Raw genomic sequence first — 63,662 nt, 5'->3', positions numbered from 1 at the left:
TATCAGAATTCAAATCTGTGACAAATCCTCTTTGAAGAAGAAAGAACCATTAAATTTGAGGGTTCACGTGCTATGTTATTCTAACTTCCTGTAACGTCATTTTTATTCGATCATACTGTATATATTCCAATTGTAACCTACAAAATCTTCAAAGTATTTGAACAACACAGCACACACATGCTTGTTAGGTATTTACCTTTTAAGTTTATGAAGTGCGACTGCTTTTTGCGATCATACTGTAGAACATGAAACAAAAATAGAAAAATATTATTATAAATGTGACGTGAAAGATTAGAACTTGTGTTTGTTTACTTACCTAACCTCATCGTCCGCCATTTTGAAGGTGTTTGTTGGTCTAAAAGTAGAGAAACAAAATTAAACAGTTAATATCATGATTCATTAAGGATAATTTATTTAAAGAAAATAACATTTCAATTTCACGTCACCTTCATTTACAGTGTGTTTCAGTATTCAGAACTAAATCCAAACAGGTTGTTATTCAAGATTCTTGCATCAATCTTTTTTTTGGCAAAAAAATCGGGTAACGAGATAGCAGCATATTATATAAATAATTTATTATTATTAATTATTGAAAGAGCTTCAAATTTTGGATATGCCATATTTTTGTTTAATAGGAACTACACTCAAATGTAAAAAAAAAACAGAAAATTTTTTGGTCAAGTTTAAAATGCTATATTTTTTATTTTTAGCTCTATTTTCTTGATTTTTTTTAGCAAACTGTGTATAAATATATCAACTTTAATTCATAAACTTAGTTTATTATAACTTTTGGTATTTGACTCATGAGTTGTTTTTTACTCTACTTTACTTTACTCTTTTGTTTGTTTGTACATTTAGTGATTACAGTTATTTCTTTCATTATCCTTAGTTCTGTTAGTGTTACTAATATTTATAAAAACCAAGCCTATATCATTACTTTTTAACGTTTTTTAAATTTCTTTTTTATTAATTTTAATTTAATTTTTTAACCTTTCAATTAACCCTGTATAATAAGCTAGATAATAAAGTTTATAAAAAAGTGAATTTAAGAATTAAAGTTGATAGATTTTAAATACAGGTTGTTAAAAAAATCATGAAATAGTACTAAAAGTAAAAAAAAATAGAACACTTCTGTTTTTTATAATAGTGTCATATTAACAAAAATAGAGAGTTTAATATCATCAATGGAGAAATATTAATCGTTTGTAATTTTGCAGATTTTTAGATAAAATCTTAAAAGTGATCCTAAAGTGCGTCTAAAAATTATATTAATTTATGGGTATTTTTAGAATAGGATTTTTTTATAAGAATAAGGAATTCTGCAAATGCCACATACAGCGTTTCATTAAAAAAAAAATGGCGCCGGGAGGCACGTATAGCCAGCCGCCCATACTAAAATATGTTAATATCTCGAAAACTGCGACTTTGACTGATTTTGATGTTATTACAAATTTTATTGCAAATATTATTCCTAATATTAATTTGAAAACTGCGTTTCGCTAGCTACTGTCATTTTGGAGTTACGATTTTTTTAAATTTTTAACTCCCTCCCATACCCCGTTACCAACACCCCACCCCCACCAAAAACTAATGGCCAGATTTTCGGGTGCCACAGTATTTTTGTGCCAAATTTGGTTAAAATCGGTTCAGCGGTTTTTGAGTTATCGTGTTACAGACGGACAGACAGACAGACAGACAGACAGACACCATGAAAATATTTTGTATTTAGGTCATTTATGATCCAAATAACTCATTTTGAGTGAAATTAAAAAAACTTTTTTTTACCGATCCTACCATACCTATTGGTATGGTCGGCTAAAAATACAATATAAGTGTAAAAGTATATTAAGAGCATCATATATACCGGGTGCGTCTAAAAAGTGGCTCTCACCCCTATAACTTCTTTCAGATAAAAAAACGAGATTTGGTATGTAAGTATATGACATAAATTAGGATTGATTGGGTGTATTCAATTATTTTTGGTCACATCCTGTTTCACCGGAAATGACTACAACTTTTGATTTTTAAATGGCACCCTCGGTATTTTTTTACTTTATTCGATAGAAAATGACATTGTGAATAGAATGACACATCTTATGTCAACTTTTGATATTCTCGCTTAATAAAAAAATGTATTTTAAAATTCAATCTAGACTGCCTATGGCTATGTTAAAAACACTAATTCTTCATCAAGGAGCCTTGGAAAAATAGATTTGATCGTCTAATGTTTTTAGTGTCTTGTCCTGGCCAGTTAGAAAATGCTCAAATCGTATTTTTAATCATATCGAAATTTTTTCAAATGAAACGAGGGTGGCTCGTTAGCATATTTGGAAAATGCATTTTTTTACGAATAATTTGATACCACACACTTGGTATTTCGAGTCAAATTTTCGTTACGAACCGCAAGTTATAATTGCAAATAAACCATATGCGAAAATGTCGAATACCGGAAGTGATCGAAAACAATTGAATACGTCAATCAATTCTAATTTATGTTATAGACTAACATACCAAATCTCGTTGTTTTTACTAAAACCGTAAAAAAGTTATAGGGGTGAGCCACTTTTGAGGCTCACCCGGTATAGGTACCTATAAAAATATTTTGAAAAGGTGCTCTATTGTTACCCGCATTTTTATAAAAATTATTGGGATAAAATGCTAAAAATCTAAACCTGATGCAGATAATTTTCTGAATACTGGGTCATCCTGTATTAGAAACGTTATTGTAAAACAATAAATAATAACTCTACTCTGGTTAAAGATATAATTATAACCGTTTCAACAATCTGTTTTCTAATTAAGGATATATTTACTTTAAAACTGTGTATTATTTCTGAACGCTGGCATCTAGAGTAACGTTTCCCAGAAACCGTTTTGAGCTGTAAAAGTCTACAGAAAGTTATTTTTATCCAGAGCAGCGCGAAATCGTAAACACAAAACATCGCGCCGGATAAAAATACCTAAAAATCTGGATCGAATCCAAGATCCAAACGAATATCTCGCAAGCGGTCACCTAATTTGGTTTCTACACATTTTTTCAGTGTTGTATTACCGATACTGACGATTTTAGTGAGTGGGACCGCCTGTTTATACTATAATTTTAACTTTTTTGATAAAAAAATACGATTGGGTGAATTTAGGTGACTTTCAGTGTATTTTATACATTAAAATACATAGCTTTATGTGTATTAAAAAATAATGTTATTTAATTGCTATACAAAACCATTAAAAAAAATTGGTCTAGTGCGAGTCGGACTCGCGCACTAAGGGTTCCGTACCATTCATTATCTTTACAACATTAGACACTATATTATTATAAACTTTTTTTCCGATTTAGCTGAAATTTTGAATGCGCGTATAAGTAATTTAAAAAAAATTAAGAAACACATTACTAAAAATTGTATTAATCAATAATAAATATGTAAAAAGTAAAAGTAAATATGTAAAAATATGTAAAAAAAACGATTAAAAAAAGTCGCCTTGACTAGGATTCGAACCTGCCTTACTACGGCTCCAACGTCATAGCAGCGTAAAGTCCTAACGCTTTAACTACGCGGTCACCGAGGACTTGAAAGATTCTATGTAAAATTCTTACTTAAAAGATAATGTTTAGTGAAAGTACTTTTTTATTTATAAACATTTATTTAATTCTGTTTTTAGTATTTGTTCTTATAGCGGCAACATAATAGATACATTATCTGTAAAAATTTCAACTATAACGGTTCATAAGATAGACCTTTGTGACAGACGGACGGATGGACAGCGAAGTCTTAGTAATAGGGTTCCCGTTTTTATCCTTTCTTGCCAACACGATGAAAAGTGATTGGTGACGTCATTACGGCATTTCGTAAATTACTGCATACTCTTTTTAGTAATTTTCATTCTCATTTGATTTAGGGTTATAATTTTATTGACGAACATCGATCAATGTCAAAATTAAAATCTGATTGTTGATTTTGTAAAACAAAATTCAATTTTTTTTATTGCAAAAATACCTCATACCTCATTGCTAAGCTTATAAATTACTCTTCATGAGCTGGTAAAGCAGTCTCGTACAAATTGATAGTATTTTTGAATAATATAGCGAGTTGCTGATGGGGCTTTAGAAATAATAATTTCAACAGTCCAAAGGATTGGAACTAAATGGTTCGTAACGATGAAGAGTTTAAGAAAAAATTAATAAAAATTCGAAAAAAAAACTCGCTCAATCAATAATATAGGAACGTACTTAAAAATTTCTAAACAATATAAACTGATCTCAGACACACCCTAAAACTCATATTTGACAAATAATGATGACGTAACGGTGAATGATGGCTGAACAGTCTTTACAATGTTAATATGTCTATCTTTGACAGTTTCAAAAATATTATTAGTAAAATGGAAAAACTGTATCGCGGGCATGGGCAATTTTAGTTATGGTTGATTGTTTGAATGATAATAAGCGTTGAACATTCAATGCTTAATCGAACATTAAATTAAGCACCTGATTGGTTTCTATGAATTAACGTAATCATGGAAGTTGTATGAGAAGCTTTTGGGTTAATTTTGTAAAGGTATTTATTATCCCCACTTCCAAACATATGCAAACTTGTTTTTTTTTGTGCATTTCTTCTGTTAAATTCTCATATGCACTTAAAAATTCAAACACTGAAAACTGCTCCTAGGGAGGGCTAACGATTTTGATTGATAATTAAAAAATTGAATAATAAAAATTATGTTGAATAATATAAAGAGCTATAATAAAATGCGCTCTAAACAATTGATACATATTTGTATCCAATTGAGTGTACTATACACTTGTGTATCTTTAACGGCGGCTTATACTAATCAGTTTAGTACAATCAACTGCTTATTAATTACTGTAGGTATTCCAGTTAAGTTTATTAGCTATTGACTCACAATCACTAGATTATAGTGGATTCTACGTGCTCGAAATACCAATGTAATTAAATGTTACTAATATACTATGTATTAAGGAAATAGAGCCAATCGAAAACACGGAGTAAATTCTCATCTACCATCATTTCAAAGGCCTCTGTGATGTCTTTTATCGATATTATAGTATTAAAACACAATAATATGTTTTAAGAACTGATATACAGGGTGAGTCAATAAGTACCAATATTTTCAGGGCTGGTAGATCTCGATAACACAAACATATTTTCTCTTTACCGGTTTTCAAATAAGTCCAAAATAAGCGAGTTATTTTACTTTGAAAATTTCTAAAAAAATGATTTTTTGCTAAAATTTTCAGAGCCCCTGGATTTTTTCTGGGTTTTCTTTTTTGTAAATTTAATCTACTACCTATGTTGCCATTTGCCATATCGTCAAGAAGACTCACTTATATAAGACTCACCCTGTATAACTAATATCCTTGTCTAATATTAAATTTAAATTACGAAAAATTTATATGTTTCGTATTTATATAACATTATATACCGTATGATAAAAAAACGGCGTTCATTTGCCTCGGAAATGACGATCGATGACATTCCCCATATAATTTTATATACCGGGTGCGTCTCAAAAGTGGCTCATCCCTATAACTTTTTATTTTTTCAGTTAAAAAACGGGAGTTGGTATGTTTGGTATGTATGTATTTGGTGTGTGATTTGATATTGTATATGACATAAATTAGGATTGCGTGACGTATTCACTTGTTTTTAGTCACTTCCTGTGTCACCGGAAATGACTACAACTTTTGATTTTTAAATGGCACCCCCGGTATCTTTTTACTTTATTCGATAGAAAATGACATTCTGAATAGAATGACATATCATATGTCAATTTTGACATTTTCGCAAATGGTTTATTTGAAATTATACCTTGCGGTTTGTAACGAAAATTTGACTCGAAATACCAAGTGCGTGGTACCTATCAAATTATTCGTAAAAAAATGCTTTTTCGAAATATGCTAATGAGCCACCCTCGTTCCATTTGAAAAAACTGAGATATGATTAAAAATACGATTTGAGCATTTTCTAACTGGCCAGGACAAGACACTAAAACATTAGACGATCAAATCTATTTTTCCAAGGCTCCTTGATTAAGAATTAGTGTTTTTAACATAGCCATGGCACTCTAGATTTAATTTCAAAATACAATTTTTTATTAAACGAGAATGTCAAAAGTTGACATATGATATGTCATTCTATTCAGAATGTCATTTTCTATCGAATAAAGTAAAAAAAAATGCCGAGGGTGCCATTTAAAGATCAAAGTTGTAGTCATTTACGGTGAAACAGGAAGTGACCAAAAACAATTGAATACATCAATCAATCCTAATTTATGTCATATAGTAACATACCAAATCTCGTTTTTTTATGTGAAAAAATAAAAAAGTTATAGGGGGTGAGTCACTTTTGAGACGCACCCGGTATATAATTATAGTAATATCCATTTCAGAGCCATCGCTGACGCCGTTTTATTTTCAATCATATTGTACGTATTGGCGTCAAAGACGGCTGCAGCTTTTAAAAATCGTTCTTAAAACATAATAAGGTCAACTGGCAGTAAGCGCCATTAAAAAATAAAAAAACTACGTGCCGAGTAATCACGTCTAGGGCTTGACCTCGCCAAAATTAATACCGATCGTCATTTCCCAGCCTTCTTTGACGCCGTTTCTTTTTCGGTCGTAGAAAAGAAATGGATCCAAACAGACAAAATTAAAAAAAAATATACCGAAATCTCACTGAAACCCGATATTTAATATTTTAGCCCACTGTAGATATCACTAGAAAATCACTACGTTCACTATTTCATCACTGATATATCTCCCAATATGGCGACGTTACATAAGACATTTTAAACTCTGACGTACCTGTGTGTTACGGTGGAAAAATATGAGCAGCTTCTCAGGGGAGCCTGTGGTGCTGACTGTCTTGCTTTTCCAATGTGAAAATTGGTCCGTTGATCAACAGCTCCCCACTCCAAAAAAACAGCCACGTTCCAGAATCCTACACTAGAATCGAATGGTTAAAAATATACACTTACATACCAGCTGTTCTATACTTTTAAGTTTAATTTTGAATGAGATCGGAAATCGTTTAACCAAAATTTTTTATGACTATTTTAGAATTTGTTATGGATATTTTATTATTTAATCAGTTGTATAAGTTGCAGTCGAAAGAAAACTAGCAGAATCTCACTTAAATGTCAGTACTCTGGCATATCCTTTTCTAGGACAAAAACTACAACCCAGTAAATGGGTTAGGTATTGTTTTTGTCGCAATAAATAATTTCTTCAAATTGACGTATCTAAATTCTTTTACATCTTATCTTTGACAAGTAGTAATATAGTAGTATACCGGGTGCGTCTCAAAAGTGGCTTACCCCTATAACTTTTTTTATTTTTTCAGGTAAAAAAACGAGATTTGGTATGTTAGTAGGTATATGACATAAATTAGGATTGATTGACGTATTCAATTGTTTTTGGTCACTTCCTCTTTCACCGGAAATGACTACAACTTTTGATTTTTAAATGGCACTTTTTTATTCGATAGAAAATGACATGACTGAATAGAATGTCAGCTTTTGACATTCTCGCTTAATAAAAAATCGTATTCTAAATTTCACTCTAGAGTACCATGGCTATGTTAAAAACACTAATTCTTAATCAAGGAGCCTTGGAAAAATAGATTTGATCGTTTAATATTTTTAGTGTCTTGTCCTGGCCAGTTAGAAAATGCTCGAGTCGTATTTTTAATCATATCTCAATTTTTTCAAATGGAACGAGGGTGGCTCATTAGCATATTTGGAAAAACCATTTTTTACGAATAATTTGATACCACGCACTTCATTTTCGAGTGAAATTCTCGTTACAAACCGCAAGGTATAGTTTCAAATAAACCATATGCAAAAATGTCATAATTGACATATGATATGTCATTCTATCGAATAAAGTAAAAAAATACAGAGGGTGTTTTTAAAAATCAAAAGTTGTAGTCATTTCCGGTGACACAGGAAGTGACTAAAAAGTTGACAAGTGAATGCGTCACTCAATCCTAATTTATGTCATATACTAACATACCAGATCTCGGTTTTTTAACTGAAAAAATAAAAAAGTTATAAAGGTGAGCCACTTTTGAAACGCACCCGGTATAATTAGTTAATTTTAAGTGAATTTCATAAATGATCGGTTTACTACACGTATGTATATTACACAGGGTTGTTCACCACATACGACACGGAGTATTGTAGCTAAACGATTAGATTTTTACAAATTGTAAGTTTTGGGTTCGTTGCAGGACTATTAGAGCTACAATTTAAAAATATTTTTACAAGATACAGAGTGTCCGACATAAATAAAAAATATCAAAGTTGTATTTTTTTAAATGGAACACCCTGTATATTATTACATTTTTAGTTTCTACGATTAAAATAAAGGTAAATTTGATTAAAGTTTATCACACTTAAACCTTACCGTTTTTGAAATATTTTCAATTTTGTGAAATTGCAGTCAAAATTTTAAGGCTTTATTTCACCAAAGGTATCAAAGTTTTTAATACTAAATATTTACTGAAGTCTATTTATTGATCAGTTATTGGGTTGTAATAATAAAAATAATACTACCTCATACAGAGTGTCTAAAAATATATTTTAAATTATTTCTAGCTTTAAACGGCAATAACTTGTTTAATTTAAATGGAACGCCCTATATATTTTAGGAGAATCAGATGCACAATTTAATTTTTGATACAATCAAATTGTATTACGATGTACCACTTTTACCTATCCGTTCAAGTTTTCGTATAAAATGCATTTTCTGATAATTCAGACCTCATTTATCAATATACCCATGGACTATTGACAGTTTAGATTGTTTTTAAAGCAACAAAGGTACAAGATGTACAGGCTAGTAATATTATCGTTTTTAGCAAAATGAAAATATTACTAGCCCATTTATATGCAAAAAGAAAACTATTTAAATCCTTATAAAAGAGTATACCATTAATTAAATATACCACTATTATTTCCGCTCAAATACTAATTAATTACATACTTAATTATGTTCGTTAATAAATTATTCTAAATAAATGTGGATTTGAATCAGAAATCAATATAATATTAAGTGATGAAAATGAATATCTCTGTTGTTATAAATAAGCATTTGTCAAAAAATGAAATATCATTTTTAAGGTGTACTTTTTACCACAATGTTTAATACACATACAAAATTCAGTTTTTTAGTATTTGGAGTAATTATTATTAATCAACGCAAACAGTCAATTAATGTAGTTTGAATACTGGAATAATATTAATTGGTCCTCTTTAACAAATATTTAAACAGTTTCTTTTTAATTTTTAATGAAATAAACAAACTATATCGACAATATTAGTATCTGTACTCTTTAAAAATTTCGTACATCTTTAAAAATAATCTAAAATGTCAGTATTCCATGGGTATATTGATAAATGAGTTTTAAATTACAAGAAAATGCATTTTCTACGGAAACTTGAAGAGATAGGTAAAAAATTGTATAATACAATTTGATAGACAATTAAATTGTGCATCTGATTCTCATAAAATATACAGGGTATTTCATTTAAATTAAACAAGTTATTGCCGTTTAAAGATATTAATTATTTAAAATAAAATTTTGGACACTCTGTATAAGGTAGTATAATTTTTATTATTGCAGCACAATAACTGATCGATAAATAAACTTCAGTGAATATTTAGTATTAAAAACTTTAATAGCCTTGGAGAAAAAAAGCCTTAAAATTTTGATTGCAACTTCACAAAATTGAAAATATTTCAAAAACGGTAAGGTTTAAGTGTAATAAACCTTTATCAAACTTACCTTTATTTTAATCGTAGAAACTATAAATGTAATAATATACAGGGTGTTCCATTTAAGAAAATACAACTTTGATATTTTTTATTTATTTGGGACACTCTGTATCTTGTAAAAATATTTTTCAAATTGTAGCTCTAATACAACGAACCCAAACTTACAATTTGTAAAAAAAATCGTTTAGCTAACTCCGTCGTGTGGTAACAACCCTGTATAGTCACTTACTAGCGAAAATTCCATTATTTCCCTCGATTTTTGACTGAGATCTACCGCACGCTACACAACCAACTATTTTACAGTCTTTTTCAATAAATCACAATAGTGTCAATGTTAATTTAAGTTCTGCCACAAAAAAAATATTTCCTTTTAGATTTACTACCTTTAAACAACTATCAGTAGTAAAATAAATAATAAATAACATAAAATAAGCTCAGTAAAGACTGTCAAATCCACACAATTTCAAATCAAATTCAAATGTGTCAAATGAATTATCAAACAGAACTGTCAAGGACCCCACCCTAGGGCCCTTCATCCGTCTGCCATGCATAGCATTAATCTTTTTATTCAAAGAATAATTCACACAAACTAATTAACGGATACATTTTAAAAAAAATCTGAATATGTCAATTTAACATTGATTTTTTATTAATAATCATAATATAAAAACACGTATTAAAAGATAGTTTAACCATAACTGCCATTCCTTAATTTATTTGTTCAAAAATCAGAATCTATTAATAATTAGAATACACGTAAAAATATACGTTTTTTTTAATTTTTAACGAGTGGTGTTGATTCATGAACATAGCTTATAATACTGAACTCTATTCGAGCCAATGAGAAACTCGCTCTAAGACAAATTTAGACACACGGTATCGCTCTGGAAATAGGCTTTTACAGAGACTTGACACCCTATCGCTTCTAATATTTTCTTTCGAATTTGTAATATCCTCTGAGAAACATATCGTCAGTGAAACGTGATAACCTGCTAACTCCATTTTTTTACGTTAATAAGTTTTTTATAACATTAGAAAGAGAAAAAAATTCTCTATCAGTAGGAAAAGCAAACACATTTTTTCCCATTAAAGAAAATTTGCTATTCTAACTCAATAATATCTGCTAACTCCCAGTGATCTGAAATAGCCACCGAAATGCTGCTATCTCCGTAAATTCCGTTACGATCACGCTAAAGCAAACACACGGACTTCTTACTAGTATGTTTCTTTAGTTTCTGTATGTCGATCCAGGATCACCAGGATCTCACTAGGCCAAAGGGGTCCGGGTGACAATGTAAAGAGGAGCCCGTGTTGATTTTTTTGCGTATTTTTTCGCCTTACGTTTTGGTCAATTTTTCCCTATTATATACAATGTGAGTCTTAAATAAGTGCAAATATTTTTAGGGGTAGTATATTTCGACCCAAGAAACAGGATTATGAGATTTTTTGTGCGAAATTTTTTTTTTTGAAAATTTGGATTTTTTTTTTAAATTTTTAGAAATTTTTTTAATTTTTAGTTGAAAAACATACTTTGTTTGTAATATGGCAACATTGGTAGTAGATTAAATTTACAAGAAAGAAAATCGGATAATTCTCAAAATTTTAGCAAAAAATTGGAAATTTTAAAAGTAAATAACTCGGTTGTTTTGGATTTGTTTGAAAAAAAAAACGGCAGAGAGAAAATATTATGTTTCTTTTATCGAGATTTACCAGCCCTGAAAATATTTGCACTTATTTAAGACTCACTCTGTATAGAAATCAGGAAACTACCCTAATGCAAGGTAAACCAATGCAATGCAAAAGCAAATATTGTTAAGAATAAATAATGAACTATAAAGGGGGCCCCGCAAAAGCTGGGGCCCCCTTAATAGTTATATATATATGGCCAGTCCGATCCTGCGTCGATCCGTTCTGTAAATACGGGGTATCCGTAAAGGGTAAGGGGAAAAACGAAATTCACTATATTATACGAGCAATTCATCGGCGTGCTATAAATAGTTTAAATAACATTACTTACTTGTACAAGAATTTCCATAATACCTAATCAGTTTTATTTTTTTTAACGCTTTTCCACGTAAATGATCTTTATAAAAATAAAAAAAATAAGGAGAAAAGCGATAAAAATTTAATAAAATCGCGCTCCTTTCATCCTATAATGTTTGCATGCATTTTACTGTTTTCCAAGCTCGGACTACTACCGTTGTAAAAAAAACAGATTCTGCCATATCTTCTAAGAATTATAAGTTTAATTTATAAATTATTTTCATATTCATAAGTCCAAAAGTTCAGTTCTTTAAAATGCATTTAAAATTTATTTGTTTTTGGACTTGTATGTTTTGCTTCTAGACCGACGCTATTATAAATATGTGGTTATGCATATCATATCTTTTAAATTTAATTCATTATTTCTAAATCTGTTTGGGTGATATTCAATTCCATTTTCAACATTTCAAAAAAATAAAGGTTGCTATCTCCAGAAATATAATTGTATTTCTTATTTCTGCAAGACGAATATCTGCTATCTCCCTATTGTGTCTGAAAAAAATTAAGTAACACGAAATATTGAGTTTTATTATTCTCCAGCAAATAAAATGCTTATTTATTTATCATATTAACGCATGAAAATACTTCCTACATGTGTACATATTTTTTGTACCGTTTTTTTGCTTTCCTTTAAAATTAGGAATAATGGAGTTAGCAGTTTATCACATTTCACCGACGATATTTTAAATTAATAAATTATCAGTAGTCATATACCGTAAACCGGGTACGATTTGGTACGATTTTTAGGGTTTTTCGTTGATATTTATAGTCCCTTGTAATATGAAATATTTAAACCTAAACAGTGTCATTTATTTAACCTCTTTATTATAATATAAAAATTAGCAAAAATATGAAATCAACATGCTAAGTAGTACTTTAGTTCTCCAAAAAATCCTATATGGGTATTTCGTCACTGCAAGAAAATCTACAAAATAAAATAGTTATTTTATGTAAACACTTCTGCGTTAATCCCAAACGGAAACTACTTGTCAGAAGTTAGGTTTAAAGATATACAAATTTGCCTAACAAACAAAAAAATGCTTAACGTTTCGGAAAGTTTATCTCTTTCCGTCGTCGGAAGCAAAAAAAATACCAAGAATAAAGAAAAAAACTATTTAAAATACTTAAATTCAACTATTCGAGAACACCTTAGTTTTTTTAAAACAGATACGTCTACAAAAACCGTTGACGTTCTGTTAAAATGGCATCAAAGAATATACCTAGCTAGAAAAAGAATGGACTCTGCCATACTGAAAAATGGTCCTACAGAAGTGGCGCCATCTATTGAGTAGGGCTTGTATTAAACGGATCGAAGCGCGGGCTTTTTAAATGATCGTATTTATTGAATTTTGCTCTAAAATAATTAAATTTGATTATTAAATATTATTTTTTACACAAATTCAACAATACTAATAAGAAGTATCGTTGTGATGTGTAAAAAATAAGATTTAACAGTATAATTTATACAATTATTAAATAAAATTAAAGCCAAACATGTGTAAATATTATTTATTATTAAAAGTTTTTATTTATAAGTCAAATATTTAAACATCGTTTATTATAATAAAACAAAACCGACGTAATACGCCCAAAGTTTTGTAAATGGAGTAAATATAAATAGGTACTTAAATGATGGCAAAAATAAAAGACTTACATTATATTTTTAGGGCCACAAACAAAAGGAATTGTCTAATAAAAACACATATAACAACTTATAGTTTGAAAAACGTTTTGATCATAGATAAAAGACTTATACTATTAAAGTTTTGATAATCATTTTTGATGATTGGCGTTATGACAACGACAATATTTTTTGAAAATTTGACAATAGTATGACAATGACCGTTGGAAACTATGGAAACTACAAAAAAAATCTGATTGAACGCCATCTGGCAATAACTAGTAGCAATTTCTTAACCTAAAAATTAATTGCACTACCACCTAGCGCCCGAGGCTGGAACTATTTTATTTGAAATTGCCGTGGAAACCGTGGAATCGCTTTTGCTATTTCACTTTCCGGCCCCTGAATGGCATTATATCAAGTTAAACTTCAAAATTAACAATTATTACTACCTGATAACAATTACCTAATAAGGTAAAACCAAAAAGCCCCAAACCTTCTGTCTGATTATTTTTAATTTTTGTAAACGTACGTTATGTTTATTTATGTTATATACATTACTAACATCTACAGATGCATGAGCAATACATTTATTTTTATTAGATTGTATTAAAAAAGCCTCTTTTATTTTTCTTTTAGAGGCTATCGCTTCTTTCATTATAATTTTGGCGTTATTAAAATTTATTCTGTGCCCCGTGTCCCATGAATGCTGACAAGTCTTAGATTGATTGTAGATATTCCTGCAGTGGCGAAATACCCATATAGGATTTTCTGGAGAGATGAATCAACCACATAGATATAGACATTTTTAGTGCCTTAGTTATTGCACTGTTGTCCTAAAGTAAACCGTCTGTCGGTATAACTTTGGGATAGATAAATTTTACACGTAAATAGCCGTAAAGAAGTATTTTGTACCAAAGAATGATACACAGCCATAAATGAAGCTAAAAAAGTTTGAGAAAATATATTTTCGTAATATTAGGGCAGTAAATGTATTTTTCTTTTAAAAAAACTGAATAAGAAGATTTTTTTTACTAAAGAACTAACAAATACAGATAGCAAATATATTAGTTTCACAAATTCTAATGATTAAATATCCATCATAAAAATAAAACAATATTTTTCTTAGGTACAACGAAAGTTTACGACTTATTGTCTGAAATATTGCAGGAAAAAATGTATTATTCTTAAATAAAAAGGCCAATCTATGTGCACCCTAATTTTGGGAGTCCAATAATTTCATCAAAAATGTCCTGTTTCCTCTTTTAATCTCTTGTTATTCCGCAATCTGCGTAAACGCCCATATTTACAAGATATATTTGATTTCTAAAAAACATCCTGTTACTGACATTAGGGGTAAGCAATGGTAGCACTAACCTTAATAATTAAGATTCACACATACAATAGACTAAATAACTGCTTTAAAAAAGAACTTTTAAAATACCATGTCCAACTTTAGTACAAAATGATATTAAGGCTAGGATACATACTGAACTAAATATTAATTAATATTATTCGTAAGGAAACTTGGAGACAGTACCAAAATTGGCACGCAAAGATAAAATTTTGTTTAGAAGCAAATATATTTTTCTCCCAGTGTCATTTAGTCATTTAAAAAAACGTTATTTGCGTAAAATATGAGGGAAATAACAGTGTTTTAAGATATACTAACTCACAGTTCCGTTTGTAGTGTAGAAAGTATACAGAATTCGTAAAATACACCTATATGTAGTGTGTAGAAATGTTAATAAACATGCTGTGTTCAATGCAGAATGATCAGATTGGTTTATTTAGTCGTATTTTAGTTACCCTTTAATAGCATGTAGTAGAGATAACTTTATTTTTGAAAATGACGGACATACACATTACACAATGTGAAAATATGCGGAATGTACCAAAGTTATGTTGCAGTTACAACAATACCCAAGTTTATGGTAGTCTTAGAATCAAAGGAACTTATTTTACTAATAATTTCTAAAATAATAAATTTATTAAACCAAACTTTACATATAATATTTTAATTCGTTTGAATAATTCAAATATTCTATAGTTAGATCACTTTAAAAAATATAATTAATTAATTAAGGTAAAATAAAAAAAGCCTTAAACTGAATGTAACAAAATATATTACAATCATACACTACAAAAATATATCTATTTATTAACAATTTCAGCTCAATAAATTTTGTTCTGTAAATTTTTAATAGTCAAAATGTCAATTTTCATATATACAATAATAACATCCTCACTTAAATTTTGAGTTTTTTTCAATAATATAAATGTACTACAAAACTATATAAAATAATTACCAATTTAAAAAGTCAAGAATTTTGGATTTGTAAATTCTTAATATTTTCTAATGTTAGTTTTCTTATCTCCGATACTACAATTTCGATTCCTAAAAATTCTATTAAAAAGTTCTTAATTTCTAATGAGGATATTGAATCTATTCCTAAATTGCTCAGCGGAATATTCATATCCAACTCTTTCGTACTTTTTGCACCCAAAATCGAGGCTATGTGACCCAAAACGCCACTGTTTTGCTCGTCACTGTCATCACTGTCATTGCTCGACAGGTATACCGAAGAGGACACAACAGGTTGCTCCTGCAACATCAACTGTTCTAAAGTTTCCAGACAAGACGAAATACTATGCAAATTATCTATTTGACTCTTTTTAAGATTTGCTCTTGTGGTGAATCCAACATCACCAATCATCCCCCACTGCACAGCCAAGGCTGGTAGCCCTTTGGATTGTCTTTCTTTACAAACCAATTCTATTGCAGAGTTTCCGAAGCTAAAATTAGAAACCGCCTGAGTTCCCAAAACTGCCATGGCTGAGAATACTACGAAATGCTCAAGTTTTGGGCACATTTTTTCAGATAAATTGCTCATGTTTAGGGTTATGTGTAGTTTTGGTGACACGACTTGAAGGAAATCATCTGGTGATAGATTAATAAAGGTTTTATTGATTAAGTGCATGGCTAGATTGAAAATTCCACCTACTGGTGCTAAATCGGAGGAGGACTTTAGTAATTTAGTTGCTCCTTCAATAGTTTGAGCAGGGAATGAGTTAACTATTACAGTAACTCCCTGAACTTTCCAATTTTCTATTAAGTATTGCTTGTAGCTACTTAAAGCAGTACTTCTGGAGTTTAAAATTATTTTTTTGGCTCCATGCCGAATGAGCCATTTAGCTAACTCCATACCGATACCTCCTAAACCTCCGACAATAATATAGGACTTCACAGAATCAAAAATAATTCTTCTTTTAACGTTTGTAAACGTATCGTTAACCATATTTACGACTAGTTTTTTCTCTGGGTCACTGTCCAAATATTTCATGACGTCAGCAGATTCCATAGAGTTCACTGAGGTGTAATGGAAAGGTTTTAATGCGTTCTTATTTAAGTATAATTGAATCGCCGATTTTATAAGGCTTAAGGCGGTCTCGTCTTCGTGTTCCAACAACATTTTTAAGCTAATTCTATATATTTGGCACCGTTTCAAGCTGAACGCATTCAAAATATCACTATCTATTTCGGATCTGTTATAATACAGAGTTATTAACTTGCAGTTGTTAGCCAAAACGTCCACGTAAGCTTTGTTTATATTTCTTTCGTCGCTGGTAAATAACAAACTGACACCACTGCCGGATGTCAAATTTAGAACTTCTTCTAGAAAAGTATCGTTCTCGGAACATACAGTATTTACTTTGTTATAATCATCCAGAAAATCTTGTAGACGAGAAAGTTCTTGGGATGTTGATATATCTATGATAACTTTACATCCTTTTTCAACAGCTAAATATACTGCTGCTAAACTGGAGTTGTCTGTTCCAGAAATAAGAATAGTGTCGTTTGGTTTTAGTTTGCCGAGGTAACAAACTCCATAATAAACCTAAAAAAATATTATACGAACTGTATTCCGAAAACTTCGGCAGCATATTCTGCAGATAAGAATATGTAAAAAAGTTCGTAAAATTGTATGTCCTAAAATGCTTAGTTTCGGAGATACAGGGTGTAGAAGTTTCACTTTTATTTCGATTTTTTCCAAATAATTTCTGAACTAATGTCAATATTTGGATGAAAATTTGTATCTGAGAGTTTTTTAACATGAGAAATTTGATTTTGATGCCAATATGACTCCTACTTGTAGAGGGCGCCACCTACATATTTTTTAACTTGTTTTAAGAATAATAACTTTTCGTCGGTACCTGTATAAAACTACTGAGTAAAAAAATATACATTTTCGACGTTTTTTACCTAAAAAAGTTCTCTTTGTAAAAATCGCTACGAATAATGGTTCTCGAGATATTTGGAATCGAATTTATCAACACCTGTCATTATTGGCATAAAATAAACATGTTGACTAAATATTTATTAGACCGAAATCATAAATCTTAAATGTTTTTGTGCCAAAAGTTCAACAGAAACTGTTTTATCATCATTTTCCGCAGATAAATGTATGATTAAAATAAATAAATAAAAATTTTCGAAATGTATTTTATTTCAGTACAATAACTATCTATTCAACGTGTTTATTTTTTGTAATAATGACATGTATTGACTATTTTCATTCTAAATATCTTGAGAACGGTTGCTCGTAGCGATTTTTACCAAGACACATTTTTTACGTAGAAAGTCACGGAAATGTATATTATTTCACTAAGTAGTCTTATACAGGTACGGAGAAAAAGTTATTACTCTTTAAAACAGTTAAAACACATGTAGGTGGGGCTCCCTACAAATAGGAGTCATATTAACATCAAAATCAAATTTCTCGTGTCAAAAAACTTGCTTATTTTTATCTGCAGAACATGCTGCCGAAGTTTCCGGAATACAGTTCGGACCACCCTGTATATAGAGGGTGTCCGAAATTATACGAGTACCCGTTGTGATCTAGGAAACTAAAAGAGATAGAGAAGAGCCACGAAAAATTGTACAATTTTATGTCCAACAAAATGACGAATTAAAAGTATTTGAGGTTTTCTAAATTTAAAAATCTTCCATAATTTGACCTCTTTCATATCTCTTACAGCGTCCGAGGCCCTAATTAACGAGACATTATACATGGTGTTCTAATAACATCAGCAGATAAATGAATACCTACATTAGGTATCTGAAATATAAGCGATACCAATTAAACTTTTAGTTACGTAATCGAGGGCGCGATATTTAAATTCATTGTAGCCAATCATGGACATATTCGGCGCCGGGCTAACTAACTGAAACTTAAATTTCCCGCTGGGGATTCAGATAGTAGCTCTGATATAAAAAATGTCAAGTTTTCATATTTATTTATTTATTTATTACCTGAGATTGTCATTCGTTTTGACACTTTAGTTTTGTATGAGGAGTTTTTGGTTTAAATGAATTGTGTTTTGATACTTTAATGCTTGAAATTTTTTATTAGCAGACCGCGCAGTCGAACATTGTTCTTTTTAAACCTCTTTTAGTACGAAGTGTATAAAATAGCTTAATAGTCAATGTAAAAAACTCATCGCAACCTTATTGGAAAATTTTGAACGGGAAAGCGGTAGTAATGACCCTTTATGTCCCTTAAGTGCTGTTAAAAAGGTCAGTTTGTTGATGTAAATAATAACTGTTTATATATTTATAATTAATTTATTTCTGTTTCCTAAAATATTTTGATTGAAAGAAAATATGTAAAAGTGGGCAACGCTGTGCCATAATCACCTGACTATAAGTTTAATTGGTATGAACTATACTATATATTTTTTTTCTCTTTTAACAAGAATTCTAAATAATTCCAAAACATTTCACCAATAAAAAATAATAAAAATTAAACTGAAATGTTTTTTCAACGACTTCTGTGACGCCGTTTTTGTTTTCTATCGAACTATAAACTTACCAAGGTGTAATCTAAAGGAATCGTCGAAGCTGCTTCTAATGAAATGTTCAAGCTATCCGGCAAAATCCAAAATATTTCAGGCTCAACGGTAGTTTTCAAACAGCCCCTTGTTGATATTCCCATAATACTTTTTCCAGATTTTGTTTTTCCAGAAAATTCCATACCAAAGCCATAACTGGCATTAATATAATCGCTTTTGTACATTTTTGTATCACAATTACTTAAAGTCGCATATTTAACTATCACAAACTTGTTTCTAAAAATTATATAGAACTCTATAATAGCATATTGTTTTATTAGGAGTATAAATAATATTTTTATGGCGAGGCTGTACGACATACAGGCGAGGCACAAAAAGTCATTTTTTTTACTCCGATACTGTGACACACAATGATGCTCATCGCTCACGCTCATCGAAAAAGTTCCTCAGAACTTACGACCGAGAAAAATCAAAGGTTTTCCTTGATTTAAGTAAAAACAATATACGGATTGTCCACGGGGTTTCTAACAGGACACTGTCTCCCCAACGAACACCTCAGTAGGCTGAAGCTGAGAAGCAACGGCGAATACAGATTCTGTGGGGAAGATGGGGAAACACCAGAACACCTTATCACTGAGTGCGCCGAGACGACGACCATTCGTGCCATGAACTCTGGTACGGCTGATGTCGAGGATGGAGAGCTGGCCTCTGTGGAGCCGTCTCAGATACTGGCTTTTGTTAAAGCCTTGAGCCTGTATGATGAGTTATAACTCGTTATAACTCAAGAAAGGCGAACACACAATAGGTCTGTAAGGTCGCGGCGATCAACTCCCCTCCTAAACATTCTACATGCTCATCGCGCAATAAATATATACAGGGTGAATCTTAAATAAGTTTTACAGGGTGAATCTTTAATGAATAAAAGTCAAAATTTTATCAAAAAATCATTTTTTTTGGACATTTTCAAGGTAAAATAACTCGGTTATTTTGGATTTATTTGAAAAACGGCAAAGAGAAAATATGTTTCCTTTCTCGAGATCTACCAGCCAAAAATAAAAACACTAAATCACCACAATACACCAAAACACTTTCACTTTTACACTGGACGCGCGTTTCGCTAACCATGTTAGCATCATCAGCAGATGATTATAAACTACTACTACTTTTTGATGATGCTAACATGGTTAGCGAAACGCGCGTCCAGTGTAAAAGTGAAAGTGTTTTGGCGTATTGTGGTGATTTAGTGTTTTTGTTTTGCTGTGTAACACCAAAGGTTCCAACCATATACATATAACTATATATACTCAGTGTTCCCTATTTAACCCCGTGTGCTGTTTCCGTGCCGTAAGAAAAATACAACATAACTCAGCTCCATATTTAATGCTGCATAAGTTTATTTCACCCGGATATCGATTGAACTGCGATTGCGCCAAACTCCGATTGGTTGTTGTTTTTGTTCTGTTTGGATTACTTTTTATTTGTGCGCGTAAAAAAGTGATTTTGTTTAGTTTATTGTTTCCAACTATTTTTTGATATTTTTCCAACTCCATGATAATGTGTTATAAATAATAAAAATATAAATAAAATTGAAGGTTAGGTGAAATGTCAGTCTACCACTTCCCTTTAAAAACACGGACCAATGAAAACTTCTTCAGGTAAGGCATGCGCAATTAAGTGACCATCCGGGTGAAATAGACTTATGCAGAATTCCATATTTCTCTTTCACTGTTTGGGCTTCAGTTTTTAGAGATTAGGCTGAGTATATAAAGTTATATGTATATGGTTCCAACCCTCAACTGTAATCTACCAGCCCTAAAAATATTTGCACTTATTTAAGACTCACCCTGTATAGGTATCTTGATACCCTCCGGGCATTATTAACCTACAAATGCCATTGATGCATAAACATTTTGTAATAAATATTATCCACAAAAATTCTGAAATAATGATGAACTAAAAAATTACACATTAGTATACGATAATGTAGGAAACTGCAGGTCGCACAACGCTCAATGGAATGAAATATGCTGGGAATAACCAAGAAAGATCGTAAAAGAATAGAGTGGATACGACAAAAGACACACGTAATAGATGTCATCCATAGAATCAAATCCCTCAAGTAGCAGTGGGCAGGAAACCTGGCAAATAGGACGGACAACAGATGGACGACACGAGGAATTAAGAGACCTAGAAAAAGACCAAACCTGAGATGGGACCATGATATTAGGAAATTAGATGCATAACTTGGGTCCGCATAGCCAACAATAGAAAGCAACAAACCAAACCAAACCAAACCCCAACTACAAAGAGAGTATCTAAATATGTGATGGAGGCTACACCATAATTGAAAATGGTTGAATAAGCTGAAGATGATGATGATACGATAACGCCCATCGTCCTCCTATCACACTTAATACGTAAATAATTATAGAACTTTTATATTTTTCTTACTGTAAAGTGTTGAATTCCGTCCATTCTATTTTGTTATCGAAAATATCCATAGCGACATCTACCGGATTTTTGAAAAACGTTAATTCATTTAACGGAATCATTCTGAAAGAGCTCCATTGTCCCTTGGTATAAATATTTATACCGAGATTCTTCTTAACTTGAGCAGAATAAAAATCAGACGTTGGATAAAAATCCACCGAATTATCTATGATGAAAATTCTCAAATTAGTTGATTGTTGCTCTTCTTTCAAACAGTTATAAAATCCTATTAGTCCAGTATTTAAGGATTTACTTATTAAGTATGTTGTGTGGTCAATTTTTGATAAACTTTCTTTGACTTTTTCGATCCACTTAAAATCACCGTTGTCAGCTTCTATAACAGTAAATTTCTCTGATATTTCGACAGCTTTTTTAAGCAAAACAAAACTAAACTCTCCTTCCGAACATTCAAAGATAACATCATCGCTTAATTTGTTCAGGTCTTTACTTTCAACTTTACAAAATATAAAAGTTGCTTGCCCTAACATGTTTAGTGCTCCATTAATAGGTATAGCTTGACAAACAGGTAGAATTAGTAAATCCGGATTGGTTTTTAATTCACTGATATCTTTGACTAAAGAATACTTAAAAACTCTAAAGTATTTCCTGTGAATTAAGTGATAAATTTGATTATTTAAATTGTTTTCTGAACATGACAACTCCGAAACTTGTGTAAGTGTAGCTGTTCGGTTTTCATGTACAATTTGCAGAGTTATACACAAACTAAATTCTAACTGATTTGATAACTGCCTTTGATATTTTATTGCATAAGGAACATAATCGAAATAATGCAGGTACGGAATGTTCAAATTTTCTTTACGTTGAACTCTGGAACATGTCATATTTTTTATTCGCACTCCGCCACATATAGCAGTCTTATTAAATTTGTTGTAGGAGTATTTCAAAAACCGTTTCTTGCTTATGGCATTTTTATGTTGTAAAGGATCAATTTTGACTTCAATAATACTACTTGGTTTGACAGTATCGTTGTGTTCAGTAAAAATAATACACTGAATTATCGATTCTATACAAGTGGCCCAATTTTGCGACCAAACTATTGTGCCAGTTAGTCCAGAAATATCTAAGTTTTCAATTTTCTGGAATAACCCACTGTAATCCAATCCTCTCAAGTGAAATTCTGAATATATGTCTTTTGAACCAATGAGGGTTTTGCCCAAATCTTGTTCTGATGTTTTTTCTGACGATTGGAGAGTCGATATTTTTCCTTTAGCTATTAGTTCGTGATTATGCAAGACTTCGAAGTGCCCGGAAGTGAAAATGTTAACATAAAACTCTAACGTGTCGGTTAAATTGACAAGTCGGAGGAACTGGACAAACTCGAAAATAACTGGACATTGTTCGAGTTTCAGTTCGTTGTTGCAAGCATATGTGGACCATACTAAAAACTAAATATAAGTTTAATTATTATCTTCGAAATTACTACAGATTAAAACAATTGAAAATACACTTACCGGCATGAAAAACGGGAACATTAAAATATTAATATATTTTAAAGTTTTATATATTTTTTTGTAGTGGGCCGATTTTGATGATTTTTTTAACAATATGTAGCTGTATTATTAATTTGACTTATTAGTAAAAGTTTCCATCTGTCAATTATACGAGTTTTGTGTACCCCCGTATAATTAACTGATTGCAACTTTCATTTTTCATTTAGAAAGAGATACTAAACAGTCAAGTAATCTAGCTACAAATTGCTTAAAGAATCATTAGAATCGGTCCACCAAAACACAATATACAGGGTGGCGCACCTTATTCGCCTCGATTGATTATACGATAACGGAAAGATGTAGAAACAAAATATTTTATGGGTATATGTGGGAAGGCAATGTGCATAATTTAACATTATTTTGTAATGTACAGGTTATGTCAGAACTAAGATCCATACCAAAGTTATATTTTTTCTTATGGAACACGCGGTATTTTATTTAATTTTTGGATTCTGGGACATAAAATAAGGCATTTCTTATAAGGGTTTACTATGTCTAAAAGCTTTGGCTTTTCAGATATTTAAAGATATATGCATGCTATAATACAGAAGTTTGTAAACACCTTGTACATTACTTTTCAGAATTCATTATTGTGCTGAATTTCAAGCCAGAGAAATAAACTTTAATAAAAAAAATTTGATTGTTTCCTTAAATGTATACAATGGATATCAAAAACTGCTGGTCTATTTTAAATATTTATTTTACATAAAAACTTATGCTTTTATGCTATACGTTATACGTTATTTCAAATACAACACTATGTATTTTTTAAATAAGTCGAAGCAGATTTAGATGCTCTTTCAAACTGTATTAGGATCTCCTATACTTATCTGACTCAGATTTTGAATAAAAAGCGTTTTTCAATAAAATGGCAACCAAGATGGTTATTGTCGCCATGGCAATTTGCTAGTGACAGTTAATAACCATTTTTCTTGATAAAATAATAAATACTTACTTATTAACCTTATTGGTAAGGTAAAATAAAATTACACTAAATCACCACAATACACTAAAACACTTTTACTTTCACACTGGACGCGCGTTTCGCTAACTACTACTAGTAGTAAAACTACTACTACTACTAGTTGTAGTTTTATAATCATCTGCTGATGATGCTAACATGGTTAGCGAAACGCGCGTCCAGTGTAAAAGTAAAAGTGTTTTAGTGTATTGTGGTGATTTAGTGTAATTTTATTTTACCTTACCAATAAGGTTAATAAGTAAGTATTTATTATTTTATCAGGAAAAATGAAGCAGTATCTGCTGGCCGAAGGAATGGATATGTTACTAGTGATTTTATTTTGTGAGGATAATTGATTGTTGGCCTGAAGGGTTTATGCTCAAAGATATCCAAACAGGAATTTCTTGACAATTGCCATGGCGACATCAGCAAATTCACTAGCAAATTGCCATGGCGGCACCAGCCATCTTGATTGTCATTTTATTGAAAAATCGCTTTTTATTTAAAATCTGAGCCAGATAGGTATAGTTTGAAAGAGCATTTAAATCTGCTTCGACATATTTAAAAAAAATACATAGTGTTGCATTTGAAATAACGAAGTTTTTATGTAAAATAAATATTTAAAATAGACCAGCAATTTTTGATACCCCCGTATATATTGAAGGAAGCGATCAAATTTTTTAGTAAAGTTTATTTCTCTGGTTTCAAAGTCAGCACAAGAATTAACTCTGAAAAGTAATGTACAGGGTGCTGACAAACTTTTTTGTAATAGCATGCATATTTAAATATATCAAAATATATCATAAACGAAAGCATTTAAACATAACAAACCTTTATAATAAATGCCTTATTTTATGCCCAAAAATCCAAAAATGAAATAAAATACCGGGTGTTCCATAAGAAAAAATATAATTTTGGTAGGGATCTTAGTTCTGACACACCCTGTATATTACATAATAATTTTAAATTATGCACATTACCTCTCTACATGTACAGACCCATAAAAATTGTTTCTACATCTTTCTGTTTTCGTATAATCAACCGATGGGAATGAGGTGCGCCACCCTATATAAAACTTTAATTCAAAATACCTGAAAAATTTAAGGTGTCCGTATTTCGTACCAGTAAGTGTATATACACAAATAAAATAGGAAAAAACAAATAAAAAAATAAATAAATAGACAAACCAGAATGCCACCGCTTGGAAAAACAGGTGTGCCATCTACCACATGACCCCACATATGTTTATGTTCGTTACTTCTCAAATTTAAACTAAACATCTTGCCTTCTGTCCTCTCAGGAACAAATGTGTCGTAGGCCCAGTTGGATGCGTGGTCCCATTGTACCAATGGCGAAATAAATGGAGTTCTGGCATCCAGTGGTAAAGGAGCTTCGTCATTAATAGCTGTCAGATTAATTGGAATGTTTGTTGACGAATAAACCCTAAAAAGAGTTATGCAATAAGTAGTTTTTTATCCCTATGCTGGAGATAGATCATGGAATCAGCTCAAGAATTACACTCAGATGCAAAAAACGCAACGGAAAAAATTTAGGTCAAGTTTAAAATGTTATATTTTTCTATTTTTAATATTTTTGATTTATTATACAGTGTTAATCAAAGAGTTGTTTTTACCCTATTTTTAAAACACCCTCTGCAATAATTTCATGAGAAAATTTTCCTAAAACATTATTTTTCGATCAGAACCATGTCTCCTGAATATTTTGTTTTTTGACTCATGTCAACACGACATGCTTTGGTTGGTTTTTAAGAGCAAAATGAATTTGTCACAAACATTTTTCAATTTTTTCAATTATATCGTTAGTTTTTGATGTTATTCTTCATAATGACGAGGTGGCTTTGGTGATTATTGTTCTATACGATTGAATATGGTTCTTAGTGTCGAAGATTGTGCAAAAGTCATTGATATTTTTGAAGATGACTGAAATTATGAATATTCGGTTAGTCCTTGAAGCAGAATGGGAAAACATAACACAATATATTTACCGACTTATTAACAGTAGAATGTAGAATGAGTAAGAGGGGGGTTAATAACTGCGACCTTAAAGATCTATTGTGCCCCCCTTCCTTGAGTCGTCACACAATCTATAACCCATCATACCCTTGTTTTAGAGAGGACAGGATATTTCCCATCCTCCTCTGACAACAGTTCTTCCTCCGAGGGTACACACCCTTCCACGGTTGGAGTTTGGCCCTCCGTGTCGCTCTTCACAGGCGAGGAGCTTGCCTCCGGCTGAGGAACCCGTAAGGTGGAGGCTGGAGGATCTGTCTCCATTTTCTCCACCTCTTTAACTTGGTCTCTCCTTAGACCTGATACCGGTGTTGTCCCGTATCTATCATAGAGGATATGTCCCTTTTTCTCTATTGCCTCCTTGGATTTGAGGTCAATTCCTATTGTGAGGACCTAGTAACGATTAACGACCTCATTAACAGTATGAGCCGACGCCGACGTCTAGAGACAGTTATAGCAGCTGGGGGATGCAATACAGTGGTCGGGTATTTTTTACAAGTTTTTTGTTTGTACAGTTAGTTATTACAGTTATTTCTTTAATATCCTCAGCCTGTATCGTTAATTTTTAACGTTTTTTTTAATTTTAATATAGAGTTCTAATTAGTGTCGATATGACATTACGACAATAGTCACCAAAGCAACCTCGTGATATTAAAAAATAACATCATAATGGTAGTTGAAAAAATTGCAAGTTGTTGGTGTAAGTTCATTTCGCTCTTAAAATTAAAAAAGGCATGTGTTGCAATGAGTCAAAAAACAAAATGCTCAGGAGACATAGTTCTGATCGAATGATAATGTTTTAGGAAAAGTTACTCACGAAATTATTTCACGACAAATGTAACGTAACTTGATTTCTATACACATTTTTCTTTCAAAAACTTTAGATTAAATACATACTTTCCGATAGACGATAGAAGAAATTCGCAGTTGTCTTCAGCATCTTTACTAGAAAGGCTGACATTAGTGACAGTTTTGGGTAAACTTCTAGCAAGAATTGATTGGAAAAGTCCTCTGGGAGCTATTTCTATTAGAACAGCATTTTCAGGAACCTTCGCCAAAACTTGCTGAAATCGGACTCTAAAAAATATTTTTGTTATTCAAAATAGTGGGTAATAGAAAAAAATTGGTCAAGTGCGAGTCGGACTCGCGCACAAAGGGTTCCGTACCATTCATTATCTATACAACATTAGACACTATTATTATAATTTTTTTTCCGATTTAGCTGAAATTTTGAATGCACGTATAAGTAATTTAAAAAAAAAATGAAGAAACACATTACTAAAAATTGTATTAATCAATAATAAATATGTAAAAAGTAAAAATAAATATGTAAAAATAAAAAAAAACGATTGAAAAAAAGTCGCCTTCGAACCTGCCTTACTACGGCTCCAACGTCATAGCAGCGTAAAGTCCCAACGCTTTAACTACGCAGTCACCGATGACTTCAAAGATTCTATGTAAAATTCTTACTTAAAAGATAATGTTTACTGAAAGTACTTTTTAATTTATAAACATTTATTTAATTCTGTTTTTAGTATTTGTTCTTATAGTGGCAACATAGATACATTATCTGTGAAAATTTCAACTGTCTAGCTATAACGCTTCATAAGATAGACCTTTGTAACAGACTGACGGACAGCGAAGTCTTAGTAATAGGGTTCCCGTTTTTACCCTTTGGGTACGGAACCCTAAAAAAAGAAGAAAAACGTACTACTTACCTATTGAGGAAATTGTGATGTTGATATTCGGCAGAATTAAACTTTCCCAGGTAAGAATCGTATTCATTTTCTGAAATCGCTGAAGGTAACCATTTTTTCGAACGCTCTTTCGATATAGGAATGATTTTTCGGAGCATATCAATAAAATATACCGCAGCGTTCTCGATATAGTTACTGTGAAAAGCTACACCAAGTGTATTGACGATTTTAGCGAAATATCCTTCTTTCGTTAGCGAGTTTACAAAGTTTTCTACGGACTCTTTTGGACCAGAGATAGTAACGTTATTAGAAGAATTGTGACAAGCGACGTAGATATCTTTAGGGAGTATTTTTTCGATCTGTTCTAAAGAAAGACCTACAGCGGCCATCAATCCTGGGATTAATTTTGCTTTTTTGGTTGACAAGCCTCGAGCATGAGCAACAAGGACTGCTTCTTCTAGTGTGAGCAGTCCATCTCCGTAAGCACAACCTTAAATTGGCAATTACACAATGATGTTAATTCTAATACGTTTTAAGTATTTTTTTTTTTTCAAAATAGGGTTTCAAGACTTATACCGGGTGAGTCTTAAATAAGTGCATATGTTTTCAGAGGCGGTTCAACTAAACCCATTTCGACTCCAGGGACACCTCTATGAGTTTTTTTCGGAAATAAAATGTTGGAAATCGTGCCATTTTAGAAAACTTTTTGGAACTGCCTGTTCACCGCAATTTTTTCCACGGTATAATTTCATAATCTCTGATATTACCATGGTTACGGCACTGAAAGAGTTGCAAATACAGAAAAAAACGGTTGCTCGAAAACGGTAAAGAGAAAATATGTTACTGTTATTGAGATCTACCAGCCCCGAAAATATTTGCACTTATTTAAGACTCGCCCTGTACAAAAACAAATTATCGATTTACATTTCAAAGGCTACTGTCAAGCCGATTTTTTTATCGTACTATAATTGAAGACTTATTGAAGTAAATAATGTTTAAGTGCCAAAATGTTGTATGTTTATAAGTGCCGATTGTTATACAGGGTGGTCCCAATTGTATTCCGGAAATTTCGGTAGCGTATGCTGCAAATAAAAATAAGTGAAAAAGTTCGTATAAATGTATGTCCTAAAATGTTTAGTTTCGGAGATACAGGGTGTAGAAGTTTCATTTTTATTTCGATTTTTTCCAAATAATTTCTGAAGTAACGATAATATATTGATTAAAATTGGCGTCTAAAAGTTTTCTGTCATGAGAAATTTTATTTTGATACCAGTATGACTATTCGTAGGGGGCGCCACCTACATTTGTTTTAACTGTTTTGAAGGGTAATAACTTTTTGTCCGTACCCGTATAAACTACTGAGTGAAAAAATAAACATCTCCGTGATTTTTTACGTAAAAAATGTCTCTTGGTAAAAATCGCAACCGTTCTCAAGATATTTAGAATGGAAATAGTCGATGCATGTCATTATTGACAAAAAAATATACATGTGTAGATAGTTATTTGACTGAAATGATAAATTTGTGAACTTTTTATTTCAAAACTTTTGGCACAAAAACATTTCAAATTTATGATTTCAGTCTAATAATTATTTAGTCAACATGTTTAATTTATATGAAAGATGACAGGTATGGATAATTTAGATTCCAAATATCTCGAGAACCATTACTTGTAGCGATTTTTACCAAGACACCTTTTTGACGTAAAAACGTCGTAGATGTATATCTTTTTACTCAGTAGTTTTATACAAGTAGGTACGAAAAGTTATTACTCTTCAAACCAGTTAAAAAATATATAGGTTGCGTCCCTTACAAGTAGGAGTTATATTAACATCAAAATCAAATTTCTTATGTCAAAAAACTCCCAAACGCCAATTTTCGTCCAAATATTACCGTTACTTGAGAAATTATTTGGAAAAAATCGAAATAAAAATGAAACTTCTACACTCTGTATATCCGAAACTAATCAGTTTAGGGCATACATTTGTAGGAACTTTTTTACTTATTTTTATTTGCAGAATATGTTGCTGAAGTTTCCGAAATACAGTTTGGACCACCCTGTATAACCAATATGTATAATAACGCGCAGTGTCTCTGTTAAGATTTTTTTTCACTTATAATATCACAAGAGCTTAAATTATTTTCGGAAATTTTTTTGAGGGCACGAATATTTTGAAAATTATCCCGAGTCGAAGACGAGGGATAATTTTCCTAAAATATTCGTGCCCGAAAGAAAATTTCCAGGAATAATTTAAGCTTGCGTGGTATTCGGTAAGAAAATTTCACACCTAAATTTGAAAAAAAATATTAATCCAACATGACATTTTAAAATAATTTCAATTTGTTAATAATATTAACAAATATTATTATATCCAATTAGTTACATCAAATGCTAAAACTCAAATGGGTAATATTTCAATATATAGACATTGTAGTTCATTCACATTATGATTGTAGATCTTATGTTTACCTTTTCAACTGTCAAAAAATTTCCACTAAAGTTTCGTGGCGCCTCGAAAAAATTTCCGGAAATTTTTTCAGTTGCCATGGTAACTAGTCAACATTAAAGCATGTTATTGGTTGAAAAGTAGAGGTGTGAAATTTTCAATACAATTTAATAGCCGTGGCACTTAGCGCTTTATATATGTTGTTGGTTATAGAAACCATAGATAAATGAAACAAGTTTAGATTGGAAAGTGCCCATAAGGACAATGTAAACACTATTTGGCACTATTCTTGCTACGATCGCGACCCAAAGTTTTTGAAAATTTCGGAGCGGTTCGGCTTTTTCCGGAATTATATCGCCAAATATTATTTATTTAAATTTATTATTATTTTCTTTTAATTTTATAAATAAAATACAGTGTGTTGCATTCAAGAAACTTTATTTTATATAAGGACATGTTTGAAATACCTATGAAACATTGGAAACCGACGTTATGTCCACGATAGTTCACAGTTCACAGCACAACTTTTTAAGTTTTTAATGCTACTTTTTCATAATTATCACGGGTTTGAGTAAATAAAATTTAAATTAAACTCACAAGATAGCAATAATAACTTTGAAAATGGACGTTTTAAACACTTTTCGGAATTTTTTCAATGAGAGCGGTTTAGATTTTGAAAAATTTTATAATTTTTAAAGATTCTGACTTTGACAAGAGAAAATTATTTCTGTTATTGTTTGGCGGTTGATCATAGCAACCGCTATAGCAGTGCCAGATCACGTATACAATGGTCGCGACCCTAAACAATTTGACACAAAATTTTGACGTGCATTCCAATTCTAAATTTCCTTTATCTATGATAGGAACTTAGGACATTTAACAAAAAAAATGACAAACCGATTTTTTGGTACTTTGAACATTATTTCAAGTCTTCAATTAATTTTATTAAAGTGGTAGTAAAAAATGCATCAAAAATCTTGTAGTTTTAAAACTACTTACCTATTTCTCCTAGAGAGTGCCCGATTATTCCGTCTGGTTTTATACCAACAGCATTCAAAATATCCGTCAGCGCAACTGAAACCGATATAATTGCAGGAAAACATTTTTCGGGATCATCATAATGTTCATTCGGGTTCGTGATAACATCTATTAAATTGAAACCAAACGGTTTCAGGACGTTAGCACACTTTTCAATGCTTTTTCTAAATACATTTATATGCATCAAATCCATACCCATCTTGGGCCATTGTGAACCCATACCACTATACGAAAACCATACTGGCCTGGTATTATTGCACTTCGAAATACCCGTAGTATCGGTGTTTAAAACTTTATAGCCCCTGTATCTGTAATGTTCAATTGGTAAACTTGCAGCGATGTTATCCAGTATAGTTAAAAATGGTAGGTTATTTCTATTTTCTTCGATTTTATCAAATATTTTTTGCACCCCTTCCTCGGTACGACTTGAAATTAAGACCAAACGCTTTTTTGGTGGTTGAATGGGTGTAATTGAAGGAACGTTTCTTAAATATGGCCTAATTACGACGTGACCATTCGTACCACCAAGTCCGAAGGAGCTTAAAGCCAACAAACCTCCATTGTAAGGAATTTGTTCACTACACACCTGTCGATAATAAAAAGTTCATTAGAAGTGTTCTATTCCAAAGTAAAGTAAAGATATCAGTTAACGCTTCCTTTTTGCTGCCAGGGCTAATCTGGACGAGGACTACTTTGTTTACGCAAATCCGAACCCCGGTCCTCGGCCATATCATGGTCAATGGCCTACCGACTTGGCAAGTGTCTAAATCGACTCTTACTAACGAGATATCCGATCTCATCCGGCCTCGAACCGGCGTGAATGAGCAGTGTGTGTCAATAGATTTTACACTTTTGCCTTTTTTTGGACAACAGCACGATACAGAGTTTCGAACCGGTCACCCGTCCATCCACTAACATCGCCTTACGTCGCTTAACTTCGGTGTTCTAATGGGAACCGGTGTTTCGACGTAGTTAGGTCGTTGCCCTGTTCTATTCTAGATTTACCACTTTGTCACTTTTACCAATTCTTAAGCGGCCTCTACAGTATTCACGAAATACATTTTCGAAAGAATATTTAGAAGTAGAGATGAGCAAAACTGCGATTCTCCAATCGCAATTGACACTGCAATTGCGATTTTTAAATCGCCGCGACTGTAACCTACGATTGCGATTTTAATATTTAAATATTGTACTAGGTATTATAGTCTAAGAGCTAGCAACGTTTTCGAGAAAGTATTTTAAGACGTCTGGCTCTTTGATATATATTTTACTATGCTCTCTGGAACAGCATGCGGCCCGTCTGGTTGCCGATACCCGTTGCGTTTAGTACTGCGCATCGGAAGAAGATCCTATTTTTTTATTAATTTAGTCCTATAAATTCTAGTATTGAATATAAATCAAACATGTCTCCATAGCGCAGTGCGTAGAGTTTCCGACCACAAACCGATGATTCAGAGATCGAATCCGGGTCAGGCCAAAGACTTTTTTATTTTATTTTTTTTTTCGTTTATATTCTGATAGTAAAATATTAAATAAATCTGGTGATTCAAAAAAACAAATATTCAATCAATCGGTTCGTGGTCGGAAACTCTACGCACTGCGCTATGGAGACATGTTGGATTTATATTCAATACTAGAATTTAAAGGACTAATAGAAATATAGGATCTTCTTTCAATACGCAGTAGCGAACGCAACGTTTACCGGCAGCCAGACGGGCTGCATGCTGTTCTAGAGAGCATAGTAAAAGACAAAGACATTATAAATATAGACCGAACATCTATCTCATTCATAAATACTCGATGGTAGTGTATCAAACATTCCAATGTGTCAAACAAGGACAGAAGAGACAGAGAAATCTAAAATTTCCGACCCCGGCAAGTAGACGCATTTGGATTGTTCTAATGGCCAGTGGCGTATCGTTTTTTGGAACGAATTTAATTAGTAAAGTAAAAGTAAAGTAATTAGTAAAATGTTTACTCCATATTAATATACTACATTAACACTTTTTCGTCAGATGAGTTTTGTTATAAGGCCTAATATAATAATATAATTAATATCCCACATATACTTATGTTGAAACGTTAGTAGGTAGTTTTCGAAAATCGCTCCAACGTCGATTTTTAATTTAAACTTTCAGTTAATTCTATATAAACTTTCAGTTACTTTTGAATATTTATAGGGTGACTCAGGCTTCCGAAACAGTTCTATATTAGGTTTGTGGTTGGTGACTTTTCTTTCAATTTTTTTCAGAATATGGAGGCAATGGTGAAAGCACATTTTAGACATTTTTGTAAACATAGGTGGCCGGAACATATTTTCAAACTAAAGTTGTAGATTTGCCATTAAATTTCCATTCCAGAAATACCTAGGGTTGCCACCTGTCCTTTTTGAAAGGACAGTCCTTTTTGAACAACTTGTCCTTTTGACTTTTTTGACTTAAAAAGTCATTTTTTATTTACGTATTTTCCCTGAGAAAATTACCTACAGTAAACAGAAATATTATTTTCGTCCAAATTTAATTAGAGATGTTATAAAACTTATAAATAAATTTTTCTCTTGTTTAGAATAGGCAACATTATTTAGAACTTCCCGTTTAATCTCAAATGATAATTTAGGTTTCAGTTTTACCTTTTTGATCTTAAAAGAACTTTTTAAAAATTAGTAATTAGTAACGATTTAGTTAGTTCGCAATCGTTAGCTTCCTGTAAAGTACTATGTAATAGTTGTTTAATCTTGTATTATTAATAACTTCCTATACCTAAAATCAATATTTAATGAGAAAATTGTGTTTTTTTGAAAATATAAGACAAAATTTGACTTTCGGTCTTCTTCTTGTATTATGATGGCTCTGATACGAGGCAATTACCTTTTAGTCTCTCAATAAAAGGCATTTATCACTAAAAGTATCAAATCTGTGTGCTACAGTATGGGATTTCTGTCGCATAATAATGAATATTACGTTTATTTACAAATCCATTACTTTTAAAGGTAGCTTCATCAGACAATCAAATTTTAGTTAAATGTCCCAATCTTCATGAACTGTATTAAGCATATGTATTGTGCGGTTTGAATCACCCCGAGAATCACCCTGTATGTTGACAAAAATATTTTGAAAATGTGCGTTACAATGGCCCCCATCTTATGTAAAAAATTGAAATAAAAATTACAAACCTAAAACGTAATAGGTAAAAAGCTTTTTTGGAGGCCTGGGTCACTCTGTATATAGGTATGTATAAAACTAGTAGCCTAAGAATTATTTACAGTTCGTCCCATTCTAAAAAAAGATAAACACACCGTACAAATAACTCTAGGAATAGGTATTTGTACGGTGGTAAAAAATTGTTTAAACGAGGCCGAAGGGGCAGGTATAATAATGCAATAAAATGTAAAAAAAGGGCGGGTAAACACCTTTGTTTATTTGTTGAGCAAAATTCCTTTAGAATATCGTATATAATGACCAAAATATGATTTTAAGAAAAAAAATGTCACTTTCTGGCTTATAATAAAGTTTCAAATGCAACGTTTATATACAAATTTGTTATGATCTACAACAGTTAAGTAGTAATTGAGACGAATTATAATTCAATTACCGGCTACTACGTTCTTGTTTTAATAACTCAAAATTCAACAAATATAATTAGAAATTATTTTAATTGTGAGAGGCTCCCTTGTGGGACGCCTATGTACGGCGATTACGGCGCGGCGGAAAAAATACCTACCTGTGAAGAGACAAATTCGGGTAATTTGAGCTTATTTTTCCACACATTTGACACTGTCGTACCATATTGAAAATTCGCAAATTTAAAAGTACGTTAAACAAAAGCAAAAACTACTGAAAAACACTGAAAAGTTCACTTCGGACTTGATTCCGACTTCAAACACACCGTAAGCTAAACGTAGTACGCTATAACGGACCAATGGCCGTCGCGAGGGGTGGTGGGACGGACGGCTCATTTCATTCTGGAAGACTAGCAGCGACGTTGCCAATAGTTCTAGACGTTTCAGCACATTAAACATGTCCTTTAATAGTAACGCATATATCCTCTGGTTAATAACATATTATTACGCATGCTTCTTTAAAAATAAACTATTCATTTAATTAAGAAATTGAGATTTATTGATATCCGGTAAAGGTTTTAAAGTCACCTTTTCTGCAAATTAAACTAAGTAAATAGGCGCAAATTTGAAATGTGGCAATGTCGCCTTCTCTATCTCAGTTGGTTTTACAATACGTAGTCAACCTCCGATTGTTTGATCGGGTTAAAATGTCTAATGTGATATCTGTTCTTACTAAATCTATGGTAAAAGATAATATCAAAGAGCCAGACGTCTTAAAATACTTGTTTTTCCGACGTTGCTAGCTCTCGTACTATTAGGATGAGCCAAAAAACATGGCATTTATGGCTTAAAATGAACCTAATAACCGAGAAAAAAATATCCCTGGAAGGCAAAATTTCTAGCTCAATTTTAAAAGGTGCCGGTGGATATTCAAAGTTTTCCAGTTTAAATAACACGTAAAAAAATCTTTTTATTTAAAAGTGCCATAACTTTGAAACGGTTTACGATAAAACATTTTACATCGCTGATTGTTGTAGAGCATAAAATTTCCTAAAAAATCTATCTGAGAGTATTTTTTTTCAATTCAATAATTCGTATATTTGAAAGCTTTGAAAAGTGAAAAAATGCAGTTTTAATGTTTATTTAGTGATTTTTTCACTTTTCAAAGCTTTCAAATATACGAATTATTGAACTGAAAAAAAAATACTCTCAGATAGATTTTTTAGTAAATTTTATGCTCTACAAGAATCCGCGATGTAAAATTTTGTTATAATCCCGTCCTCATTTTAATCAAATTTGTAATATTAGTTTAGGAATGTCCCATCTCTAATAAAAACCTTAATACCTTTGAGGTCATAAACGACCCTACAATATAATTCTAATTGATAACTTTAACTATTACTGTTGGGAATTTTGATCATAAATTTATATAGCTTTCGCAGACGTCTGTCTATCTGAATAATGTAAGTTTAGGGCAGTGTCGTCCACTGCTCTGAATATTAGATTAAGGATATAAAAATTGTACTGTACGCCTCTGGCATTTCTGTAGCTTAGATATTATTTAAGGAACTGCAAGACAGGCCCTCACACTCTCTTTTGCTAAAACCCTGTTTCAGTCACATACTTCTTTTGCTCAACACTCTTTTACTTTTGCTCTTCAACTCTCTTTTTACTCTTCAACACGTTATTATTTTTCACAGTTTCCCTCAGGGTAACTATTGTAATTAGTTTATCATAATTAAAGTTAAGTTATATTAAAAAACAACAGTGTACATTAATTTCACACCCGAAAAGACCCTCAACAAGTTGGCCCTTCTGAAGAGGACCACAACAAAAATTGGCGCTGCGGACAGGACAGGATACAGGATTGGGTTAGTCCAGATAAGGATTCAGGATTGGGTTAGTCCAGATAAGGATTCAGGATTGGTTAGGCCAGTTCAGGACAAGACGGGATAGTACGGGACAAAAGGACTCTCAAGGAGGAAAAACAGGAAACTGGTCCAGGAGAATACCGTTGGTAAGTGGAATTTGTATATTTGTTTAGATTTTGTATCGAACGTTTTATATAACTTACTAGTATTTTTTTTAACTCCGTTAAAAAGTACTTTACGAAACTTTATTAATCATTTTTTTTTAACTAAATTTATTAACAAAATTTATCATGAATACCAATTCAAATATCGATTCACTATCGTTAGATTTCATATGTAGGTTGATTCCTTTCGGATTTAGCGGTAATAGAAACGAATTAGGTCAATTTTTAGCAAATTGTAATAGTGCTAATGAGTTAGCCAGTGAAAATCAAAAATTACCTCTATTATATTTTATATTATCAAGAATATCAGGTACAGCAAAAGAGCAACTAACATCACAAAATTTCGAATCTTGGGAAAATTTACGACAAAAGTTAAAAGATTTATATAAAGAGAGAAAACATTATGTCCAATTAATAGAAAAGCTAAATAACTGTAGAGAAGATTTTAATGAATCCGTAGATGATTTCTTTCAACGTTTAGAAGTTTTAAACCATCGTACAATTTCTTCTGCTAAGCAAAGTTGTCGAAACGATGCCGAATTACCGGGTAAAACTCAAACTATACACGATTTAACTTTAAATAGATTCATTTACCACTCTAAACCAGAAATTTCACAAATGTTAAGATATAAAGGATTTAATTGCATTAAGGAGGCTCATAATGCTGCCCTCTGTGAAGAAAGGCTATTAAATATGTTAAAAACTAATAAAAGCAACCAATACTGTAAAATATGTCGTAACAATTCGCATTCTAAAAATAACTGTCGCAAAAATCATCCGCAATCTAATGAAAATTACCGAGTCCATTTTAACAAACACAATTCTAATAATTCCAATAATCATAATTTTAATCACACATTTAATCAATCTTCTACTAGTGAACATTATAATAATATTAAACAATGCAAATATTGTAAAAAGTACGGACATGCAATAGAAGAATGTAGAAAATTACTATATAAAAATTCTCACAGTGTATCGAATCAAAACCCAAATTCTAATGAAATACAAAATAAAAATTTTCAAAGGGTATCGAATCAGAATATACCTAATGAAGTATCAAATATTCATTCGTTCACAGATACTCAATCAAACTTAAAAATTCTCAGTGACGATAATAACTCTATATTTTTAGAATTTAAGTCTGATTTTTCTAATAATAAAGATAAAACATTTCGATTTTTATTAGATACAGGTGCTAGTGTATCTTTAATCAAATTAGATAAGTTAAATCCTGAAATTACTAAATATTTTCCTAGCGAGAAATTAACCTTACACGGTTTAAGTACAGATTCTCCTGTATTAACGGCGGGTAGTACTATAATTCCATTTAATATTAGGAACCATACATTGAAAATAAAGTTCCATATTCTAAATCAGAAAACAAACGTTCCTTATGACGGTCTGATCGGATACGACTTTATTAAATCACAAAACGCGCAAATTGATTTAAAAAAGCAATTATTTTCTCTTGACTCGCTACCTTTTCCGCTACATCTAAAAATGAATATTAATAATGTTAAAACCCTTAACATCTTTACTAATTCATCAGATTTATTTAACAGAAATAAATTATTAAATCAAAACCTTAGACTGGAACATTTAAATATTGAGGAAAAAGAACAAATTTTAAATTTATGTACGGAATATAATGATAATTTTCACCTACCTGGCGATAAATTAACTTGTACTCAAACTATGAAACACGAAATTAATTTAAGTAATGAAAAACCAATATCCGCTAAAACTTATAGATATCCGAAAAAACAAAATGTATCTGGACAACAAAACTTTCAGATTGTTTATAAACCAGGCAGAATAAACTCTAATGTAGATCCTCTATCACGAAATATCAACATTAATATAATATCTAAAGACGACAATTATCAAAATTTTATTAAATATCATTATCAAACCTCAGAAATTACCCCGAAACTTGATATTAAAAATTCAAATTTATTCGATAATTTACCTGCTGCTCTTTATTTTTCTTCAGATTTGGACGAAGATAATCCATTTTCACAACATATTAAAGATAATTTCGACACAATATTAATCAGATAATTTCTCCTAATTTATATTCAATTTACAAATTAAAAAATCATAATAAATTATGCTATTTAATGATTACAAAACATTTTCATTTTGATAAATTAAGCTATAAGGATATATTTTATTCTCTACGTAATTTAAGAACTCAGTTAATAAAAGATGATATGAAAACAATAAATTTACCTGACATTTCACTTTATTGTACACATTTAAAAAAATCTATGTACTACAAAATAATTCATTATTTATTTAGAGATACCAATATTAACGTACATGTCATTAATAGAGAAAAGTATAAACCTGAGACTAAGGAAGAGATTGAACAAATATTAAAAGAAAATCACGATTCTAAATTAGCCGGACACTCTGGTTATACTAGAACTTATAAAAAGATTAAGGAAAATTATAAATGGAACAATATGAAGAAAGATATCAAAAAATATATTAAACGCTGTTCTTTGTGCCAAATAAATAAAATTAATTATAAACCAAATAAGGTCCCTATGGAAACTACATCCACCAGCCAAAAGGCTTTCGAAAAATTAGCGATTGATATAGTTGGTTCATTACCCATTACCGAGAATGAAAACAGATTTATAACTCAAACTAAAGAAAAAATAATTAAATCAAAGCTTAAATCAAAAGAATATTACGATCAAAAAATTAAAACGACTATTTATAAACCTAATGACCTAGTATATATATTAAATAAACAAGTTTCTCCAGGCTTAAGCAAAAAATTATCCCCTAATTTTAAAGGCCCGTATAGAATAACAAAAGTACTTAATGAAAAAAATGTTCAAATTCAAATTGGGAAAAGACATATTATCTATCATACTAACATGATAAAACCCTTTGTTTCAGATTAAAATGTTCGCCTTATTTTTATACCTTATTGTACTTTTTTCCATTAATCTACCTGGATAAACAGAATATATTATCATAAATTGGAAATGCAAAGATATCCGGTTCTGAAATCATTCTTTTCACACACCTAAATTTATCTTATTATAATGATAAACTAAATTCGCTCTCTCACGCATATTAAAGATCTTTTAAATTATGTCATAAGTAATGAAGATACAGGTCTCGATAATAATTTTTGATATAATAATTTGAAAAGAGGAATTTTTAATGGCACTTCATACGCTTTTAATTGATGGTTTGTATACCTGATGCAAAATTTTATGATCAAGCCATAAAATAACTATTTACCGTTAATTACGAAACTCAACTTACTATGAAACAACAAATAAGAATTATTTCAAATACTATTCAAAATTTTAAAGCTAGTATTCACAAGTTTTAACTTAAATTAACAATTTTTAAATATAAATACAAAATTCTTTAATCAATTCAGTAATCAAACTAGTAAGATATATTACGTAGCGATGTTTGATCTATCAAGTTGTACGAAGACCACCGAAGACGAATTCATATGCAAGCATCCTCAAGTTATAAGAATTCAAGAACTTAACATAACCCCATTAGATCTTGAGCCAGTGAAGATAACAAATTTAAAATTGGATGAACTGAACTTCGCTAATCACAAGCTTAAACAGATGGACGATCTTTTAGACATAGAATTGAAGAAACCATTTATTGTGCAACATTCATACTGGTATACTGTTGGACTATCAGCAATTGGTTCAATTGTAACGATCATCTTATTGTATAATATTCTAAAATGGTGTGGACTGTTCAACCTGCTAAGAAGATTACTATGCTGTACCAAGGAGCCCAAGACCCTCTCTGAAGGTTGCTGTATTAAACTATTTAATACAAATATTAATACTCCAAATCCAATAACTCAGGCCCAATTCGAACAAATATTGGAAGAAGAAGCTGGAAGAAGTGGACTCCCAAGTAATCGTTCAGCCGTGGAATTTTTAAACTTAAGTGGTCGACGCTCGACTAGAACACCATCGGTTCATATGGACTAATTAAAGACTAAAATGTTCAGTGTATTTTTACTTTTTTTGTATTTATTTTCAAACTTTTACTCTTAGAATAGTGTAGTTATTGTGTGTATTGTTTATTGTTTAATTTGACAATTTTTTTCTCTAATTTTTTTTTGTTATGAAAAAATTTTTTCTTAGGGGGGAGGTGTTATAATCCCGTCCTCATTTTAATCAAATTTGTAATATTAGTTTAGGAATGTCCCATCTCTAATAAAAACCTTAATACCTTTGAGGTCATAAACGACCCTACAATATAATTCTAATTGATAACTTTAACTATTACTGTTGGGAATTTTGATCATAAATTTATATAGCTTTCGCAGACGTCTGTCTATCTGAACAATGTAAGTTTAGGGCAGTGTCGTCCACTGCTCTGAATATTAGATTAAGGATATAAAAATTGTACTGTACGCCTCTGGCATTTCTGTAGCTTAGATATTATTTAAGGAACTGCAAGACAGGCCCTCACATCTCTTTTGCTAAAACCCTGTTTCAGTCACAAAACTCTTTTGCAGAAACCTTCTTTTGCTCAACACTCTTTTGCTTTTGCTCTTCAACTCTCTTTTTACTCTTCAACACGTTATTATTTTTCACAGTTTCCCTCAGGGTAACTACTGTAATTAGTTTATCATAATTAAAGTTAAGTTATATTAAAAAACAACAGTGTACATTAATTCCACACCCGAAAAGACCCTCAACAAGTTGGCCCTTCTGAAGAGGACCACAACAATTTTTATCGTAAACCTTTTCAAAGTTATGGTACTTTTAATGGAAAAAGGTTTTTCTACGTGTTATTTAAACGGAAAACTTTGAATGTTCACCGACACTTTTTAAAATTGAGCTAAAAATCCTGCCTAACAAGGATATTTTTTTCTCGGTTATTATGTCATATGCTAACATACCAAATCAAACGCCCTATAAATTCTTCAATGGACCACAAAATTACATTCGCAACAAACTCGCAGATAGAAGGGAAACTATAATAATATTGGTTACCTAAATTGAAACTCGCAAATAAACTCACCGGCAAAAAAAACCGGCTACTAAAAACTAATCCCAACTTCAAAGTTGGATTTCTCACGAACCACTCGTTAGATTTTGATGATTTTATTTTAAATTGTAAATTAATTCCTTCTTAACGGATGCTACGTCAGAAATTTGTATTCCGAATTTATTTTGAGCATATACAGGGCAAAACAATAAGACGAAGTTTTTTGCCCGAACTTTGTAACACCCTGTAGGGTGCAGCAGCTGTAGTAGCTATTGCTAAATCAAATCACAATCTAGCCTCATCTTTTGTGAGCATTTTGTTTTTTTAATCACGACATTATCTTTCTTTTTATTGAAGATACGCTGCTCTAAAACGAACGTCTCGGAAAAATGCTTCGGAGGCAGTAAGTGTTATGTGTAAATAATCAAGGCGACATAGGCGAAAACGGATTTATGAGTATTTGCAATATGACAACAACGGTTGTCAAATTAAAAAATGCCATTATCTGTGACGGATGTTGCTCGTATTGTGGCTTTAATTGAGGATGGCCGAAGGCAACGTTATACCCTGGGCATACTTCGAACAACAGTCCAGGATGCCTGGACTCGGTATATGGAAACGGGAAATTTCACCAGGTGAGTGGGTTCAGGGAAGAAAACGGAAGACAAATGCAATTTACGACCGCTTTATTGCCCTGAATACTTTACGAAACCGTAGAATTACAGCGTTTCAGAATCAACATCTGCGACAAGCCGTGCGTAGAACTCAAGTCAGTGAGAGAACAATCCAAAGAAGACTAAAAGAAAACAGCTTGTCTGCAAGGAGGCCTTCCACAGGACCCCAGCTACTTCCAAGACATTGTCGAGCACGTCTTCAATTTGCGCGTTTACATGTGAATTGGTTTGGTCGCGGTTTTGCCTGTAAAGCATTTTTCTGAGACGCTTATTTTAAAGCAGCGTATCTCCAATACAAACAGAGATAATGTCGTGATTTAAAAAACAAAATGCTCACAAAAGATGAGGCTACAATGTGATTTGATTTAGCAATAGCTACTACAGCTGCTGCACCCTTCAGGGGTCACAAAGTTCGAGCAAAAAACTTCGTCTTATTGTTGTGCCCTGTATATGCTAAAAATAAATTCGGAATAAAAATTTCTGACGTAGCATCCGTTAAGAAGGAATTAATTTACAATTTAAGAAAAATCATCAAAATCTAATGAGATGTTAGCGAGAAATCCAACTCTGAAATTGGGACTAGTTTTTAGTGGCAGGTTTTTTTTGCCGGTGAGTGTATTTATTGGTAAGTAATTTTCTACTAAATTGAGTAAGTAACAATACTCCCTTGCCTCTATAAGTCCCTCTTCGAGGGGTACAATGTCCAAAGCTGGTGTTTGATAATGAATATGAGCTGGAATGGTTCCAGTTTGGATGGTAACCAAGAGTTTCATTAGAGAAACAAAAGCGGCTGCATTTTCACAATGACCAACATTTGTTTTGGCAGATCCAACTTTCAAAGGCGTTTTTCTGGTTTTTGTGGCAAAAAATGACGCTAACGTAGTACATTCTTTGATATCACCCACTAAGGTACCTGATAAAATACATTTGTTTTTTAATTTTATTTCAAATAATGGTTTATTTTATGAATTGTATAACTAAAACATTTTTTTTCATACACTGGGTGTTCCATATAAAAATGAACTCGACTAGGAAACCGGAAGATATACAAAGATAAAAAGGTATATTATATAGTTCATACCAAATAAACTTTTAGTCACGTGATTAAGCTTGAACGGCACAGCGTTGCCCACTTTGCATATTTTCTTTTAATCAAAATATTTTAGGAAACAAAAATAAGTTAATTATAAATGTATAAACAGTTATTATTTACATCAACAAAACACACCTCCTTAACAGCACTTAAGAGACATAAAGGGCCATTACTACCGCTTTCCCGTTCAAAATATTCTAATAAAGTTGCTATGAGTTTTTTACGGCTATTAAGCTACCTTGTACCACCTCCAACTAAAAGAAGTTCTAAAAAAATCAATGTTCGATTGCAAGGTCTGCTAGTAAAAAAATTTAAGCTTAAAGTATTACAACACAATTAATTTAAACCAAAAACTCGTAATACAAAACTACGTTTTCAAAACGAATCACAATGGCAGGAAGTAAACAAATAAGTGTGGCAAATTTGACATTTATTACAGCAGAGCTACCACCTGAATCCCCATCGGGAAATTTAAATTCCAGTTTGTCAGCCCGGCGCCGGCGCCGTATACATCTATGGTTGGCAACAACGAATTTAAAAATCGCGTTCTCGATTACGTAACTAAAAGTTTAACTGGTATCGCTTATATCTTTCTATATCTCATTTAGTTTACACGATTTCTGTAGTGTGCATTATTAATAGGACATCGTGTATAATAAACAAAAATAATAACAATGAAATTAAAATTTAAGCGTAATTATTATTAAATTAAACACGTTAGTCTATAGTACTAACAAAAATATATATTAATACTTAACAATTAAATTGCTACTGAATTTCTTTCTGTAACTGGTAATAAAATACTTGCTTATGAATAATGTTTACCTGTGCCATGTGCTTCGACATATTCGACATCATCGGGATTAATTTTAAATTTGTCATAAACCTTCTTTAGAAGACTTAACTGACCTTCCGAAGATGGGTTAAAAATACCCTCACTTTTATAACCATCTATGTTAGATCCGATTCCGGATATGGTTGCATATATTCTCTTGGCATCTTCAACTCTTTCGATGAGGATGCAAATGATGCCCTCCGATTTTACGTATCTAGAATTTAACAAAAAAATTGGTAAAGTGCGAGTCGGACTCGCGCACGTAGGGTTCCGTACCATTCATTATCTATACAACATTAGACACTATATTATTATAAACTTTTTTTCCGATTTATCTGAAATTTTGAATGCGCGTATAAGTAATTAGAAAAAAATAGAAACACATTACTAAAAATCGTATTAATCAATAACAAATATGTAAAAAGTAAAAATAAATTTGTAAAATATGTAAAAATTAAAAAAAACGATTAAAAAAAGTCGCCTTGACTAGGATTCGAACCTGCCTTACTACGGCTCCAACGTCATAGCAGCGTAAAGTCCTAACGCTTTAACCACGCGGCCACCGGGGACTTGAAAGATTCTATTTAAAATTACTTAAGATAATGTTTAGTGAAAGTATTTTTTTACTTATAAACATTTATTTAATTCTGTTTTTAGTATTTGTTCTTATAGCGGCAACATAGATACATTATCTGTAAAAATTTCAACTGTCTAGCTATAACGGTTTATAAGATAGAGCTTTGTGACAGACGGACGGACAGCGAAGTCTTAGTAATAGGGTAACTAAAGTAACCTTAGTAATAGGGTCTAAACATTACACATTTATAAGTGCAAAGTGCAATCATCACGCAATAAGAAGTTCAAGAGTTGATTGAAGCAGTACTAGCATAACTAGTCAAAGGTTCACACCAATTAAACTTTTAGTCACGTGATTAAGCTTGACCGGCACAGAGTTGTTCACTTTTACATATTTTCTTTTAATCAAAATATTTTAGGAAACAAAAATAAATTAATTATAAATATATAAACAGTTATTATTTACATCAACAAAACTCACCTATTTAACAGCACTTAAGGGACATAAAGGGCCATTACTACCACTTTCCTGTTCAAAATATTCTAATAAGGTTGCGATGCGTTTTTTGCAGTGCCTATTAAGCTATCTTGTACAATTCGCACTAATTCGCACTAAAAGAGGTTCTAAAAAGAACAATGTTCGACTGCAAGGTCTGCTAGCACAGATTATACAGATTATAATCTTTGTTTTTTCTTTATTGCTTTTCGTGGTTCCAATTTTCGGAATCGGGCACTAGTTAGGTGACTAGTTTGCGCACATAGCACGCCCACTTATGGCCTCTAAAATTGTGCACAGCGCCTGACCGGCACAGTTATTAGAGAGATATCGGAAAACCGAATAGCGTCATCCAGTATTTACGCGTACCTTATCATGGTTACGATATGCGCGAGTCAACGCAACACCCGCTAATAACGTTACCGCCTGTAATTTGCGGATCAATTACACCAAGCGCTCTTTCTAAATAACCTCTGATAACGTTTAAAAATTGCTTAAATGGGCATGTGCGGGTACTTAACAACCGGAGCCGGTCGGCGAGATCTTTTATTTTAGATTATGTTTGAATTGTTTTGAATTATTGCTTTAGTTTTATTAGGTAATTTGATATTTAAGTAGCTAGGATTAGTTTTAATTAAATAAATATGGCCTAAAATATGGATTCCACCTCTTCCAATACTAAAGAACCTATAAAGAGTCTTAGGTTTACAGCAGATGACGATTTAGCCATTCTAAGAGAATTCGTTGCTTGTTGTCCATCACCAACCCATTGGCAGACGTTGAACAATAAAGCACTGGAAATAAGCACTTCAGCCCTTTAGTTTTAAAATACCTAGTAAACAAAACAATTTCAAAGTTTTAAATTCAAAGTTAGGTTAAGTTTAAATAGCGGACGCGACGCGATCAGAATTCTTTCCGATCCGATAACTATAAATGAAGAGAGTTAATACCACCTCACGTAAAGGAAATAACACCTGGCCTTATTAACGTCCATGCACGCTATTCGGTTTAGCGATATCTCTCTATTACGCTGTTTATTGTTATTTTACGCGAGTTTATTTTTGCGCACAGGAAATTTGACTCGTTTGCACATCGTCACAAAAAACAATTTTCGTACTACGAATTAGGGACAAGATTTTTATCTGTATACTTATAGGATACCTAATCTGTGCTGCTAGTAAAAGTTTTTTGGCTTAAAGTTATCACAATACAATTCATTTGAACTAAAAACTCAACTAATATAAAACTAAAGTGTCAAAACGAATAACAATGTTAGGAAATAAATAAATAAATGTGGCAACTTGACATTTTTTGCAGCAGAGCTACCACCTGGATTCCCATCGGGAAATTTAAATTTCAGTCAGCCCGGCGCCGAATATTCCATGGTTGACAACAATGAACTTAGAAATCACGCCCTCGATTACGTAACTAAAAGTTTAATTGGTATCACTTGTTTTACTTTTTTTTAAGTCAGAACACTATTATAAATTAAACTTAGTAGTTATGTAACAACTCTATAAAGGAAATTAAAATAACTTTGGTTGCACATCATAATACGACCACCAGCAAACCCCATAAGACGACGCATGGTGTCATTGATGACGTGCAACGAAAGTTATTTTAATTGCCCTTAATATTATTAATCTTATTTTTAATATCAATACAAATACTTTACCCATCTCTGTCATCATCAAATGTTCTGCATTTACCAACTTTACTCAAAACTCCTAATTTATTGAATTCCGCGCTGTCCTGAGGCTGTAAATGGCACTGCGCAGCACAAACCAATGCTCTGTCACAGCTTCCGCACATCATTGCTTCAAATGCGTGACATAAGGCGTAGGCACTAGCAGAACAGCCAGCATCCAAAGCTATACTAGGTCCTTTAAGGTCGAGGTAGAATGAAATGGAATTGGCCATTACCGCTATAAAGATAACGTTAATTTTTAGAAAATGTATATGTTATGGTTAAAGTCCGATGTCCAGTTAATGTTTGGGTTAGGTTATGTTTTTGGTTGTTTTCTTGTGTCTTATTCTCGAGATTAACCGGGTAACGTCGACATTAACCGGACATCGGACCTTAACCGTAACATATACATGAAACCATTGAATAAAAAAACAAGAAACCGGGGTAGTACGACAGTACTCTTATTTTAAAAGTGTTCAAATATACTTAATAGTTTGCCGATTTTATTTCACGTCTAGGCAATAATAAATATTACTAATTTTTAAGAGCTGAATATGTGTAGGTGTTTTCCTGCGCCATTTTCGTAAATATCCAGACCACGACGATATTATCTAATATTATTGACTTGGTATTATGGTAATTGCTCTTTATAGGTACACTCAAGCACCTTAAAATTTTAATGTATTTTAAATTAATTATAGACTATCGAGAAAGGATGTACCTAGAATATAAAATTAATTTTAAATTTCTTGCTGTCTTAACACATTCCACAGGGTGTTTCAAACTTTCACCAAAATATCAACATTTTGTTTTCCCTCGTATAATTGACCGATGGGGACTTTTATTTTCAATTTAGAAGAAGATAATCGCCCACTAGAACAAAATATAATTAAACTTTAAAATACATAAAAAATTTAAGGTGCGTATATTTGTAGGTACGTAACATGTATATGTAGGATATAAGTTTGAGAAATACCTACCTAAGGATCTGTCCATATATCCTTTGTTGACATTTTCTGCTATAGCCAGATACACTCCAGTGTTAGAACCTCTGAGCTCCTGAGGGCTTATTCCTGCATCCAGAACACATTCGAACGATAATTCAATTAAGTGACGCGTTCTTGGATCCAAACAATCTGCCTGCTTCGGATTTACTCTTAAAAATTTTACTTTATTTTATTTTTATATTACTTATTTGTAAACAGTCCTACTTATTTTATTAAGTGAAATGAAAGGAGTGCCGTACTCTGCCTGAAATTCACAAGTAAAAGAACACGGCAGAGAAAACCCTGATCACTATTCCAAAGAATCCAATATGCTGTTCTGAACTTTAAGAAAATATTAATAATAATAAACTAAATACTGTCCTCATACCAAGGTTTAAAGTTTAACACACTTAAAACATTCATAACTGAAGAGATTTTGTTACTTAGCAGGTCCCCATCTGCAGGTACTGAGGTCCCTGGATTCGGGAGGCTACACAGCTAGAGTTTATATGTTTGGTGCCAATCTTTGGCTTTTACTACTCACTGGTTTGCTAAGATATTCGCCCAGACACGATTGGAAATTATTAATACACGCAACAAGGCCCTTATTGTTAAACTAACTTATAGTCTACATAAAAAACCTTATCATCGTTACATGGCTAATTTTTTGTGTGAAGTATCCTTTTGTGTAGCCATTATGAAATAGTCATGTCTGCCAGCGCGATCTCGGGGCTTAAAGCGGGGGCGGCCAATCGAAAGGGTGAAATTTGGACACTAAAAATATTATAAGATACATGAGTTATAATTAGTAGTGGGAACTATCGAATGAATACTATCGAAACATTCGATAGTTGCAATTCATTCGAATAATTCGATAGTTAGTAAGAAAACATTCGTTGAAAACTATTCGAATAAAAATTATCGAATAGATCCGTCATCTGCCTTGAAATATTGTATTCTAGTAATTCGGCAGCAAAAACCATTCATTTATAAAATTCATTCATTTATAAAATTCATTCATTTATAAAATTCATTCATTTATGAAATTCATTTATTCGTCCGGATCGATTATAATAAAATATTAACTGAATTTTAGTTGTCGCACGGCGACGTAGGTTTCTTTCCGAGAAACCCGATAGCGGTCGGTGGCAATGCTATGAAAGAAGCCGGCATCTTTGATTTTTTGCGGAGTCAGATATAGATAAGGACACATCATTTTTTTATTGAGGTGCTAGTATTTATACAGAAAATACATTATGAAGGGCGCTGTTGCCATATTTTGGTATCAGTTGATATTAGCAAAGAATATTATTGTTTGACTTTAGTTAGTTAGGGATAGTATGTCTATATATTCCGCATTTTATTAATATTCTGTTGTTACACTGCAATAATACTTGTTATTTTGGATGTAGGAAAATGATTTTAATGTTTTTAAGCAAAGACTGGTTTAATAAATAATAATAACAGTAATACCTAATAACAACAAAATAAATATTAATAATAAAATTTAAAATCATTTAATATAATATATATATATATATATATATATATATATATATATATATATATATATATATATATATATATATATTTTTAAGTAGTAGCAAAATATAAACAACAAATTAGATATGAAAATTATTTATATTAGATCCTATTTAAAAATAATATAGTATCTAAATTTTTTGGGGGGCAACGTTGGTTTATTAAATAATAATAATAATTACAGAACTAATTTGTTATATTAACAACAAATTTTAAAATCATGAAATATAAACATTTATTAATTTTCTAAGCATACAATGTAATGGAAGAGAAATATAAATAAAAATTAGAAATCAAAATTATTTATATTAGGTGCTTTATATTACTATTTAAAAATTATATTTACTTTTACTGGCATTTACTTTAAAAAATAAATGAAATATTTCTTCGCAAAAACTACATGTAAGAGAATTAGCATAAACAAAATACAAACATCGTTAACTTTTTTTTTAAATTGGCACGTGTAAAACTTTCATTTTAATTTTCTCACCCCATAGTTTGAGTTCGATAACCATTTACTTAACCACATTACTTTAATATGATTATTAAGTTCAACTAATTCATATTATTAAAACATCTAAAATACAAATATGTACTTTTAAAATTAATTTAAGTTCATCTCATCTCTCTTAAAAATTGCTACTTCTCAAAATTTCCCATTAAAAAATAGACCATATACCATATAAAATTAAATAATTGAAAGATCGGACTACGGAAAACCACACAACTTTTCGGAAAAATTTTGACCACCTGCACATGCACACAATCGTCAATAAATAAAATTAAAAAATAACTACTATTTTAGTATTTTAACTATTTTAGTAAACGCAAAAATAGCACAGTATTTATACGGTGAAGTTATAAAAATTTGGAAGAACTAATAATGCACTGACGCATACAAAAATCAAACGAATACTAAATTTCATTTATCAAAAGCATTCGATAGTCGTGGCTCAACGATAACCATTTAGTCGCACGGCGAGGTTGTCACATATGCTTTAGTATACAAATGAATGAATGATTTTATTCGAATAAAACCATTCGATAGTTGAAATCATTCATTCATTAAACATTCGATAGTCTAATTCATTCGATAGTTCCCATCGCTAGTTATAATTGCGAAAATAGCTTTTATTTATTATTAAGAAACGTGGAAAATTGTTGGCAGACATTTTTCTAGTCGCCAAAATGCCGACAGACAACGCGAAAGAGGCATTAAATTTTAAAAATTATTAAAAAATGAAATTTGAAAAATGAAAAAAATGATGGCATATTTGCATGCCGATTGGTGAAATGTCATATTTATTTATTTTAAAAGCCGTATGCAAAAGGGCTGACAAAAAAATCGTGGCACAATCAGCTGCAGACAGTTATTAAAAGCGCGATAATATTATACTCTAGCGCTTTATTCAGGGAACGCTGGCCGCCTCATCCATTTAAGTATAGATAAATAATACAATATACGATTACTATATTATAAATATTTTTTTTGTCTGCCCTTTTGCATACGGCTTTTTAAATTAATTAACAATAAACATGACATTCCACCAACCGACATGTATGTATGCAATGATTTTCTTTTGTCAAAATTCTATGCCTCTTTCGCGTTGTCTGCCGGCATTTCAGCCACGAGAAAAATGTCTGTCAACAATTTTACACGTTTCCTAATAATAAATAAAAGCTATTTGGCAATTATAACTCGTGTACCTTATAATATTTTTAGTGTCAAAATTTCACCCTTTCGATTGGCCGCCCCCGCTTTAAGCCCCGGGATCGCGCTGGCAGACATGACTATTTCACAATGGCTACACAAAAGGATACTTCACACAAAAAATTAGCCATGTAACGATGATAAGGTTTTTTATGTAGCCAGCTCTCGGTCTATTATGCTGAACCAAAAACATCGGCAAGAATGAACAGTAAACGATTCTCTTTGTATTTAATTTTAAACTAGAAATTATTCACAGCATAAATCGAATAATTTAAATACATACACATGTTATAATATATTATCTTTGTCAGATCAAATAAATAAGGAAAAACTTTTGAACAGAATATTACAATATGGAAACAAAATAATATGCTTTTATTAACACTAGTTAAATAATGAGGAAACATTTATTTTTCCTTTAATAACATTCTTTGTCACAAAACTTAAAAATAAAAAAAAAACATCAATGTGTTTCGAACAGTAGTCTAAAAGCTATTACTTAACATCTATTATCGCCTGTTATTTGCCTGATTTCCCTCTCCCTAGTTCGCGAATAATATTTTAAAAATCAATAATTTTATTTATGTATACAGAGTATCTTAAAAATGAATGTTTTGAATTTAAAGAAATATGTTTATTTTTAAATAGGCTGTTCATCTCATCATGTATAAAGTTATGCACCATAATGAATAAATTATATTCTCCCAAAATTGTGTTTTATTATTGTCACATTAATTTTAAACTTCAAGTTTCATTCTTATCAAAATTCCTAACGAAAAATTAAAAAAAAAACGTAGTAATATTTAAAATAATTGAGGAATAACTGCATATTTTTTGCATTCATTGGTCGCATTTGAAGCATTAAAGTGTGCATTTTATTGTCTGTTGCGTTTGCATTTTTTTCTTGTCTTACTAATTATAATACACGTAACTTGAATATTTTAATAATAGTGTCAGTGTTACATTAATGAGCTCACTAATTAAATATTTCTACTGTAACTTCAATTTTTTCATTCAATGATTGATTCCTTATTTAATCGTATATAATTTATTAAAAACGAACATAAGACTTGATATGCTAAATATTTTTTTTTAAGTTTTATTGTATTGTAATAAAAATACTGTTTTATTGCTAAAAAAATTCCTTAATATTCAATGAAAAAACGCCGATTTTAAATAACTGTAAAATAATTAATAACAATTTCTAATTTAAGTAAATATCAATTAAGTATACAAGGTGGTCCGAACTGTATTCCAGAAACTTCGGCAGCGTATTCTGCAGATAAAAATAAGTAAAAAACATCATATAAGTGTATGTCCTAAAGTGCTTAGTTTCAAAGATACAGGATGTAGAAGTTTCATTTTTATTTCGATTTTTTCAAAATAATTTCTGAAGAAGTAACGTCAATATTTGGATGAAAATTGGTGTCTAGAAGTTTTCTGACATGAGAAATTTGATTTTGATGTCACTATGACTCCTATTGGTAGAGGGCGCCACCTACATATGTTTTAACTGTTTTTTGTGCGTACCTGTATAAAACTACAGAGGGAAGAAATATACATCTCTGCGACTTTTTACGCAAAAAATATCTCTTGGTAAAAATCGCTACGAGCAACCGTTCTCAAGAAATTTAGAATGGAAATAGCATTACATGTCATTATTGACGAAAAATAAACACGTTGAGTAGATAGTTATTTCACTGAAATAATAAATTTGGGAAATTTTTATTTTTTTAAATTAATCATAATTTTTTCTGCAAAAAAATGACGATAAAAAGTTTCTGGCACAAACTTGGCACTTGGCAACTCTGGAACTTTTGGCACAAAAACTTTCAAATTTATGATCTCAGTCTGATAACTATTTAGTCAACATGTTTAATTTATGTCATTGATGACAGGTATTGATAATTTCGATTCCAAATATCTAGAAAACCAATACTTGTAGCGATTTTTACCAAGAGACATTTTTTACTTAAAAAACGTCGTAAATGTATATTTTTTACTCAGTAGTTTTATACAGGTACGGACGAAAAGTTATTACTCTTCAACCAGTTAAAAAGTATGTAGGTGGCGCCCTCTAGTAGGAATCATATTGACATCAAAATCAAATTTCTCATGTCAAAAAACTTCCAGACACCAATTTTCATCCAAATATTGACGTTACTCCAGAAATTATTTGGAAAAAATCGAAATAAAAATGAAACTTCTACACTCTGTATATCCGAAACTAAGCATTTTAGGACATACAATTATACGAACTTTTTTACTTATTTTGATCTGCAGAATATGCTGCCGAAGTTTCCGGAATACAGTTCGGACAACCCTGTATAATCAATAATGAATATAATATATTCAGAAAATATTTAGAGAAAAAAAAATACTACAGAGAGAAATTTGGATATAACCGTCGTTGCCTGTGAGGGTCAATTCCATTTAAAAATTGTTTTATATAAAAAAATACCAGTTAAATTATATAAATCTGTAAATTTATTATATGCAGTAATAAAAAATATGAGCTCAAATCGGTTTTCAAAAGAGGAAATACTTTTTTATTGTTAATTTAATGCATTCTTCATAAAGGTACATTCAGGCTGAGAGCGTCGAGCGTCGCCTCGCGTTTGCATCGCGTCCGCCCCATTGAATTCGAACCCCGACGCTCAGCGGACGCTAGCGCAACGCCAAACGCGACGCTGTCTGCTTGAACGGTCTAATTTAAGTTAAGTGAATTGATTCCATTTCGACACGCGGACGCGACGCAAACGCTCGACGCTCGACGCTCGACGCTCTCAGCCTGAATGTACCTTAAAAGTGTCTGCTTGATATAAAACTAACATACCGTTTTATTTAGAAAAGCTATAAAAATATGGTTAAAAACAGTTATAAAAATTTAAACGGTCTATATATGATAATCCCAACGAATATTAAGTTTTGTTAATTTGTAGTAATATCATATAGTTTTCATTCGATTATTATTAATTTTAGGCCAATTTTTGCACCATCGGAGGATACTGTAAACAGCGAACTAATAAAACAGGGAACACCATAAAAGTGTTAAGATGCGTTCACACCGGCTCTGCGCCGTTCTGCGCCGCGCCGCGCAATACATTTTTTTAGCATGTACTTTTGAAGAGTATTTTTTTAGCGCGCACAAAAGTATATGTTAAAAAAATGACTTGCGCGGCGCAGCTGGTGTTAACGCACCTTTAGGAAGTATAATTTGTGAAAATTCTAAAAATAAATAAAAAAATAAATATTTTGATATATTCAATCAAGCTTAATAATAAATATCAAGCTAATAAAACTTTTTAGATGAGTTCAACTACGGTAAAGAGCATGGTTTTACGCACCGGTTTTGCTACTGTGGGCTATTTCGGATATAACGAATTTTTTGTTCGTAAAAAATGTTCATAAAACAGTTGGGCGCTAGTTGATTAAAAAAAAGTATACCATTAATATTGGAAATTATATTTTATTCTCTTATAGTATGTTATGATATATCACAATATGGTTTTGATGAATGATAGTATATTATATATAAATTACACTTAAATAAAAAGCTGCTTTTAAAGTATCCAAAAATCCAGCATAAACATAAGTAGTATCCTTGTATATGAATTAAGAATATATAAACAAGGGTAATATAAATTAAATGAGCAGAATTATCAGGTCATTGTCTGTCAGGTCGTTGACAAATAATGTTACTTGCCTTCTTTGTTTAAAAGTTTAATAAATGTTTAATTCATACTACAATCATTGTCGATTTATATAATAATTATACAAAAAATATTTTTTCTACGATCGTGCAAAAAGTAGATATTTTTACACTATTTACTGTATTAAAAGTAAATTTTTTTAAACTAGTGCAAGAAGAAACTTACTTAGTGCAAAAAACACCTTGACATTATTAATGACGACTTTTTAACTAAACAGAATAAAATTGTAAATTTTTGTAAAAATTTGTCAAATCCTGGAAGGTAAACCAAGTACAAAGTACAATGGCACCTGGCAGCAACATTCCGGAAAAGAGTTTTAAATGAAGAACAAGAACCCGAGACCTCCACGAGCGGAAATGACAATAAAATTCAAAAGACTACTGGAAATGAAGCTTGTCATCAGTTACCTTATTAAACTGCGACATTAAAATTAAAATGAACTCAAAAAAAATTATTAAAAAAATAAGTGTCATATTATTCTGTGAATTATTGTAAAACAATTTTAATAAATATTTAAATACGAATTTCAATTCGATCGTAGAAAAAATGTTGTGTGCAACATCTGCAAAGAGCACATTTGTTGTATTCAGCATGATTGCAGTTAATAAAACTAATGCAACAAATATGTCCTTTTTGCACTAATTACACAAATAACTATTTGATATTTGATATTCATCACCACCAAAAAGTCAAAAATTTCACAAAATTGAATTATTGGAAGTATTTTTAAGACATACCCAAAAAATCCTGCATCAAATTTGTCCAAATTACACATCACTCCGATGGATTTTGGAGTGTTTAAAAATTCACAATTCCATCTTCCATGACCATGAGTCACTAAATCCACTCCTCCTAGCAAGGCGTTTTTAAATTCTTCCAAATTTTTGGATTTCGCTATCCTCCCTGATATACCTGTAATAGCTATTTCGTCCATTGTTTCTTATACTGCACTATTATTGGACTTAATGCTTAAACCAGAAAGCTTAACAACTGGTGCAGCACTGAGGCGAATATATACTGTATTAAACGTGTCATTAAATATTCTAAAATTATTTTTAGGACACATTAATTATACAGAGTGTGAATCTTAAATAAAATACAGTCATCTTTAGGACAGGTACCGTATGATCGAAAAAAAATTGCGTCCAGTTGGCTAGGAAATGACGATCGATGACATTTCCCATATAGAATTTAGAATAATTTATTGATGTCAATGCCATACAAATAGTGGCGTACATAAGTCAAAATATAAAATAAAATACATATATAAAACACAATTAACTTAAAAATTAACACAAAAGACATAAAGTTAAAACCATCATATTAGATGGGTATACAGTGACAGTTATATATTCTAGTTAATACATTGTAATATAAATATAGGGTGGGAGTTTCCAGTTCCCACATTCTGCTGTAGAGGGAATTTCCATCAAGTGAGATTAATATGTATATCACTTGAAAGAAACTCCCTCGTGTCATACAGTGGATTTTCAAGTAACCAGCCACGAACCCTGCCCTTAAACACCTTATCGGACAATAGTTTATACCCATCCGGGAGTTTATTGTAAAACTTCACACCCCAGTATCTAGGTCCATCTCGAGACCTTTCTAATCTATGTATAGGGATACTGAGGTGCTCCGCCCTACGAGTGTCATGAGAGCCGTGCTGAGCATTTGTGGGATATTTTTTCGTATTGGCTTTAACATATAATAGATTTTCCAATATATAAAGATTTGGGAGAGTAAGTATATTTAACATTTTAAAGGTTTCCCTGCAATCGTCCCTGTAGCCCAATCCTCCGACAACTCTCACAGCCCTCCTCTGAAGCACGAAAACCCTGCGCCACTGAGGTGCGTGATATAAATTTACATATAAAATGACAGCGATCTTCATTTCCCAGCCAACTGGACGCCGTTTTTTCTCGATCATACGGTATATTTTAACAACAAAAACACACAATGAGTTTTTATTTCGTGAAAAATAGTGGTAATAAAAAACTTTTTTCGTTTTTTTTTTCTTTAAATTTATTTTTATATTTTAACATAGGTAGTGAAAGTTAAAGACTCTAAACTTAGTATTGGTCTGCCTACTAGTCTTAATATCATGGTCCCATATCAGGGTCAGTCTTCCTCTAAGTCTCTTAATTCCTCGTGGGTACCATGCTGTAATTTTTGTGGTCCATCTGTTGTCCGTTCTTCTTGCCTGTGTAAGCAAGTGTCCTGCCCATTGCCATTTGAGGGATTTGACTCTGTGGATGACATCTATTACCTCAGTCTTTTGTCGTATCCACTTTATTCTTTTACGGTCTCTCTTGGTTATTCCCAGCATAATTTCATTCCATTGAGCGTTGTGCGACCTGCAGTTTCCTTATGATGTCCGTTTTAAGTATTCAGGTTTCGCATGCATATAATAGGTCATGACTGGAGTACATATTGGTCGAATGTTTTCTTCTTTAGATAGAGTGGCATTCTAGATTTGGATATGTGTATTAGTTCTCCTAAATATATATATTCTTCTTCTATATATCGGTATATTTTCAATAAATTTCCATGTGTCTAGAACTTGAGAAGAACATGTGATATTTTTAGATTTTTTTATAAATTGCATATAGGGATCGTTCCAATTAAAATTATCATCGTTTGTTATTTGAATGGCCACTGTTACATTGTTTTGTATAAAAATTAAAGTAAAAAATAATTCATTTCTATCTTTGATAGAAATACGTATCCAAGAACTTTTTTATTGTCTTATAATCAAACTTGGAAAAGTTTAAATTATGTAGTTGTCTTAACAATAAAATATATGTAAATAGATATTAATTCATGGATATTATATGCTAATAAAACGTCATAGTAATTATTCATTGCTAATCTCCGGTTCATTTTTAAATTCTAAAAATGTTGGAATTTTTAATTATTCAAAATACTTTTGTATTAAAGATATATGGAAATATTCAAACAATATGTTTAAATGATTAATTTTTTATGATTCGTTGCTTAAGAACACAAACGTATACTAAATAAAACAAATTTAAAACTAATTTACCTAAACTAATTAACATATGAACAGATTTAAATATTAAAAAACAACACCATATAGATTAAATTTGATTAACACAACAAAAAATATATTAAATAATACATAAATAAATTAAGATTATATTGTTCCCTTGTTTCCTCTACCAGAATAATAAACTACAACAAAAAATATGTTGGCTCTTCTTAGTAACTCTTGCACTGTCATTCTGGTCGTTGATTTCTGGTCGTGATCTTGGTCTAACAAAAATGTTTAATTTTTTTCTGAGATAAATTTCTGTTTATTTATTGTTACAATATAATTTAATAAGTAAATAAATAAACATTAATATTGTTAGTATTACGTCTATGTAGAAAGAATTTAAGGCACCATGTAATTTATTATTATTTGTTTAAATAATTGGTTTTAATTATTATTAACCGTGACCTAATAGTTTAATTATGTTTTTTTTTTGTTTAAAAGATGTTTAGACACGTGATTTGTGAAGAAGAAAAAATAGTAATAAAAACTAGACATTTCTACTACATAATGAACAAAAAAATACACACAAAAAAAAGAGATATGTAGAATTAAAAAGAAAACTTTTCCGTGACAATACAACATTTAATCTAGTCAACAGAGATGTGATTTATCTATACTAATATATAAAATCCTTAATTGACTGACATACTGATTAATCACGATCCTGCTCAAACCACCCAACGTAAGAAGCTCAATTTTAACATACAGGTTGCTTCTAGAGTGTAGAGGTTCGATAAGAAGGGATTTTTCGAAATTCCAATTCCAAGAGGGTGAAACCACCCCTCAAATATTACAATATTTTTTAGCTAAAAAACAGTCAAGTTTCCGAAAAAACGCTTAAACACGTATATTTTATTTTGTTTTTTATTTATACTTATATAGTTACATATTTTAAGATTTTTTAAAAATGTATACAGGGGGATTCGAAAAATCTGGTCATTGATTAATCACGATCCTGCTTAAAGCGCTTGACGTAAAAAGCTGATTTTTGAAAAACAGATTGACTTTAGGGCGTAGAGGTTCGATACTCGAATTCTAAGATGTGAAACTATCCCTCAAATATTAAAATATTTTTTATTTAAAAACCGGTGAGTTTCTCGGAAAAACTCTTAAACACGTATACTTTATTTTGTTGTTTTACATATTTTAAAAAATTTTATAAATTTATACAGGGTGTTTCATAAAATATGATATTGAGTAATCACGATTCTGCTTAAACTGCTTGACGTTTAAAGCTGATTTTTGGCAAACGGTTTAACTGTGGGGTGTAGAGGTTCGATAAGGAGGGGTTTCTTGAATCTCAAATTCCAAGAGGGTGAAAACGCCCCTCAAATATTACAATATTTGTTATTTAAAAATCGGTTAGTCTTTCAGGAAAACGCTTGGACAACCATAATTTATTTGGTTTTTTTACATATTTTGAAATTTTTTAAAAAATCATACAGAGTGTTCCAAAAAGTTGGGTAAATTACCCAACTTTTTGAATTTCTTCTGAAGAAATTCTTAACCACGATTCTGCTTAAACTGCTTGACGTAAAAAGCTTATTTTTGGCAATCGGATTTTTCGAAAGACAAATTCCAACGAGATGAAACTACCCCTCAAATATTACCAAGTTATATAATAATATCGCCATATTGTTTTTTCTCATGCTGACATAAATGTGAGAAAATTTTATCCAGTTTGTATGTTAATGGAAATTCTTGCTTTGCTTTATCATCACCATTACAAATGATTAATTCGACGCGAACGAAGTCGCTGGTACACGCTAGTTTGCTCTATAAAGTAAAATGAAGAGCTGCTCGGTATCTTAAATTATACAACAAATTTAAACATTTTCGCCAAATTTTCATTTAGTCAGTTTTTTAGTGTCAATTTCGATATGATTGATGACGTGCTTCGGAAAATGTTTTGCGATTATAATATGTGATTGCGCTTACGACTATTACAAAAATTGTGATTATGATTACGGCAGTGTTGTATAAACCCGGCATAAGCCAACAAATCAAATGTTGACGTTAGAAGTATCCATAACCATTTAAATAGAACGAGAGGCAAACATGAAAATCGACATGGCCCGATGCACCATATTCTAGAATGGGATTGCCCTCCTGTACAAATACATCTCCATGTCGGGGATCGCGAGTGACGTCGTTGCTGACGTCATTCAGCTAGCTGCAACTGGGTCAGGCAGGGTGCAGTGCCCCCGTTCATTCTGCTTTTCGCACCAATGGGAACAAAGGCTCGAAAAGTGCTGCTAAAAGTTTTCAGAGGCATGTCTATGTTCTTCAGAAAAAAATATCGATAAGTATTGTTACGATATTTTGCAAAATATATCGATATCTAGGAGTAAAAGCTCCAAAAATAGACATGTCCCCCAATCTTCAGAAAAAAAGAACAGAAAAAGTAACATTTAGACCTTTAAATGTTAACGAATTAAAGAATATATACTCTGTTTTTTTTCTCAGGTAAGATTTCGACAGACGATGACAGAAGAAAAGCAGATGACGTCCCATACCAATCTATTTATTTTACTAAAAGAAGTTTCTAATAATTTTTAAGTTATCTATGGATGGGTTTAAATATAAATCCGTCATGCGTCGTGTCTTCTTGTTTTTAACCAGTTTTATTGGTTTATTTAAAAAATGACAGATCGTATTTCAATTTTATTGGTTTGGCGGAACGATGAACGACAAACGGACGCCGATGCGTATGAACTCGCCTTTAGATTTTTGTCATTTTTGACGCTTGTCAAAGTCTTGCCAAATTTTATAGGTTATAATTTTGTGTCAACTTTTGTTAAATATCCTGCGTTTTGAAAGATGATGCATTTTGATTCGTATTATTACGTGTGTTTTGTGTCTTTTGAAGTCAAGTGGAGGAAAAATCGAGTGAAAATTAACTGTAGACCCAGAGGACAGTTTATGGTTAATACACGCTGCCCAGGCAGAAAGTCTTATACACCAATGAAGTTGCCATCGATAAAATTTATATACCATTTCGTCGTAGATAAGTGCATCTCGTATATAAGGATCAAACTAAACACATACTAAAAACTGGAGTAGCTGTAAAATATCGACATCACACGATAGGTATGGATTTTAGTACTGCAGAAAAATAATGTCAAAAGGTACTGGTTTAAAAAAACTAAGATTAAAGTTAATTAATCAACCTTTAAGGTATAAAATTTGGTAGGTGTTATTATTAATAAAATAGTTTGTTGTATTTACCCATTATTTACCTATGTTGTTTTATTTATACCTGTGGAATATTACAAATTTGTATTTGTACATAAGTTATATTGATAAATATAATCATAAATGCGGGTAGTTTCATAAAGCTTGAAAGTAAATATAATAGTTCTTTTTTATATTTTTTTGGTATGTAGTGTCTTGTTCTTGTTTGTTTTGTATTAACACATACCGTTTTTATTAAATAAAATAACTCGATTACATTTTTTCAGTTTTATACAGTTTTTTTCACAATATTTTGAAGTAATCACTTGTCATCTTGTCAATCAAATTTTAAATATATCGCTATGCGTTCCAGTTGTACCAACTTATTTCTTTGTAAAATAAAATAAACTACTTTGAAATTAAAATGACAGACACATCTATCACTGTCAAGGATCTTCTTGTTGGACAGACTATAAAGAATATTTAAGGAAGGGCAATTTTCAAAATGTAAGATTTGTCAGCATTCATGGAACACAGGGCACAGAGTAGATTTTAACAACGCAAAAATTATTACGAAAGAAGCGATAGCCACTAAACGAACAAATAAAAGAGGCTTTGGTCGCGTTCATCAGGACAAGTTGATCAGTGAGCGATGTACCATCGATTGGTTGTCCTGCTAAACGTGCTTTTTAGATCAAAATCATAAGTAATGCATATTAAATTGTTTTCACCCATTTTTGGCACAAATCGAGGGAATTAGTCAACCGAGAACAATAAACAAAATGCTTTGTTTTAGTTTTCAAAAACATTTTGTGACATTTGGCGTATGTGACGTTTAATCCATCATGCATTGGTAGCGTAGCGTATTTTAAATTTGATGGAAAAAATGGCGACTGATCCCAGAGCGCTCACAACTAATCGGCGCGTTCAGCAGAAAATTAGTGATAGCTGCGGTAGCGCTACGTCCTGATGAACGCGACCTTTATTAATACAGTTTAATTAAAACAAATGTATTGTTCAGGCATATGTAGAGGTGTGTAATGTATGATGTATTCTTTGATTTTAATGAACATAACATAAGTAAAAATTAAAATCAAATTAAAAAATAATCATACAAAAACTTTGAAGTATTCGTCCAATTTTCGTCCAAATATTACCGTTACTTGAGAAATTATTTGGAAAAAATCGAAATAAAAATGAAACTTCTACACTCTGTATATCCGAAACTAAGCAGTTTAGGGCATACATTTGTAGGAACTTTTTTACTTATTTTTATTTGCAGAATATGTTGCTGAAGTTTCCGAAATACAGTTTGGACCACCCTGTATAACCAATGTGTATAATAACGCGCAGTGTCTCTGTTAAGATTTTTTTTCAATACAATTTAATAGCCGTGGCACTTAGCGCTTTATATATGTTGTTGGTTATAGAAACCATAGATAAAGGACACAAGTTTAGATTGGACAGTGCCCATAAGGACAATGTAACTACTATTTGGCGCTATTCTTACAACGGTCGCTCTCCAAAGCTTTTAATAATTTCGGAGAGGTTCGACTTTTTCCGAAATTATGTCGCCAAATATTATTTATATTCAAATTTATTATTTTTTTTATTTTTAAATAAAATACAGTGTGTTGCAGATATAAGAAACTTTATTTTATATAAGGACATGTATGAAATACCTATGGAACATTCATAGTATCAATTTCGATGTTAGTCTGTCATTTTAATTCACAAGTAAATTGTATTTTCTGTTATTTTTTACATGTCGTTTGTTGAAATCTTTTTTTTTTCAAACGTCACAAAAGTACTAATTTTTGCGACGTGATTGACACTATGAAAAAGTCATTTTAAGACCTAGGCATAATGGGCAATCAATATGGCTAACCATAAAAGTACGCGAAAATATATTATTAAACCACAGATAAAGGAAACAAGTTTAGATTGAAAAGTGCCCATAAGGACAACTCAGATACTTTTTGGCGCTATTCTTACAACGGTCGCTCTTCAAAGCTTTTGATAATTTCAGAGCG

General features: G+C 31.4%; 2 protein-coding genes across 7 annotated transcripts in view; both read right to left on the bottom strand.

Moving 5' to 3' along the window:
• LOC115874551 (troponin I 2-like) overlaps nt 1-6,940 on the bottom strand; it is a 66,659-nt gene extending 59,719 nt beyond the window's left edge. For 2 of the 6 annotated variants that reach the window (XM_030889730.1, XM_030889729.1), the window contains exon 1: nt 6,824-6,940. The gene's annotated coding sequence lies outside the window, so the exon portion shown is untranslated. The remainder of the gene's footprint in view (nt 1-6,823) is intronic. The other 4 variants (XM_030889732.1, XM_030889731.1, XM_030889727.1 and 1 more) reach the window with 3 other exon arrangements.
• Nucleotides 6,941-15,569: 8,629 nt separating this feature from the next.
• On the bottom strand, nt 15,570-56,400 carry LOC115874547 (fatty acid synthase-like). The gene is made up of 12 exons (XM_030889724.1): nt 56,135-56,400; nt 48,426-48,601; nt 47,434-47,683; nt 44,677-44,900; nt 43,430-43,671; nt 31,448-32,072; nt 28,024-28,492; nt 27,203-27,382; nt 25,463-25,718; nt 21,765-23,209; nt 19,334-19,589; nt 15,570-17,359 (listed from the first exon to the last, which is right to left on the bottom strand). Exons 1-12 carry the CDS (start codon nt 56,329-56,331, stop codon nt 15,782-15,784), a joined length of 5,898 nt encoding a protein of 1,965 aa, XP_030745584.1. The 5' UTR covers nt 56,332-56,400; the 3' UTR covers nt 15,570-15,781.
• Between the last annotated feature and the right edge of the window lie 7,262 nt (nt 56,401-63,662).

This window comes from Sitophilus oryzae, unplaced genomic scaffold (genome assembly GCF_002938485.1).
Source record: "Sitophilus oryzae breed Bouriz unplaced genomic scaffold, Soryzae_2.0 scaffold_1297_pilon_pilon, whole genome shotgun sequence".
NCBI classification, from domain to species: domain Eukaryota; kingdom Metazoa; phylum Arthropoda; class Insecta; order Coleoptera; family Curculionidae; genus Sitophilus; species Sitophilus oryzae.
This window is presented reverse-complemented; position numbering and strand designations above follow the sequence as displayed.

Coding starts and splice junctions, on each gene's coding strand:
- LOC115874547 (XM_030889724.1), bottom strand. CDS start 56,331: ATGGACGAAATAGCTATTACAGGTATATCAGGGAGGATAGCGAAATCC. Junction 48,602..56,134: donor TTTGATGCAGGATTTTTTGG/GTATGTCTTAAA, acceptor AAAATTTTTAAG/AGTAAATCCGAAGCAGGCAG. Junction 47,684..48,425: donor ATATATGGACAGATCCTTAG/GTAGGTATTTCT, acceptor TTATCTTTATAG/CGGTAATGGCCAATTCCATT.